At 39.3% G+C, this 70,760-nt stretch overlaps 6 protein-coding genes across 7 annotated transcripts; 1 reads left to right on the top strand and 5 right to left on the bottom strand.

The window, feature by feature from the left end:
* Positions 1–32,906: 32,906 nt before the first annotated feature.
* LOC122004385 (AT-hook motif nuclear-localized protein 23-like) lies at positions 32,907–33,764 on the bottom strand. The gene has a single exon (XM_042559280.1). The coding sequence runs from the start codon at positions 33,762–33,764 to the stop codon at positions 32,907–32,909; it is 858 nt and encodes a 285-aa protein (XP_042415214.1).
* Positions 33,765–34,375: 611 nt separating this feature from the next.
* LOC122004384 (protein spotted leaf 11-like) lies at positions 34,376–35,837 on the bottom strand. The gene is made up of 3 exons (XM_042559279.1): positions 34,838–35,837; positions 34,692–34,756; positions 34,376–34,408 (listed from the first exon to the last, which is right to left on the bottom strand). The coding sequence occupies exons 1-3, from the start codon at positions 35,835–35,837 to the stop codon at positions 34,376–34,378; spliced, it is 1,098 nt and encodes a 365-aa protein (XP_042415213.1).
* A 145-nt stretch (positions 35,838–35,982) lies between these two features.
* Positions 35,983–38,216, bottom strand: LOC122005889. 2 transcript variants are annotated; one of them, XM_042561132.1, is made up of 2 exons: positions 37,423–38,216; positions 35,983–36,116 (listed from the first exon to the last, which is right to left on the bottom strand). In XM_042561132.1, exons 1-2 carry the CDS (start codon positions 38,027–38,029, stop codon positions 36,082–36,084), a joined length of 642 nt encoding a protein of 213 aa, XP_042417066.1. In that variant the 5' UTR covers positions 38,030–38,216; the 3' UTR covers positions 35,983–36,081. The 2 variants fall into 2 exon arrangements, with proteins under 2 accessions (XP_042417066.1, XP_042417065.1); XM_042561131.1 differs by lacking the exon at positions 35,983–36,116 and adding an exon at positions 36,791–37,078 and having other exon boundaries at positions 37,423–38,202.
* A 189-nt stretch (positions 38,217–38,405) lies between these two features.
* On the bottom strand, positions 38,406–42,887 carry LOC122005890 (protein N-terminal glutamine amidohydrolase-like). Its single transcript, XM_042561133.1, has 6 exons — positions 42,755–42,887; positions 41,710–41,815; positions 39,508–39,585; positions 39,275–39,393; positions 38,877–39,001; positions 38,406–38,808 (listed from the first exon to the last, which is right to left on the bottom strand). Exons 1-6 carry the CDS (start codon positions 42,862–42,864, stop codon positions 38,651–38,653), a joined length of 696 nt encoding a protein of 231 aa, XP_042417067.1. The 5' UTR covers positions 42,865–42,887; the 3' UTR covers positions 38,406–38,650.
* LOC122005892 lies at positions 42,863–44,664 on the top strand. Its single transcript, XM_042561134.1, has 3 exons — positions 42,863–43,104; positions 43,189–43,241; positions 44,396–44,664. Exons 1-3 carry the CDS (start codon positions 42,863–42,865, stop codon positions 44,431–44,433), a joined length of 333 nt encoding a protein of 110 aa, XP_042417068.1. The 3' UTR covers positions 44,434–44,664.
* A 4,664-nt stretch (positions 44,665–49,328) lies between these two features.
* Positions 49,329–63,859, bottom strand: LOC122005888 (RRP12-like protein). Its single transcript, XM_042561130.1, has 18 exons — positions 63,268–63,859; positions 61,265–61,811; positions 59,613–59,894; positions 59,213–59,304; positions 56,653–56,860; positions 56,389–56,570; positions 56,072–56,308; positions 55,330–55,520; positions 54,219–54,312; positions 54,070–54,126; positions 53,851–53,985; positions 53,449–53,514; positions 52,371–52,484; positions 51,073–51,234; positions 50,871–50,999; positions 50,672–50,773; positions 50,076–50,155; positions 49,329–49,992 (listed from the first exon to the last, which is right to left on the bottom strand). The coding sequence occupies exons 1-18, from the start codon at positions 63,790–63,792 to the stop codon at positions 49,722–49,724; spliced, it is 3,474 nt and encodes a 1,157-aa protein (XP_042417064.1). The 5' UTR covers positions 63,793–63,859; the 3' UTR covers positions 49,329–49,721.
* Positions 63,860–70,760: the final 6,901 nt, after the last annotated feature.

Genomic DNA, 70,760 nt, shown 5'->3' with positions numbered 1-70,760 from the left:
ATATTTTTTTCATACAGCAACAATGATAAATAGGGTGGCTTAGGCATCTCAACCATCAACAAAGGGGGGAGAGTCACAATCTTTATCCACCAACGCTCTAAATGAGATTTATTATGATGTTATCCATGGAAGGACAAAAAACTCCATCCTCTATGGCCTTGCCTCCCAAGCCAAGGTTGCATTTAATTGTTTGAGAAATCTGGTGGGTCATGCTAGTTCCTCTTCTTCTAGTGAGATGTAGTATTTAAGACGTGAAAATCAAGAACTGCAAACTCAATTGAAATCAATGGATCAGAGAATAACCGATATGGATCAGTGAAGGGTTGTTGAGGAGAAGAAGAGAGTAGAATGTGACGCGAGTAATGAGGCTCTTATGACCCAAATGCGAGCGATCGTGGCTAATTTCACCCGGATATATTATTGTTCTGAGTCACAGGAGACTCAAGATCCATCAACCGGTGATAATTAGTTTTTTCTGAGGTTTATTTAACTACAACTACATATTTATTCTATTTTGATATTATAATAAGCTCATTTCTAAATATTTTATTACTATATGTTTTAGGAGTCACGGTCGGCCCTATTTTACATATTGGCTTTTCATATCATCATATGTTTATTTATGTTCAGATATCATTTTATTACATATAAATTTCGTTATACATATATACAAAATGTTTATTTATACATCAACATAATCATTTGATATTTAACTTTCTACATAATTTTCTTTATTATCTCATGTTCTTATATTATTTGAAGTACTTTCTATTTCGTTATGTATTATGTAAATTTGGATTTTGATATAGATATTTGCATATGTATTCTAAAGACTTATTTAGTTTTGTTTATTTTAAATGATTATGATTATTTCTATTAGTAAGAATGCTAGTTTATTTGTGCTTCTATGGATTGTATGAAGAAAAAGAATGGATTGGTATATGATTTATGGAATATGTTTTTATGTGTGAATTTTATAAGTGTGATTGTTATATGATGTATGCGTGTAGATTTTATTTGATCTGCTTTTATGTGTGGATTGTCGTTGTCTGTGATGGTTTTTGTATATTTGGAAAATTGTAAACAAGGCAGAGCGCTTAAATATAATGAATCTGGCAATTTTTTTTGTTTTACCGACGAAACATAAGTTTTCGTCCGTAAATGCGACTATTTTTTTGTTAATTACTGATGGAAATTGTATTTCCATCGATAAATTTCTGGTTGTTCAAATAATGTTTTTGGCATCATTTCCAACTAAAATAAATTTCTGTCGTTACAATATTAACAACAGAAACACATATTCCGTCGGAAAAGACGTTCTGACAAATCTTCTACTGACACTTGTTTATCCGTCGGTATTCTGTTGGAAATGGCTATTACTGACGGAATACCGACGGATAATTCCGTCGGTAATCCTATATTTTTTTGTAGTGTCTCTTCTCTCTGAACCATTACAAACATGAGAACTTCTCATTGGACTTGTCTCGTAAATTTGTGATCTTTCTAGGGTTTGAAAATTAGAGAGACTTCTACCCTAATCAACTTCAATTACTTATACCTCCTCCTACATGCTTTCCTTGAACTAAAGGACAACTAGATACCGAGAAAAGTTAGTTTCACCAAGACATTTAATGTATTTTTCACAATTTGAAATTGTTCAAAAACCCCCATGAAGATTTGTTTAATCAACAATGTAACTCATCCTGTCTGAAAGTGGAGGAGATGACGTGCTGATTATGAGGCAATGCCGAGGTGGCTTGTATGTTGACTGAGAGAAGACTTTGAGCTGGAAGAAGATGACACTAAGTAATCTTGGAGTTCAGAGTTGCGAACCTATGTACACCACAGACGGAGCTAATAGAAACGGGTCCCTAGCATAAGCACTCCGACTCTAAAGTTAAAATAGTAGCCAAGTGAAATAGAGAAGATGATGAATAGTAGAACAACAATATAAATGCGCAAGCGTGCGGATGCGTATGCATTCATGTGCATACCTGACCAACGGAGAGGAGAGGGTCCCCTTTTTATACCGTCTGTCATAATATCTGCATTAATGAGGCAACAATGAATGTTTGGTGTCAAAATATATGGGTGATGGAATATGTACGACAACCTTCCTATAGGCGGAGGAAGACTCTATTGCATGCATATGTCAAAGTAATGGCATATTCCTTGATAAGTTGTTATGATTCTCTGACAATGCTATCTCCTAGAGAGAGTCTGACATGCTCTGGGCTGATCAACTGTAGACTAGGAGACATGCTCATGTGGGAAACTGATCTTAGATGTTCGACCGACATTGGGGCCCAGCGGATGTAAGCGGAGGATCATGCCCCAGAGTGAAAAGCTAAGGCTTGGAGACCCGACCTGCTCTGGGGTCAAACGAATGTAAGTTGAGAAACTTAGATTTAGAGAAGTGGAGAGCTAAGCCCCGTAAGTCCGACCGGCATTAGGGCCAAACGAATATAAATTGAGAGCCTTGCATTTGGAGAAGTGAGGAGATGAGCTCCTAAGGTCCGATCGACATTTGAACCGTTCGAGTTTATGTTGGGGATTCGACATCCGCTCGGACAATATATCCAGTTGGATTTTATGTCGGGGGTTCATTTTGCACTCGACCGCTATATTTGAATATAGAGTTCAGTTCAGCCGAGCGATGTTCCTAGCATATCTGATCGGTCTTTTGGTCTAATCGGCCAGAGCACTCAACGGTGACACATAACTTATTTCGGCATGGTATCGATATAACCCTAGAGTTGACCACTTCTTTACTTTGATCACCATATCAGCCAACTTTCTTAACTTCGGGGGTCTCAACTTACTCGTCATATCACTAGCCTTCCCTTCAAGTCTAGTCAAAGGAGGTTGCAAGCTCGACTAACTAGACACTTATATTCTTTAGTGTCATTAGCTTGGATGCTCAGTTCTATTTCTACCATTCAAGTTTTATGTTGGGAGCATTTCCCATTCAAATAGTTCACAGTTGTGATAAGAGTTGAGAACAAGCACGAAAGAAAGCCCACTTATAACTCAGTCAAGCGACATGAGAGTCTGGAACATAGGTGCGAGAGCAAGCTCGCTTATAATTCGGTCAGATGACGAGAAAGTCTGGAATATAAGTGTGAGGGCATGCTCACTTATAACTTGATTAGATGATACAAGAGTCTGGGACATAGGTGAGAGAGTTTGCTCACTTAAAACAGTTGGTTGGTGCGAGAGTCTGGAACTTAGGCGCGAGAGCAGACTCGCTTATAACTCGATCATATGACATGAGAGTCTAGGAATTGGGTGCAAGAGTAAACTCACTTATAACACATCCAGTTGACACGAGAGTTTGGGATAGGCGCAAGGGTGTGCTTGCTTATAACTCAGCCGAACGACATGAGAGTCTGGAACACAAGCACAAGGGCAGACTCACTTATAACTCGACCGAGCAACACAAGAGTCTGGAAATTACGCGAGGGTAGACTCGCTTATAATCTGGCTGACTAGAACGAGAGTCTGGGACAGGCGCAAGAGCATACTTGCTTATAACTCAGTCTGTTAGCATGAGACTCTAGGACTTAGGCACGAGAGCATGCTCACTTATAACTCGGCCGGATGACACGAGAGTCTGGGACAGGTGTGAGGTCATGCTCACTTATAACTCGGCTGAGCGGCATGAGAATTTGGAACACAAGCGCGAGGCGTGAGGGAAGACTCGCTTATAACTCGGCTGAGCGACATAAGAGTCTAGGATATGCACGAGAGTATGTTCGCTTATAACTCGATTGAGTGACATAAGAGTCTAGAACATAAGTGCAAGGGCATACTCGCTTATAACTCAGTCAGGAGGCACGAGAGTTTGGAAGCATGGTGTATGACATGAATGCCTTAGAGAATGGAGGCACAGTGTATGACCTGAATACCTTCGAACATGGGTATGAGGGCATGCTCACTTATAACTCGGTCGAGTAGTACAAGAGTCTAGAGACATGGTGTAATACCCGAATGCCTTAGAGAGTGGAGGCACCATGAATGCCTTGGAGCTTGGAGGCACAGTGTATGACCTGAATGCCTTAAAACATAGGCATCAGGGCATACTCACTTATAACTCGTCCAGTTGGCACAAGAGTCTGGGACAAGTACGAGAGTAAGCTCGATTATAACTCGAGCAGTCGACACAAGAGTCTGGGACAAGCGCTAGAGCATACTCGCTTATAACTCGATCACACTGTTGGAGCAATCCCAATGGTTTGTGTGACCATGTATTTTAGTGTTTGGGCAAAGGGTTTAAATTAAGCTTACCCTTGTTATTTGATATGTGTATGTGAGTGTGCAGGTTTGCAGGATACACATATGACTCAGCTTGATAGCTTCGGGTCCGGTGAAGAATGGAGCATCCGAGAGACCGTAGACAAAGCAGCAAGGACAAGAGCCGAGGGAAGTGACTTCGAGGCATACGCGAAAGCTGACATTGGGGACGAGCCGCGGGCTTGGATACATCCGAGGGACGATAGCCAAAGGAAGTAGGCTTGAAGGCAAGAGATCAAGGCTGCAAAGAAGAGTCAAGTGAGTCGTGAGGGTATGAGTGCATGAGAGATTGTACTCGGAGAAAAATCTCGGGGGAGGGGGGGCTGTAGCAGTCAATAGGTACTGTAACAATCGACGACACTGTAGCAATTGTTGTAGCAGTCGACTGGTGCACTGTAGCAATTGACTGGTGTACTGTAGTAGTCGACTGGTGCACTGTAGCAGTCGACTAGTAGAGAGCCATTGAGAGAGTCGTTGGACTGTCACCAGTCGACTGGTAACGGTAAAACAGCAAGGTTATTTTCTTCCAAGCTCTATAAGAAGGAGCTTGGGATGGATGGCCAAGATGACGAAATTAGACTTGGTTAAAACCTAATTAGTAGTCACAAGTGCTCAAGGTTACCCTTGTGTCCAAGTGTCTTTGCTGAGTGTTGTGGTATTTTGAGCACAAGATTGCTCTGTAAGTAGGGATGTAAATGAGCCGAACTGAGTTGAATAGTATTAGGCTCAAGCTCAGCTAGTTTAAGTTATATTCGGGCTCAAGCTCGGCTCGAGCTCGAATCAAACTTTTATTGCAAGGCTTGAGCTCGGCTTGTTTTGGAATTATCAAGCTCGCGAACAGTTCGAACTTGCGCGGCTCGTTATTAGCTCGATTATTATTGTTAACGAGCCGAATTCGTTAAGATAGCTCGAACTCGTTTTCAGGCTCAGTTTAGAGCTCATTTTTTTGGCTCGTTTTAAAGCTCGTTTTTGTTGGAGGATCGGTGACCGGCTTGAAGGGGGGTTGGATAGAAGGCACCCCCAAATCGATTTCTTCTCTACAATACGTTAGTTTGCGCAGCGGAATACAAACAAACACAAATAGAAAGCTAAACACTAAATACAAGAATGGAAATGCAAACCGCTAACACGTTCGTTTACGTGGTTCAGAGATAACTTGCTCCTACTCCATGGCGTGTCCGTAAGGTGGACGATCCCTCAATCCATCGGTGGATTAGTCCCCGGCAAACTCCGGCTAGCTCAACCTCCTTGTGGGTGGAGAAACCTCACCACAACACTCACCAAAGACACTTGGACACAAGGGAACCTTTGAGCACTTTGGTGACTACTAATTAGGCTTTAACCAAGTCTAATTTCGTCGCCTTGGCCGGCCATACCAAGCTCCTTCTTATAGAGCTTGGAACAAATCAGAACCTGATTTGCCCGTTACTAGTCGACTGGTGCTTGCACCAGTCGACTGATGCCAGCCCAACGGCTCTCTCAACGGCTATCTGCTACAGTGCATCAGTCGACTGGTCCATACACCAGTCGACTGCTACAGTACGCTACAGTAACTGCTACAGTGCCGCTACAGTAAAACCCTAAAACTATGATTTTACTCCGAGTACAATCTCTCATGCACTCGTACCCTCACGACTCATTTGACTCTTCTTTGCAGCCTTGACCTCTTGCCTTCAAGCCTACTTCCTTTGGCTCTCGTCCCTCGGATGCATCCAAGCCCGCGGCTCGTCCCCAATGCCATCCTTCGCGTATGCCTCGAAGTCGCTTCCCTCGGCCCTTGTCCTCGCTGCCTTGTCCAAGGTCCCTCGGATGCTCCATCCTTCACCGGACCCGAAGCCGTCAACCTGAGTCACATGTGTCACCTGCAGTCCTGCACAACTCAAGTACACATATCAAATAACAAGGGTAAACCTAACTTAAACCCTTTGCCCAAACACCAAAACACATGGTCCCATGAACCATTGGGATTGCTCCAACAATCTCCCCCTTTTTGGTGTTTGGCAATACATTTTTAGGGAAAACAAATAGTAAATAAACATGCTAATACCAAATGGACTTACGTTGCCAAGGCTAAACACTTGGACTTACACCGCCGAATGGACTTACGTTGCCAAGGCTACACACTTGGACTTACACCGCCAAATGGACTTACATTGCCAAGGCTACACACTTGGCAACCGCCGAATGGACTTACGTTGTCAAGGCTACACACTTGACAACCGCCGAATGGACTTACGTTGCCAAGGCTAGACACTTGGCAACCGCCGAATCAAAATGCAAACATGCATTAGAACCTATCACAAGGCTCCCCCTACACCTACGCTCCCCAATGAGCTAGGATTTTACCACGGACTTTTTAAGAACCTATCCCAAGGCTCCCCCTATGCAAAGACACTTAAGGTTTTCCCAATTTAAACCTTACTTCTCCCCCTTTGCCTAACATCCAAAAAGTTCTCCAACAATATCCCAATTGTTGAAAACTTATCATCCAAACTGACCCTAAACTCATGTATTAATCCCCCTTGGATCCCATACATCTAAACGAGTTGACATGGTCAAGAACAACGCTGAAAAACACTTTCAGGCTGGTATCAGTCGACTTCCCTAAGTGCCAGTCGACTGCCCTAAGTGCCAGTCGACTGCCCCCTTCGACAGAACCTTACAAAAACATTCTGTAGTCGAAATTTACTATTACCAGTCGACTGGTATCATCACCAGTCGACTGGTATCGACAAAATGAGCTTACAGAGACATTCTGTGCTCAAAAATACTGTTACCAGTCGACTGGTATCTGCACCAGTCGACTGGTACCCTTTTTCTGAAAAAATCAACCTTTTCAGGCCAACTTCAGAAATGCACCAGTAATTCCCTAGATCTCCAAAAATTCCTAAATTTTGTGGAGAGGTATATTGTACCCATGTCTACTTGGGAAAAATACATTACAAAATGTATCTATCACCAATTACAAGATTGATACAAAATCTAAAACTAGCTAAATAGTTCAATTGAACCTTGACCTAAAGTCCTAGTTTTAGCTTCCTTTTGATGTATTTGCCCATACCAACCCATAATGCATCCCTAGCATTGGTTTATATGGCATCTATACATCCAAAACTAATTATCATGCTATATGACCCCAAATGTCATATTTCTTGCATGAAACACAATCCATGTGTGCCAAATCCCTAGGTTTGAGACTCAAGTTCGTCTCCAAACCATTTGGCACACTCCATGTCTCCTCTAGACTCCCAAGTAGTACCCACCTGAGATCCATTGGCCATGGGTCTCAAATTGACACTTGGAGCTCCCCCTAGAGCTCTTTACCTTAGTCACCTCCCTAGGTGACTCATCTATTGTGGCTACACCACAATGATGTCCCTTAGAAGATCTCCTTATCTTCTTGACCTTGGACACATCATCCTTGCCATAATCATATGCAACCCTAGCATATTTATTTTTATTGGCCTTGGATGACTCTCCCTTGCCCTTATCATGTGCCACCCTAGCACATGGTCTTCTTTTAACCTTGGAGACACTAGATTGGTATCCCAAACCCGATCTATCATTGTTGGGTTTTTGGCTACCCAACACCATACTTAATCCCTTAGATCCAATAGTGAATCTCTTAAGGAATTTCTCTAAACCATCAAGTTTTGCCTTCAAAGCTTGATTCTCCCTTTCTAGGTTCCTAACCCTAGAGTCAACATGTCCACCTTGGACATTCCTAGACCTACCCTTCCTAGGCATGTGTCTCCCCTTCTTGGGATTAATGCCTTGGTTCTCCATTACCTTCTTCTCCTTAGGTAATGAGAATTTAACGTGTCTAGGTCTATCATGTATAGGTCTCATAGGGTTATGATCTACATTTACCCTATTTCTATCATAATATTTAAATCCAAAATTTTGCATGGGTAAATAATAAGAATTATTCCTAGCATGCATGGAGGAATTTAAATTTGACTTCAAATTTAAATTAGGGTTTACCTTACCCTTTACCTTTGGAGCTCCCCCTTGATTTGGGCTCCTCTTCTTCTTCTCCCATTTCTTCAAATGCGCCAATTTCTTGATTTCTTTCTTCTTTGGGCATTTGGTGTGGTAATGACCCGTCTCCCCACACGTGAAGCACACAATGCGCAATCTCCTCCTTTGGGCTTCTTCACTCCTACAACCCTTGTTAGTGTTTAAATTAACTTGAATGGGTTTAGGAGATACCTTCTTCTTACCCATAGGACATCTACTTTTGTAGTGCTCCCTTTCATTGCACACGAAGCACACAATGTGATCTTTTGACTTTGCTTCGGTGGAGGTACTCACTAGGTTGCCTTCCAAGACTTCTTCTTCACTTGTCTTGGATTCTTCCTCAACCTTTGAGGATGTCTCCTCATCCACACTAATGGATTGCATTTCTTCATCCTTCTCCTCCTCCTCGGAAGTTGAGTGCTCATCACCTTCCGGTTGCTCCTCCTCCTCTTCTTGAGCAACTACATTCATTTCTTCGGATTTTTCTTTTTCTTCTAGTGTAGGCAAAAATTCCTCCCATGGAAATTTCTTCACTTTGCTCCATAATTCATGGGCATTTTCATACTCACCTACATCACTTAACACGTTAGAAGGCAAAATATCTACCAAAATTGATATTACCTTATCGTTTGCCTTTGACCGTGTGATTTGCTCCTCCGTCCAATGTCGTGGTCGGAGCTTCTTCCCTTTTTTGTCTTTAGGGACTTCAAATGGCTCTTCCACCACCATCATTGTGTCCCAATCCGTTTCGAAGAAGTTCTTCATCTTCACCATCCAAAAGGTGATGTCCCATAAGCTTCCTCCTTCGAACTTTGGCGGTTCTATCAAGCCGGTCATCTTGTGCTTCCTTGGCGGTTAGTCCAACGGAGAGCGGCCTCGCTCTGATACCAATTGTTGGAGGATCGGTGGCCGGCTTGAAGGGGGGTTGGATAGAAGGCACCCCCAAATCGATTTCTTCTCTACAATACGTTAGTTTGCGCAGCGGAATACAAACAAACACAAATAGAAAGCTAAACACTAAATACAAGAATGGAAATGCAAACCGCTAACACGTTCGTTTACGTGGTTCGGAGATAACTTGCTCCTACTCCACGGCGTGTCCGTAAGGTGGACGATCCCTCAATCCGTCGGTGGATTAGTCCCCGGCAAACTCCGGCTAGCTCAACCTCCTTGTGGGTGGAGAAACCTCACCACAACACTCACCAAAAACACTTGGACACAAGGGAACCTTTGAGCACTTTGGTGACTACTAATTAGGCTTTAACCAAGTCTAATTTCGTCGCCTTGGCCGGCCATACCAAGCTCCTTCTTATAGAGCTTGGAACAAATCAGAACCTGATTTGCCCGTTACTAGTCGACTGGTGCTTGCACCAGTCGACTGATGCCAGCCCAACGGCTCTCTCAACGGCTATCTGCTACAGTGCATCAGTCGACTGGTCCATACACCAGTCGACTGCTACAGTACGCTACAGTAACTGCTACAGTGCCGCTACAGTAAAACCCTAAAACTAGGATTTTACTCCGAGTACAATCTCTCATGCACTCGTACCCTCACGACTCATTTGACTCTTCTTTGCAGCCTTGACCTCTTGCCTTCAAGCCTACTTCCTTTGGCTCTCGTCCCTCGGATGCATCCAAGCCCGCGGCTCGTCCCCAATGCCATCCTTCGCGTATGCCTCGAAGTCGCTTCCCTCGGCCCTTGTCCTCGCTGCCTTGTCCAAGGTCCCTCGGATGCTCCATCCTTCACCGGACCCGAAGCCGTCAACCTGAGTCACATGTGTCACCTGCAGTCCTGCACAACTCAAGTACACATATCAAATAACAAGGGTAAACCTAACTTAAACCCTTTGCCCAAACACCAAAACACATGGTCCCATGAACCATTGGGATTGCTCCAACAGTTTTAAGGTTCGTTTTAGAACTTATTTTTTGGCTCGTTTTAGAGCTCGTTTTTTGGCTCGATTTAAGGCTCGTTTTAAGGCTCATTTTTTGGCTTGTGAGCCTACAAACGAATATGTTCACGAGCTCATGAGCCAAATATCCTTAAGCTCGAGCTCGGCTTGATAAAACTATCGAGATCAAAATTGAGCTCGAGCTTGGCTCGATAAGATAAACGAATGAACTCGAATGAGCTTTTTATCGAACCGAGCTCTGAATAACTCGCGAACCGTTTGGTTCATTTACATCGCTATCTGTAAGCTCATTTTGTCGAGGGCAGTCGACTGGTGACGATACCAATCGACTGGTAACAGTATTTTTCGACCAAAGAATGCTTCTGTAAGGTTGTGTCGAGGGGATAAGTCGACTGGCACCAAGGGGTAGTCGACTGATACCAGCCTGAACTTATTTTTTCAGCACTACTCTTGACCGTGTCAACTCATTTAGATGTATGAGATCCATGGGGGATAAATACATGAGTTTAGGGTCAGTTTGGACGATAAGTTTGGAACAATTGAGATATTGTTGGAGAGCGTTTTGAATGTTAGGCAAAGGGAGAGAAGTAAGGTTTAGTTGAGAAAACCTTAGTGCTTTTGCATAGGGGGAGCCTTATGATAGGTTCTTAAAAATCCTTGTAGGAAAATCTAGATCATTAGGGAGCTCAGGTGTAGGGGGAACCTTGGAATAGGTTCCAATGCATGTTGCATTTTGATTCGGTAGTGTAATTCCAAGTGTGTAGCCTTGGCAACGTAAGTTCATTCGGTAGTGTAAGTCTGAGTGTGTAGCCTTGGCAACGTAAGTCCATTCGGCGGTGTAAGTCAAAGTGTGTAGCCTTGGCAACGTAAGTCCATTCGGCAGTGTAAATCCAAATATGTAGCCTTGGCAACGTAAGTTCATTGTTTCTTTTTAGCATGTTTATTTGCTATATGTTTTCCCTAACTTAAACGTATTGCCAAACATCAAAAAGGAAAAGATTGTTGGAGCAATCCCAATGGTTCGTGTGACCATGTGTTTTGGTGTTTGGGCAAAGGGTTTAAATTAAGCTTACCCTTGTTATTTGATATGTGTATGTGAGTGTGCAGGTTTGTAGGATACACATATAACTCAGCTTGATAGCTTCGGGTCCGGTGAAGGATGGAGCATCCGAGGGACCGTGGATAAGGCAGCAAGGACAAGGGCCGAGGGAAATAACTTCGAGACATACGCGAAGGATGGCATTGGGAATGAGCCGCGATCTTGGATGCATCCGAGGGACAAGAGCCAAAGAAAGTAGGTTTGAAGGCAAGAGGTCAAGGCTGCAAAGAAGAGTCAAGTGAGTCGTGAGGGTACGAGTGTATGAGAGATTGCACTCGGAGAAAAATCTCGGGGGGGGGGGGGGGGGGGGGGGGACTGTAGCAATCAACGGTACTGTAACAGTTACTATAGCAGTCGACAGGTGCACTGTAGCAATCGACTGGTAGAGAGTCGTTGGGCTGGCACCAGTCGACTGGTGCAAGGACCAGTCGACTGGTAACGATAAAACAGCAGGAGTATTTTCTTCCAAGCTCTATAAGAAGGAGCTTGGGATGGTCGGCCAAGATGACGAGATTAGACTTGGTTAAAGCCTAATTAGTAGTCACTAAGTGCTCAAGGTTGCCCTTGTGTCCAAGTGTCTTTGGTGAGTGTTGTGGTGAGGTTTCTCCACCCACAAGGATGTTTGAGCTAGCCGGAGTTTCCGAAGACTAATCTACCAACGGATTGAGGGATCATCCACCGTACGGACAGCCGTGGAGTAGGAGCAAGTTATCTCTGAACCATGTTACATCGACGTGTATTGGTTTGCATTTCTTTCTTGTTTATGTTTGTATTTGTATTTGTATTTGTATTTCCACTTGCGCACTAACGAATATGTAGGAAGTAATCGATTTGGAGGCGTCGTCTATCCACCCCCCCCCCCCTTCTAGTCAGCCTCCGATCCCCTACACAAACGACACGAGAGTTTGGGATAGGGTCGAGGGCATGCTCACTTATAACTCGATTGAGTGACACAAGAGTCTAAAATATAGGTGCAAGGGCATGCTTGCTTATGACTCAATCGGGTAGCACAAGAGTCTGGAGGCACGGTGTATGACTCGAAAATGTCTTGGAGCGTGGAGGCATAGGGTATGACCTGAATGCCTTAGAGGTCGAAGGCATGGTGTATGATATGAATGCCTTGAAACATGGGCGCGAGGACATGCTTGCTTCTAACTCGGCTAGTCGGCATGAGAGTCTGGGACATGCACGAGAGCAGACTCGCTTATAACTCAGTCGGGCAGCACGAGAGACTAGAGGCACGATGTATGACCCAAATGCCTTGGAGAGTGGAGACACAATGTATGACCTAAATACCTTGGAGTTTGAAAACATAGTGTATGACCTTAATGTCTTAGAATATGGGCGCAAGGGCATACTAGCTTATAACTCGACCGGCCAGCACTAGAGTCTGGGACTGGCTGAGAGTAAGTTTTCTTATAACTCGGTCAGGCTATACGAGAGTCTAGAAGCATGGTGTATGACTCGAATGCCTTGAAGAGTGAAGGCACAGTGTATGACCTGAATGCCTTGAAGCTTGGAGGCATAATGTATGACTTGAATGCATTGGAATATGAGCACGAGGGCATGCTTACTTATAACTTGGTTGGTCGACACAAGAGTCTGGGACAGGCATGAGTGCAGGCTCTCTTCTAACTCTGTCGGGCAACACGAGAGGCTAGAGGTGTAATGTATGACTCGAATGCCTTGGCGAGTGGAAGCACAGTGTATGACCTAAATATCTTGGCTTTTGGATTCTTCGCTTTGCTAAAAATAGGGATATAATTTTAATTTTAAAATATAAAATTTAAATTTTAGACTTATCTGTCGAGCTATTCTGAGTCGATAATTTCAAACTGATAAATAGGGATGAGTGAGCCACTTGGTATGGTTGAGTTGTCGATCAGGGCTACCGAGTGGACAGTAGCTTGAAATTTATCTTTGCCGGTTGGATGTTGTTCATTTTGATTTTTGTCGATCTACTTTTACTCGGAGATGTCGATCGGATGTTTAGTCTAAGTGTTAGCTAAGCTCTTCCCACCATGTTCTTGAAGGAGATCCTCGAGAAGGGAGCGAGGATGATCCTTAATTTACCTCTTCTGACTCCGCCATTTGACGGTGTCTCTTGGCATACTAATGGTATTCATTGGTAGTATGATGATGGAATTGATGATGGTAATCACAAAAACTTCAGTGCTTTTTAGGAAGCAACTGACCTGGTAAGATAGTCAATTCTAGGGCATCTTCCACCTTCTATACTGCTCTCTCCTCCCTTCCCAGCTCGAGTGCGTGGCTCAGATGTCAACCTGCACCTTGCGAGGATGGAGGGAGAACCTTGTGCTCTGTCTGAGTGATGATAAGGGTTGATGTATTGCTTTCTTTTCTGATAGATCTAGCTTCCTCTACATCGATGTATTTGGTCACTCTTTCAAGTAGGTGTTCGAAGTCCCTGGGTAGCTTCTTGATCAGGGATCGAAAGAAATCTCCATAAGTGAACCCTTGGGAGAAGACACTCACTAAAATTTTCAGGGTGACCGAGGCGATATTCATGGCCACTTTATTGAATCTTTTAATGTATGCCCTCAGTGCCACCTTAAGCGCCTGTTTGAGGAAAAAGAGGCTCAACTTAGTCTTGTGATAACGGCGACTACAGGCGAAGTGGTGGAGGAATGCCTTGCGGAAGTTCTTAAAACAACAAATGGACTCGGTCGAGAGTTAATTAAACCATCTCTGTGCCGAGCCAAAGAAGGTGGTAAGGAACACTCGACCTTAATTCCATCAGTGTATTGATGGAGGATGGATGCATTCTCGAATTTGAGTAGATGGTCCTTTGGGTCAGTCGCTCCTCCATACTCTCCGATCGCTAATGGTTAGAAATGACTTGGCAGCTTATCTCCTAAAACCTCTTAGGAGAATGTCATACTTATTCACTCGGGGGAGCTGCTAGCCATTGGAGCTTTCCCCCTTTGGATAACCCAAGCGAGTGCATTCTTATAAGATGATCCTTAGGGCCTCTCCGCTCAACTCACACCCTCAAAAGGGATACGAAACACGACCCGGTGATATGCTATCGGAGACGGGGGTATGTGAGGAAGATTGATCAGCCATGCAGGTGCTTGCATGAAGTAGTCGTTTGTGGAGGAGAACCCGATCGAAACCTAGTTGGGTCTTCCACTTGGGTCCCTCGTTCGGTATGAGGGCTTATCATCAATGTAGTTGAGTCATTTGGTAAAAGATCCCCAGATGCTGCTTGTTACTGTTGTTGCACTAACTTCTGTGCCCGAGAAATTATTAACAACTCCAGATCTTCTTGTGACATGATAACTGCGGTGAATCATCTAGTCTCATCCATCTCCGCATTTTATATGCAGGCGAAGTTCCCACAAACGGTATCAAATTTAATCTTATCTAAAAACGGAGGAGATGGGGTGTTTGTAGGTACCCCGAGATATTTTTGATGTGGTCAATCAAGTTAGAGTTGGGTCCTATGTGTATTTGATGTCTTGTGTCTATGTGTGAAGGAACTTAGAAGCACAAGAGTCGAGTGAAAGACGCAATTAGTAAGAAGGATGGTACGAGAGAGAGTTGACTGGCTCGGTGTGTACGAGGGATGAGGTGTTGCTGAAGAGTACGTTGACAGACGATAAAGAGGCGTGCAACGTTTTTGAACGATGAGAAGTCGAAGCGGAAACTTGCTCGAAGAGAAAGTCGGAAAATGGATTCAGGTGAGCCCTATTTTGGATGCCTGAAATCACCCAAACGAACAGAGAAGAAATCAAACAATCAACAAGAAGTTGACTGTCCAGGCACCCAGACCGCCTTGGGCAGCCCAGGGCACCTCCTTAACGGACTTATCGAAGGCGGTCCGGGCGCCTAGAGCTATTCCAGGCACCCGAACCAGATAAGTTTTATCAACACCAGCCATTGTGAGTCGTTGCGACATGGATAAAGTTTTATCCACACCTAGGAGCCCGGAGCCCTTCCAGGCGCCGGGAGCTGCCACATCAGCAAATGGTCAGATTTGACCAGCATGCTATAAATAGAGCTCTGGTCCTAGTAGTTCAGAACAACACTTTCTATACTTCGAACTACATCTCTATTTTCAAGTTCTGTGCTTCCAATGCTTGTAAGAGGCTTTTTCACCTACGACAAAAGGAGAATTTGATTAGTGTTTTTAACGCCTTGGATTAACAACCTCCCTGTTGTAACCAAGTAAAAAATCGGTAGTCTCTTTAATTTATGCATTTTAGTTTATTCTAATAAAGTGGTTGTCTTAAACAAGTGTAAGTTTCGAGAAAGGTCTGTTTACTTTTTCAAGGCAATTCACCCCCTCTTGTCGCCAAGGACCTAAAGTGGTATCAGAGCAAGGTTCGCTTCAGAAGAATTAACCATCATCTGAAGCAAAAGAAATGGCTGGATCCAGCATCTACCCATCGAAATTTGAGGGAGACTTCGCAATGTGGAAAAAGCGCATGGAGGTATTCTTCAAGACTGATTTTGAAATCTTATTAATTATAAAATACGATTTTGTAACACCTACGGATCAACACGGAGCCGAGAAAGAAGAGTACACATTGGCGAAGAAGGAACAAGCTAACTTCATGGTGAATGGAAAAGCAGAGTTCCATCTGCTTAGTGTTCTTCCACCCTAGGAGGTCAACTGGATCGGAAGTTACGACTCTACCAAAAATCTCTGGAAAAGATTCCTAGAGCTTCACGAAGATACTTCAGAAGCTAAACTAGCAAAGCAGGACATCCTCTGAAGTCAACTGACGAACCTCTGGATAAACAAGGAAAAAAGGTAGCCCAACTCCATGTAAGGATCAAAAATCTGATCACCCAGCTCAACAACCTTAGAGAAAAGATAACAAATCATGACTCTTTAAGGTACACACTTAATATTTTTCTAAGAACTCAAGAGTAGTCAGCCTTAGTAGATGCTTACTACATCTCTAAGGACCTCGAGACAAGTACTCTAGAAAATTTAATTTGAACTTCATGAGTCTCGTTGTGTAGATAATCAACAAATAGAAAAATCTAATAATATTGTCCTAAAAACCAAGAAGGGCAAATCAGATGCTGACACTTCCCTCGACGATGACAAATCAACATATATGCTATGGAAATTTAAGAGATTCTTTAGATTTGATAAATTTATTCATGTGCAGGCAAAGGAAAGAAGAACAAGGAAGATAAGATGTTACAACTGTGGGTGTAGTAGAGGCCGGCAAGAGGGGGGTGAATTGCTTCTGAAAAATTAAAACTACCCTCCTCGGATCTTTCAACTCAAAAATAACGCAACTATAATAAAATTAAGAGCAGAAATAAAAGGAGACAGAAATTTAACCTGGTTACAACCAAGAGGGTTATTAATCCAGGGTAGTAAGAAAAGTGCAGTAGAAGATCTCCTTTGCTGAAGGCGGAGAAACCTTTTACACACTTAAAACACTCACTAGTTGCTAGAAAAGACTACAGAATTGATTGCTTGAGTTGTTGTTTCTTTCCTACCTCCAGGAGCCTTTATATAGCTCCTAGAAAGTCTATCCCGAGGGTCCAAGGCGCCTCCAATGAGAGAGGGGATAAAACTTTATCCAAACAGCTCAACATTCATTTCTGCCAGGTCCGAGGCGCCTTCAACAGGGTTGAAGGCGCCCTCAAGCTGGAGGCGCCTCCAAGCTGGCTGGCAGCACTTTCTAGCTTGAATGCTTCTTCGCTTCGTCTTCCAAAGTCTCGTTCTTTTGGGTGATTCCGGCCAACCGAAATAGGGCTCACCCGAACCCAATTTCTGGCCTTCTCCTCGAGCAGGCTTCCGTTCGGCTTCTCGTCCCTCGAACGCTGCGCACGTTCTTCTCGTCCACCAGAGTACTCCGGTGGACGAGAAGAACGTGCGCAGCGTTCGAAACACCCACGGGGACCAACAATCTCCCCCTTTTTGATGTGCATCAACCCAAGTTCAAGTTAGGGTTAAAATAGACAGAAAAATAATTTTTAAAAGAAAATTACTAAACTAACATGTTAAGCATCAGTTTGCAATAAATAAAATTGTAACTACTAAATTAAGAATTAACCAGAATTTTTTAAAAATATTTTTAATTTTAAAAAAATTCTCTCCCCTAAACTATTCTCTCCTCCTAAACTTGTACTTCTCTCTCCCCCTTTGATCACAACAAAAATGGGGTAACAGAAAAAAATGTCTAAGTAAACTGAATTTATAGAATTTTCAAAAATAGAAATTAAAAAATTCTAAGTAAAATGAATTTTTTTTGGGAAAGAAAAAAAATTCTAAGTAAAATTTCTAAGTGACAAAAGAATTCTTAAAATGATTTGTCTAAATTTTTCAAAATAATTTCTAAGTAAAAAAATGAATTTAAAAAATTCTAAGTAAAACTTTTAAGAGACATTTTTCTAGATAATTAAAAAAATGAATTTCTAAGGAAATGTTTAAAAACTTTTCAAATCATTATTTAATTCTAATTTTAATGCTTTTATCAAAAAGTTAACTAAACATTTTTATTTCGATATTTCGGCTTCCAGGTCGTGGCGAGGCATTAGGCCTTCTTGGTTATTAGAGCAACAACCACTTCCTTAGACAAAGCTTCTATAAAGAAACTCAAAGTTTAGTTTTCTCACTGTAAGCTTTTAATTAAATAAATTAATTTAGCACAGATTTCGGAACCCAATAGAGGTTCCTTCCTACAGGGTTATTCAAAAATTTAGGGGGTACATAGTTCTTGGGCACTCTTCTAAGTTGACCCTGATGATTTCTAATGTACCAATTCAATTTTCCATAAATTCTAACTTTTGATTTTGGAAATCTTTTTAAGCATGCATCAGTTTTTAAATTCTTAATTTCTAATTTTAGATTATCATTTTCTGATTTTAGATTATTGTACATCTCAAGTGGACATGCTTTTGCTAATTTCAATTTCAATTCTGCATTTTCTTTTTCTAATTTGAATAGGTCTTTAGAAAGAGACTTAATAAATCGAAAAGACTGAATCGGGGTTAGATTGCGTACCTGACTTACCTGACTCGGTGACGCTCCCCCTTCATCGTCGCTTTCTGCTGATGATGTTCCTCCCCCTTATCTATGCTCCTCTCTGAGCTTGACTCTTCTTCTATCTGATGGTTAGCCATTAGTGCTAATCCTGAGAAGGCTTCGATGTCTGATTCGGAAGACGACGAATCTGACCAAGTGGCCTTCGGGTTCTTGTGCTTGGAGGATTCTGGCTTCTTGTACTTGACCTTTTCTTTCAGCTTGCTCTTTAATTTCGGGCAATCATCCTTGATGTGCCCTTCTTCGTTACAGTTGTAGAAACGAATCATTCTCCTTTTTCGCTAATGCTTCTGCGATCTAAATTTGTTAGATTTAAAAAACTTATTAAATCATCTTATCATTAATGCAGCCTCATTTTCGTCGATCGAGGCTTTGGAGTTAGAACCGTTTTCTCTTGCCTTCAAAGCAATGTTCTGACTTGTCTTTTCTACTCCAATGGGCTCTGCAATTCGAGATTCGTGAAGTTCAAAAGTTGAAAATAGATTTTCTAGAGTACTTACCTCGAAGTCCTTAGAGATGTAGTACGCATCTACTAAGGACACTCATTCTTGAGTTCTCGGGAAGGCGTTGAGCGCATATCGAATCGAGTCCCAGTTCGTTACTTCTTCTCCAAGATTGGTTAGTTGTGTGATCAGCTATCCTTGCTTGGAGTTGCACTACCTTCTCGCCTTGGTTCATCCGGAGGTTCGTCAATTGGGTCCAGAGGATGTCGCGCCTCGCTAGCTTGGCTTCCGAGGTACCTTCGTGAAGCTCCAGAAATTTTTCCCAGAGGTCTTTCGCGGAGGAGTAGCTTCCGATTCGACTTACCTCTTGTGGTGGCAACACGCTCAACAGGTGGAATTCTGCTTTTCCGTTGGCAACAAACTTGGCCTGCTCCTTCTTGCTCCACTGATGCTCTTCTTTGTCTTTTGGAACTTCAAAACCATATTTCATAGTTAGTAAAATATCGAAGTCGGTTTTAAAGAATACCTCCATCCGACGTTTCCACGTCGCGAAGTCTCCATTGAACTTCGGGGGATGAATATTCGCTCCGGTCATCGTCTTGATCGTTCGTGCTTCAGTCGGCGGTTAGACCTTCTGAGGCGGTCTGGCTCTGATACCAATTGTGGGTGCAGCGAAGGCCGGCTAGAGGGGGGTGAATTGCTTTTGAAAAATTAAAACTACCCTTCTCGGATCTTTCAACTCAAAAATAACGCAACTATAATAAAATTAAGAGCAGAAATAAAAGGAGACAGAAATTTAACCTAGTTACAACCAAAAGGGTTGTTAATCCAGGGCAGTAAGAAAATCGCAGTAGAAGATCTTCTTTACCGAAGGCGGAGAAGCCTTTTACACACTTAAAACGCTCACTAGTTGTTAGAAAAAACTACAGAATTGATTACTTGAGTTGTTGTTTCTTTCCTAGCTCCAGGGGCCTTTATATAGCTCCTGAAAAGTCTATCCCAAGGGTCCAAGGCGCCTCCAACAAGGTCCAAGGCACTTCCAATGAGAGAGGGGATAAAACTTTATCCAAACAGCTCAACGTTCATTTCTACCGGGTCTGAGGCGCCTTCAACAGGGTTGAAGGCGCCCTCAAGCTGGAGGCGCCTCCAAGCTGGCTGGCAGTACTTTCCAGCTTGAATGCTTCTTCGCTTCATCTTCCGAAGTCTCGTTCTTTTGGGTGATTCCGGCCAACCGAAATAGGGCTCACCCGAACCCAATTTCCGGCATTCTTCTCGAGCAGGCTTCCGTACAGCTTCTCGTCCCTCGAACGCCGCGCACATTCTTCTCGTCCACCGGAGTACTCTTCCACAGCTCTCTCGTCCTTCGGACGCACCGAGCCCGTCGGCTCCCTTCCCGTGTCGTCCTTCTCGCTAGCTGCGTCTTCCGCTCGACTTCCTGCGCTCCTACACACTCAGACACAGAGATCAAACACAAAGTAGGACCTAACCAACTTGGTTGATCACATCAAAACACCCACAGGGACCAACAATAACTGTAATGAAAGGGGCACATCAAAGAGGACTGCCCAAAGTTAAAGAAGAATGACAACAAGAAAGGTCCAAGCTCAACAAAGCACAAAACCCTAAAGACGACTTAGGACGAGTCATCATCAGAATCAAATCTGGAGGAGTACGTTGGACTTGCACTGATTACAAGTCACCAGGAGAGCATAGACGAAGGGACAGACTCCTCTGAAAAAACTGTGCCGAGAAGGAAGAAACAAACTTCAGAATGAATCTGATAAGTGATATATGTATACTACCTCCTGACTAATTATATTCATGTAATAAATCCATTAGTAGATCCTTATATAAACTTAAATCTAAAAATAATAATTTTAAGAAGAAAATTTTAGAATTGAAAATAATTTTAGCAAATACATGTCCTTTAGAAATGTATGATAAATTAAAGGATGAAAATAAAAAATTGAATGACCAAATTAAAAAATCAAAAATTTTTGCATGTGCTAATCAAAATACATGGAAAAATTATGAAATCCTAAATTGGTATCTTAAATATCATAAGGGTCAAATTAAAAAAGTATCGTAAAAATATGTTTCAAAGAAATTTCTTGTTAATTCTAAAGGTAAAGATTTATTTTAGATCCCAAAATATTGCTTAGTATAAATAAATATTTTTGTTTAGAAATATTAATTTTACTTGCAAAATTAAGTTCGTATGTATATTATTAACATTATTGCTGAAATTGTTTTTCCTCTATTGCTTGAATGAAAAATCTATCAGTATTAATTTTTTAGAATTTTTTCTTTGATTAAAATTTTTTAATGAATTTTTAATTGAAAAATCATAATCTAAAATTTAAAATTCTATGGATATGTATTTAAAAAAAAAATCAATTTTTTGAAAAATTATCGTTATATTTTAAATAAAGAGAAAAATCAACCTAATTTTTAAGTTAATAAAACTATTTTTTAAACATTTATTTTTTAAAATAATTATGACTAGTTAAAGTATTTTTTTACAATATCTTTACTCTAAATACTTATCCAAATTTGTTATACTGATAGAATCATTGAATTTCTATTTGAAACTATGTTCTTATAAATTTTTGATAAATAATGAATTTTTTATGAATTATTTCATGAAAATATTATTTTTAAAATTAAAAAAGTCTTGAAAATTTATTTTTAAAATTTAATTTTTTGCTAGTTGTGCATTATGTTGTAAATATTTAAAAAAATTTAGGAGATTTATTTGAATAAAAATAAATTTTTAAAATTTAACTTGTAAAAGCTATATTTCTGTGCAAACTAATTTGTTTGTATTAAAATATTTCTAAAATTTTCATTATTTTGTTTCTTTTGCATATTCATATACTTTAAAAAAATCAAATTTTTTTTTTTGAAATGTTAAACTTATGTTTAAATTAAATTTAGAAAAATCATGGAAACTCATATTTTTAGAAAAATATTTTGTAATTTTTTTTTACTTTGAATTCTGTTGCCTTAACCCTTAGAAAAAAATTTTAAATTTTTTAACTTTGTTTTTCTCCGACTTTATTTTTGATGTGATCAAATGGAGAGAATGAGAGATGAGAGCTTAAGTTCAGGAGGGGAGGTTATGTTTGTAATTTTGTAGTTTACAAAATTTAAGTTTTGATTGTAATTTTATTAAAACTATGTCTTTTACCCTAACTCTAACTTGGGTTGATGTACATAAAAAAGGAGGGGATTGTAGATACCTGAAGTAATTTTAATGTGGTCAACCGAGTTAGAGTTGGGTCCTGTGTGTATTTGATGTCTTGTGTCTAAGTGTGCAGGAACTTAGGAGCACAAGAAGTCGAGCGAAAGATGTAGCTAGCGAGAAGGATGACACAAAAGAGAGTCGATGGGCTTAGTGCGTCCGAGGGACGAGATGCTACGGAAAAGTACTCTGGCGAAAGAGAAAGAGGTGCACAACATTTCTGAGGGATGAGAAGCCGGAGCAGAAACTTACTCGAGGAGAAAGCGGGAAATGAGTTCGGGGGAGTCCTATTCCAGATGGTCGAAATCACTCAAACGAACAGAGGATAAACTGAAAAGTCAACAAGAAGTTGACTATCTGGGCGCTTGGACTGGTCCAAACGCCCAGAATGGTCCGAGTGCCTGGACAGTTGGTGCAGGTTGTACTGATAATCAGGTTTTGATGTATGACAAATAAGTTAAAGTTAAATGTGTTGTTTGTCCAACATTTCTACCAAGTGTGTAGGAATTGACTGGTCTGAAGGACTTGACACAAGGCTGAAATCCAGCTAGGTCCGTAAGACCCGATAGCTGGTACGAAGTCCAGATAGGTTCACCGAACTCGATATCTGGCGGGAAGTCCAATTAGGTCCGCGAGACCTGACAACTGCTCGAAGTCCAGTTGAGTTTGCAGGACCTGATAACTGGAAGGAAAACCTGGTGGCTCAAAGACAAAGTCAAGTGACTGTAGCTGGTAAGTGGAGGTAAGCAACTGGAGGAGGGATCTAGTGAGGACGCATTCCTGGTTGAGGAAACTGAAGGCGCCGGTCCAACTTAGGTTTACTTGGGAAATCTAACCTGAGACCTTGATGTTGGAATGTATACTAAAAGCCTAACTTTTTGTATAAACATTTATTTAAAAATAAAAATCACATTAGTCAAATGTCTACATTTATGTTAAGTGTAGTTGTTCAATTAATTTATATTGTAGATAACATGGTGTGTGGTGTCACACACAGAAGATCATGTTATCAGTTCCTTATAAATTATAAACAGTTGCTTACTACTAAGATGGAAGGAACAAACCATTGGAATAGTCATAGTATAATTTGGTATTAGTTTATCTTAACTATAAAATTACACTAATACACTCTGAGTGTATTGAGCAGGATCATTTAAGGTAAGTTCTTTTTATACTGACTGCATAAAAGAACAAGACCTTTGTTATTATGGAAGTGTGTGCTCTTAATCATGATATAATAACAAGCACATATACTCAATATTCATTTCTTTAATTTATCAAAGGGTGCAATTTAGTTTGATAAATCAATAGGCTCGATAAGTTGGGAATGATATTATTTATATGGTGTGTTGTTGATTTTAGAATGAAACTGTGTCCTAGTAATCTAGGTTGATAATGTCCCCAAGAGGAGCTAATAAAGATTGTCATGTAAACCCTGTAGGTGGACTTAGTCTAGCATGACAATGAAGATGAGTGGTACTACTCTTGAAGCTAGATATTAATTGAGTTGTTAGTAACTCATTTAATTAGTGGTCATTCTATATCTTAAATACAGGGAGATTAACACACTCATGATAAGAAGGAGCCCTTATAGTAATATGGGATTGGTGCGGTAATTCAATAATAACTCTTTAATAAAATGAGATATTATTGATGAACTCGAGTTGGGTGTTCGGGGTGAACACGGGAAGCTCAAGTTCATTGGGAGACCAAAATCAATTCCTCCTCTCGGTCTCTGTCGTATCCTCTTATTTATAAAGTCTTATATCCACCTATACCCACATTCTTACCCATCCATAGGTGACCGGCCAAGCCAAGCTTGGAGCCCAAGCAAGGACCGGCCAAGACATGGCTTGGATGGGTTGAAGTGTGGCAGGCCTAGCTTGAATCCAAGCTTAGGTAACCGACCACAATAAAACTAAAAGGATTTTATTTTTTTAAATCTTTCCTTATGTGGAAGCCATGGTTTTAAAAGAGAGTTCAAAATTTAAATCTTTCCTTTTATAGCTTTCTACAAAAGATTAAGAGAAAGGTTTGATATCTTTCCTTATTTGTAGTTAAAAGGAAGATTTTAATTTTTGATAAAACTTTCCTTTTTTATAACCATCCTCATGATTTTAAAAGAGAGTTTTAAAATTAAATTTTACCTTTTATAATTTCTACAAAGGATTAAGAGAAAGGTTTGATATCTTTCCTTATTTGTAGATTGAAGGGAAGATTTTAATTTTGGAGAAAACTTTCCTTATTGAAATCATCCACATATTTTAATAGAGAGATTTTAATTTATAAAAGTTTCCTTTTATAGCCAACCATGAAAGGAATTTTTTAAAGAGAAATTTTTATTTTAAAAATTTTCAGAAATAAATTAGGAAGTTTTAATTTTGTGTTTAAAACTTTCCTTGTTTGGAGGATTTGAGGTGGTCGGTCAATAGAAACAAGGAAAGGAAATTTTAATTAAATTTTCCTTTCATTGGCAAGGAAAATAAGGAATTTTTATTAAAACTTTCCTTATTTGCCAGGACCAAGGAATATAAAAGAGAGGGTAGAGCTGTCTCACCTCACAACAATATATGATCTAGGATTCCTCTCTTCTCTTCCTTGTGGTGGTCGGCCTTCATCTTCTTCCTCTCCTCCTTTTCTTCTTCTTTGGTGGTCGGCGACATCAAATCTCAAGGAGCTTGTTGGTGGCCGGACTTTGCTTGGAGAAGAAGTAGAGAAAGGAAGCTTTGTTTCTTAGAATCCCTTGGAGCTTGGTTGGTGGTCGAAAGTTCTTCATCTCTTGAAGATTGGTGGTGGCCGAAACTTTCTTAGAGAAGAAGGAAGCTTGGGTGGATTCTCGTCTCGGTAAATTGTCGCCCACACGACGTCCGAGATAAGAAGAGAAATATGATAGAAAATCGTGAGGTCTATAAGTTACAAAAGGTATAACTAGTTATTAGTTTTCTCATCATAACTAGTTCATCTTTTTGTTTAGATCTTGAAATACCAAACACAAGAGGCTAGTGATTCTAGGTTTTCGAATTTATGATTCGAGTTTGTGTTTCTTTTATTTTTTCGATCTTGTGATTCGATTGTTCTTAATGGTTAAACTTAGGGTTACTATAAGGAGATTAAATATTGAATTTCGTTGAAAGACTTTGTCTAGGAAGTGGTGGATGCTCCCATAACCAAGAAGGCCTAGTACCTCGCCATGTTTAACTTGGAAGTCGATCTCTGAAATTAATATTTAATCAAATTTGTAACATAGGTGGATTTGGATTAATAATGCTAAGCATCGTTTGCGATCCAAGTCTATACCTCTAAGAACAGATAAGTTGAATTTGGAATCAATAATGTTAAGTTCTGTTTGCGATTTCAAATTTAATTTCTAAATAACACAATAGGTTGTAAGGAATGGTTCAGGACTTGTACAAAATTTTTGTACAGGGGAACCAGTAAGATATTCCGAGTAGCAACCAACACTTGATTAGATCCTGGTCTCGAGAATACAATATCTAATTACTACCACTATCACATTTTTAATGTGCTAACTCTGTTTTACAAGATAATTTTTATACCTGGACTAATCCTTTTTTGCAGGGAAGTGAAGGCTGAAAAAGAGGGTCCGGGCCCAGACCAGCTTAGCTCGCGGGTGCCTGGCTAGGCACCCGAGCAGTCCGGGCGCCCGGAGTTGGTTCAGGAACCCGGACCACAAAAGTTACCCACAAGCTGAGTTGGAGCGCGATACTGGCCAAACACACGTTTGTAGGACCGTTGGGCCGGCTAGAAGGGGGTTGAATAGCCCTAAAAAAATAAACAAAGACCCTTCTCGAACTTTCAACAGAACACTTGCAGAATAATAAAGTAAACAGAAAACAGAAAAAGAAAGGCTCACAAAGAGTTGACTTGGTTACAACCGGGAAGGTTGTTAATCCAAGGAAGACGTCGTACTATTATCTCCTTCTGGCAGAGAAGCCTTTTTACAGCAGTGAAGCGCACAACTAGAGAAGCTAAACTAGAGAGAGCGTACAAGTGTTGTTACAATGAGTTGTTCTGAATTGATAAAAAGCTTCTGGACCAAGGCTATATTTATAGCCTTGGTCGGGGCGCCTGGAAGGGTTCCGGGCGCCCTGGGGGATAAAACGTTATCCCCCAACGTTCAGATCGCGTAAATCGCGATCCTAGTCAAAATCAAGGTCCGGGCGCCCGGAAGGGTTCCGGGCACCCCGGAGGGCTCCTGGCGCCCCGGAGCCCAAAGTCAATAGATGTTGACTTTTTCGTCCGGGACCTCTTCTCTGGTTCAGTCCCGCCTCGGTCCGGTTTTTCTCCTCCGGATCCGCTCGCTTGGGTGATTTCTGCCATCCGGAAAAGGGCTCATCCGAACCCAACTTCCGGTCTTCTCGAGCGGGCTTCCCTCCGACTTCTCGTCCCTCGGAATCGCCACGTGTTTCCTTCTCGTCCGCCGGCGTACTCATCTGCTGTCTTCGTCCCTCGGACGCACTGCGTGCCATCCTTCTCGCTAGCTGCGTCTCTTGCTCCCCGAGCAATCTTCCGCTCCGGCTTTCGTCCCTCGGAACCACCGCACGCTTCCTTCTCGTCCGCCGGTGTACTCTTCCGCAGCACCTCGTCCCTCCGACTGTCGTCCTTCTTGCTAGCTGCGTCTTCCGCTCGACTACATGTGCTCCTAAGCTCCTGCACACTTAGACACAAGGTTAGAAACACACAGGACCTAACTTAACTTGTTGATTATACAAAAATAACCTTGGGGTTCCAACAATCTCCCCCTTTTTGGTGTGATCAACCCAAGTTAAGGTAGGGTTAAAATAGACATTAATTTAAGTAAATTAACTTAATTTGTAATTTAAGTACACAAAGATAGAAAAAAATTAAATCTATCTACCTCCCCCTAGACTTATACTTTCCCTTTTCCCCCTTTGATCACAAAAAAAAGGGGTTACAAGAAAAACAATCTAAGGGTTAAAAATTTAGTAAATTTGAAAGAAATATTTAAAAGAAATTCTAAGTTAAAAATAATTCTAAGTAAAGTTTTGAAAATCTGACTTAAAAAATTTTCTAAGTAATTTGAGCATAAATTTCTAATTTTAGAAAACCTTTTAACTTAAGAAAAACATTAAAAAAAAATTCTAAGTAAAGATTATTTTTGAAAGAATGTTTTCTAACTTAATTATTTGAGAAATTTTAAGAAAAATTTTTCTAAGTAAAAAAATGACTTAGTCATAAAATTTTAAGTAAGTAAATTTCTAAATTGAAAAAAAATATTTTGAATAACCTTTTTAAAGCATTAATTAATTCTTGCATCAATGTTTTATTAGTAAGTTAATTAAACATTTATTTCAATATTTTGGCTTCCAGGTCGTGGCGAGGCACTAGGCCTTCTTGGTTATTGGAGCAACAACTACTTCCTTGACAAAGCCTCAGAAAGAAATTCTTTGTTTAATTTTCTCACTTAAAGTGCTAATTTTAATTTTAAAATTAATTTAAACATGACTTCAGAACCCAATATAGGTTCCAGCCTACTAGTTTAACCAAAAAACTTTTAGGGACATATTTTCTTGAAATGTTCTTAATTTGTCCTGAGTGATATTTAAAGTACCAATTTAAATTATTAAATCTTCTAAAATTGGTTTTAGATGAACATGCATAGTTTTTCAAGTTATCTACTTGAATTTTCAAATCATCATTTTCAAGTTTCAATTTTTCATTTGCTAGTTTTAATTTATCTAATTCTTCTAAGGGACAAGACTTAGCTAGAATTACTTTTAAATTTTTTATTTCTTTTTCTAATTTACAGCAGTCTTTAGTTAATAGCTTAACAAATTTAAAAAGTTTATCGGGAGGAAGAGAACGTACCTGACTTACCTTGTCGAGTTCGTTGTCTGTGTCTCCCCCTGAACTGCTGCTTTCTTCTGACGAAGCTCCCCCTTCATCGATGCTCTCGATGCTCATCTCGGAAGAGCTTGACTCGCAGTCGTCGTCTTGATGACTCGCCATCAGTACGAGTCCGGAGAATGCCTCGACTTCTGAGTCGGACGACATATCGTCACACGTCGCCTTTAGGGCCTTTCGCTTTTGGATGGGCTTCTTACCCTTCTCCTTGTCCTTGTTCTTCAGCTTGGGGCAGTTGTCCTTGACGTGTCCTTCTTCGTCGCAGTGGTAGCAGCGGATCGTTCTTTTCTTCTTTCCCTGCGGATGGTTAGTAGATCTGGATTTACAAAGTTTCTTGAATCTTCTTACCATCATTACCATTTCCTCGTCGTCGAGAGAGGATTCCGATTCTGGTTCGTCTCTCGAGGCTTTGAGGGTGACGTTGTTCTTGGGCTCCTTCATTCCTGCACATCTTGACTCATGCACTTTAAATGTTGAAAAGAATTCTTCTAATGAAATCTTTTCTAAATCTTTAGAAATGTAAAATGCATCTACTAATGATACTCATTTAGTATTTCTAAGAAAGGAATTTAAAGAGTACCAGAGCGAATCTCGGTTACTTACCTTGTCTCTGAGATTCGAAAGTCCAGTAATTATTTCTTTTATTCTTGAGTGCAGATGTGCGACTGACTCGTCTTCCCCAAGTCGCAGGCTGGTGAACTGATTCCGAAGCAGATCTGTTCTGGTGAGCTTGGCTTCGCACGTCCCTTCGTGCAGCTCGAGGAACCTCTCCCAAAGTTCCTTTGCCGAGTCGTAGTGCCCGATCCTGTTGACTTCTTGAGGTGGAAGAACGCTTAGCAGATGGTATTCTGCTTTGCCGTTCGCCACGAATTCAGCCTGCTCCTTTTTTGTCCATTGACATTTTTCCTTACCTTCTGGAGCTACATAGCCAGATTTCATTGTTAAGGTTAATTCAAAGTCTGTAGTAAAAAATACCTGCATCAGATTCTTCCAGGTAGTGAAATCCCCTTCGTATTTAGGCGGGTGGATGCTTGGTCTGACCATCTCGTTGCTTCGTTGGGCTGTTAGTCCTCCTGAAGCGCCTCGGCTCTAATACCACTTGTAGGACCGTTGAGCCGGCTAGAAGGGGGGTTGAATAACCCTAAAAAAAATAAACAAAGACCCTTCTCGAACTTTCAACAGAACACTTGTAGAATAATAAAGTAAACAGAAAAAGAAAGGCTCACAAAGAGTTGACTTGGTTACAACCGAGGCGGTTGTTAATCCAAGGAAGACGTCGTACTATTATCTCCTTCTGGCAGAGAAGCCTTTTTACAGCAGTGAAGTGCACAACTATAGAAGCTAAACTAGAGAGAACGTACAAGTGTTGTTACAATGAGTTGTTCTGAATTGATGAAAAGCTTCTGGACCAAGGCTATATTTATAGCCTTGGTCGGGGCGCCTGGAAGGGTTCCGGGCGCCCTAGGGGATAAAACTTTATCCCCTAACGTTCAGATCGCGTAAATCGCGATCCTGGTCAAAATCAAGGTCCGGGCGCCCGGAAGGGTTCCGGGCACCCCGGAGGGCTCCGGGCGCCCCGGAGCCCAAAGTCAATAGATGTTGACTTTTTCGTCCGGGACCTCTTCTCTGGTTCAGTCCCGCCTCGGTCCGGTTCTTCTCCTCCAGATCCGCTCGCTTGGGTGATTTCTGCCATCCGGAAAAGGGTTCACCCGAACCCAACTTCTGGTCTTCTCGAGCGGGCTTCCCTCCGGCTTCTCATCCCTCGGAATCGCCACGTGTTTCCTTCTCGTCCGCCGGCGTACTCATCCGCTGTCTTCGTCCCTCGGACGCACCACGTGCCGTCCTTCTCGCTAGCTGCGTCTCTTGCTCCCCGAGCAATCTTCCGCTCCAGCTTTCGTCCCTCAGAACCACCGCACACTTCCTTCTTGTTCGCCGGTGTACTCTTCCGCAGCACCTCATCCCTCGGACTGTCGTCCTTCTCGCTAGCTGCGTCTTCCGCTCGACTACCTGTACTCCTAAGCTCCTGCACACTTAGACACAAGGTTAGAAACACACGGGACCTAAATTAACTTATTGATCACACCAAAACAACCTTGGGGTTCCAACAACGTTAACGGTCCAGGCTCCCAAAGAGGGTCCGGGTGCCCGAAAGTGGATAAATTTGATGGATCAAGTTTCGACGAGAGCTCACCACGTCAGCACGGTCCAAGCGTCCAGGAGGGACTCTAGGCGCCCGCAATAGGCCTATATAAAGGTCTTCGACTAGTAGCTTTAGAACATTAATTGCTACAACTTTCGTACCCATGCACTACTCCGAAAAAGTCTCCGGGATACCTAAAAGTTGCACCGACAACCTGCGCTCAAGTTTTCAAAGTTGTATTGTTGGTATAATTTAATTCTTGCAATTGTACTTAAATTTTGTAATTGCTTCATGATTATAATGATTGTCCAACAAAAGCACTCAATGAGTGCAGACCTTAAATTAGGAGTCATCGAAAACTCCGAACTAAGTAAAACCACCTATGTTAGCATTCATTTTTCATCTCTATTCTTTTCCGTTGCGTACTCTTGATTTCCAAAAAAAGTGAAAAATGCTATTCACCCCTCTTCTAACATATTTACGGTCCTACACGAATTAGTCTGGGCATCTGGACCGCCCTGGGCGCCCAAGGCGCCTCCTCGACGTGCCCTTGTCGAAGGCGATCAGGGCACCCAGAGCTACTCTAGGTGCCCATACCAGATATGTTTTATCAACACCTGTCGTTGCAAGCAATTGCAACGTGGATAAAGTTTTATCCACACACAAACGCCCGAAGCTACCACGTCAACAAATGGTCATATTAGACCAACAGGCTATACATAGAACCCTAGTTTCAATAATTCAGAATAACACTTTCTGTACTTCGAACTACAACTCTATTTTCAAGTTCTGTGCTTCCAACGCTTGTAAGAGGTTTCTCCGCCTACGACAAAAGGAGAATTTGATTAGTGTTTTCAACATCTTGGATTAACAACCTCCCCGGTTGTAACTAAGTAAAAATCGGTAGCTTCTTTTAATTTATGCATTTTAGTTTATTCTAATAAAGTGGTTGTCTTAATCAAGCATTTGTTTGCTTTTTCAGGGCAATTCACCTCCTTTTATCGACCAACCGAGGACCTACAACATTAGCTATAGGACGGTGTCGAGGTGGCTTGTATGTTAATCAAGAGAAGACTCTGAACTTGAAGAAAATGATAGTAAGCGATCCTGGAGGTAAGAATTGCGGACCTGCGCACATCACAAACAGAACCAACGGGGACGTTAGAGTGACAACCAGGGAAGGAGTCACCCGCACAGGTACTGCGACGCTCAAGTCAAAATAATAGCCGAGCGAAATGGAGAAGACGATGAACAGTAGTACAACAGTGTAAATGTGCATGAGTGCGGATGCGTATGCATTCATGTGCGTACCTGGCTAACAGAGATACCCCTTTTTTATACTGCCTCTCACAACGTCCACATTAATGAGGTGGCAGAGAATGTCTGGTGTCAGAGTATGTCGGACGGTGAAATATGTACGACAACCTTCCTATAGGCGGAGGAAGGTTCCATTACATGCATATGTTAGAGTAATAACATATTCCCTGATAGGTTGTTACGATTCTCTGACAATTTTGTCTCATAGAGAGAGTCCGACCGGCTCTGAGCCGGCTGACTGTAGACTAGGAATCATGCTTATGTGGGAAACTGGGCTCCAGATGTCCAATCGATCCTGGGGTGGAGCGGATGTAAACTAAGGGTCATGCCCATGAGTGGGAAGCTGAGCCCTGGAGGTCCAACCGGATCTGAGGCCAAACCGATATAAGTTGAGAGCCTTGCATTTGGAGAAGTGGGGAGCTGAGCCGTGTAAATTCGACCAACGTTGGGGTCGGACGGATGTAAATTGAGAGCCTTACGTTTGGAGAAGTGAGGAGCTAAACCCCTAAGGTCCGACCGGCCTTTGAGCCGATCGGGTTTATGTTAGGGATTCGACATCCACTCGAATAATATGTCTGATGAGATTGTATGTCGGGAGTTTATTTTGCACTCGACCGCTATACATGAATATATAGTTCGATCCAGTCAAGTGATATGTCTAGCATATCCAATCGACCTTTTGGTCTGATTGACCATAGCACTCGACGGTGACACTGAATTTATTTCAACATGACATCGATACGACACGAAAATTGACCCCCTTCTTAATTTTAATTATCACATGTTGAACCCAATTTCAGGGGGCTCATGTTATTCATTGTATAAGTAAGAGTGCCTTTTATCATAAGAATACGGCTTTTTAACTAGATATCGCGTTTAAGATTTTTCACAAATTAAGTAGAACTAATGCAACTATAACCCTAATGACTAGTAGACGAAATACTAATTCATAAAATTGGTACAAATACACCTTTTAGATGACATTTCTTATTTCAAACTACCGGATAAGATACCCCTTGGAACATAGAACTACTGCAATTACAACCCTAATAACATAGAACTAATGGTTCTATGTTTCACGATACCCCTTAAAACATAAAACTAGTGCAACTATAACCCTAATGAGGTATTGTTACCGTAGACTAACATAGTTATCTTTATAAACTAAATGCATATTAACTCATGAAAGTGCCATCCACAACAACTATTGAATGAAAGAATGAAAGAATTAAAATCTTGATCCCTTTGACCAATTGAAAGTAGCAGAGAAAAAAACGAATCAGATCATTTGCCAAGCCAAAACAATACGGATCACAATGGTCTGCCTGCCTGCATGCAATTATATCCACAACGTAAGAAGCTGGTCATGCATGCATTTGCTGCATGAGAAAGAGGAAAAGAAAGAAAAGAATGAACTGAAGAAAGAAACAAAATCTTGGGAAACGGCAGTTGTTCCCAAGAAATTAAGGAGAGGAGTCGTTCTATTTTTACAGTCGGTGGTGATATCTGATGGAGTTAATAACGGGGCGGCGGAGGGTGGGCGTGCGGCGGAGGCCGGACGGAGGAGGGTTGAGCCAGGGAGACGATGCTGTTGCGAGATAGTCGTACGGGTAAGGCGTTGAGATCGGGAAGGTTGGAGGGCAAAGACGTTGCCAGGGGAGTCACTGGATCTGCGCCGCTGTCGTCGTCGTCCACGACTGCCGCCTCGTTGTCGTCGTCGGAGATGGGGAGCCGGAGGAACTCCGGGTTGGAGAATGTGGCAGCCATAATGAGTACGGGTCCCGCCGCCGACATCGATCCCATCATGGCCCCGGCGATCACCTGCCCGCGAGAACTTGCCAGCGAAACCGTCAGCGGCGGAGGCTGCGGCACTCCCGGAGGGAATAGCGTGCCGGAGAAGAAATGCCCTGGAGGGAACGCCGTGGCCGACGGAGGGAACAGCGTGCCGGAGAGGGAGAGTATGTCGAAGCGCCCCTGCAGGGTGAAGACGGCCTGGAGGCCGTGGGCTACCGCTACCGAAGCATGGCGCAGCGAGACGCCGGACACGACGCCGGAGGCGCTGAGGACGGAGACGCCCACGCGGTTGCGGCGGACGTAATCGGACAAGCCGGAGACGATGTCGAAGCCGCCGTCGAACTGGAGGACCACGGGGTGCAAGGGCGACGCTCTGCCCCTGGAGACCGCCATCGGCTGCTTGGGCTTATTCTTTGAGCCCGGAGGGCGACCTCGGGGCTTCCGAACGGCGGACGACCCGGGGGAGGTCTCGTCCGGGGCCACCGCCCGCGGCCATGACGTGACATCGTCGTCGTCGCCGTCGGAGGCGGGCTGGGAGAGGCCGATCATGACGCCGGGAGCGCGCGATGAACCGGCCATGGGCAAGTCGGACCGGCGAAGAGGGTGACTGGCGGAGTCCCATCAGACGCCTTAATAAAAGGTATCAGTGTTACGCTGCACCTCGAGAGTAGGAAAACTAACCTGTGCCGATGAATATGATCCATCGTGATGTGGTATGCACGGATCACGAGGTGACGGTGCAGGATAAGGAGGTGAGTAGGGTTCGGTCGTGTAGTCGAGGTCGGCCAATGGGATTCGGACTCTTATGGAAAGATAGCGTGGTGAAATGGATAAGACAAAGATGAAAGAACGACACTCTTTTACATTAAAAAAGATCAAACAAGTGTGCATTCGATTTTACTATAATTTACAATATTATTGTGAATGCCAGGTCCACAATCAAGAACCCCTACGTTATCTACTTCTCATCATGGGTCTCAAGATTGTTAACGATCAAGAACGCACACTATGGTCTATGGATGTCTGCCAGTTCTTGTTTGGGATCACAAAACTCTATGAAATAAAGAATCCATTTTCAAAGTTATACCTCATTCATTGAATTCAACTCTACTGATGCCAAACTTCAAAGACCCTTCTGCATAAAGCTCCACTTCAAGATCACACACCAGCAATCGGAAAACAACTTGAGATTAAATGGTCAGGAATTCCCTAATATTATGAGACTGAAAGTTTTATTTGAAACGTAACAGGCACAATTATCACAGACTTCACTTAAATCTGATTATAAGCGGGCACTCAAGAGAAAATCTATAGTAAAGGGTGTAAACAATAGAGCAAGAAAATATTACTCAATGTAACAAAAAAAGCTTAACAAAGAAATAAGATTTATCCAATGATGAATATTTCTCGGTAACAAGAACTGATTGCAACAAGTTATCAATGCCTGAGTGGCTGCTATATATTCAATATCAATTGTGTTACATTATATTTACATTCATAACCTACCAATTTGCAAAGTTCTGTTTTGTTTATATAATTAGTTTCCTTACTATTTGGTGCACGAAGAACAGCTACATTAACAAACACAAGAACAAAATCGCAGAAACGCAGCTAAATCAGTTAATTAATTGAGCTATGGAATGAGGAATTACTGTAGGAGGAGGAAGAGAAGAGCAGCGATTGCGGCGCTGAGTCGGTGCTGGTCTCGGTGTCCTCCTGAAGGCCGTGCACCAGGTGGCTGCCGCGCGAGCGCTGAAGGACACGGAGCAGGTCCGCCGCCTTGCTTTTCCCCCTAGCGCTGACCTCGCCGCCGACGCCCTCGGCGAGTTCACGCACCAGCGATTCCGCCCCCTCCGACTCCATGATGTCGCCCACCGCCTTGTCCCCGCCGCTCATCACCAGGTTCAGCAGCGCAGCCGCCGCGTTCTCCCTAGCCCTCCCGCTCGCCCCCGTCGCCGCGTCCACCAACTCCACCAGTATGGCGACGCCGGCCACCCTCCGGAACGCCTCCACACTCTCGTAGCATCCGGCCACCTGGGAGATCACCGCGGTAGCGTCCTCCACAACCCCGCGCCGCCCGTCCTTCACCACCAGCGCGAAGAGCGGCGGGACGGCGCCCATCTCGACGAGAGTGGCGCGATTGAGCGGGTAGAGAGCGAGGAGGAAGATCGCCTTGAGTGCGTCCTTGATGGACCGGGTCGGCGTGACCCCGAGGCCGCGGAAGAGATCCAAGAGGGCCGCGATGACCGACCGCTTGGACCCGATGATGGGCCGGTACTCGTCAACGGAGAGGAGGCTGTAGACGGTGGCGGCAGCGTTCTGTGCGGTGGAAGGGCAGGGGAGGCGAAGGGCGGCGGCGAGGGCGTCGAGGATGCCAGGGGTGGACATCACAGCCTCGCGGGCGGAGATCGAGAGGTTGAGCAGCGCGGCGGAGGCGTTCTCCTGGGCCTCGGCCGCCGAGGAGTCAAACTCAAGGAGCGCGGACCCGAGGAGCGGGACCGCGCCAGACTCAGCGAGGGGCGATCGCATCTCAGGGTCGTCCTTTGAGAGTCGTCGGATTTCGGCGGCGGCTTCAGCGAAGGCGCCTGACCGGACAGGGGCGGAGGCGAGGCGGTGGACGAGCGATCGCGCCGCGCGATGCTTCACCTCCATGGATCGCCGCTGGAGCCTAAATCAGATCTGGGGAAAAATCGCGAAGGTTCGTCTGCCTCCAGCCTCCTTTATCAGGCCGGCGATGGATTCCGAAGCGGAATCCAACCGGAAACCGACGCGTGGGGGTCGATTAAAGGTAGGGGCCCACGGATGGAGGAAATTTCTCGGTCATGCACTTACCAACCACCGACGGCGAAGCCGATTGCGCAAGGAGAGAAGCTCTTTTTGACCATTCCACGACGTTTCACACTCCCAAACAATGACAGCACAAACAGGAAGCTACAAAGTTGAATATCATAATCTCTTATCAACCAATTATATATTTTTTTTACTGTAAAAAAATCTCTACAAACAGAGAGTTTATGATATAACAAGAGTTGAATTTGATTGTCAAGATGCTAAAAATGACAACAAATACCATGAAAAATATTTATGCGATTCGATTTACTACTTACATTGTCCTGAAAACTCATTCATATTCAAGCATAACAAAGAGTTCATTAGATGACCCAATCCTATGCATTCGAAAGTAGATACTATACTTAAACAAGTTAAATCCACTAGATCACAAGTCAAGGAGAGATCAAATAAAACACTTCGATGTAATTCAGAGATCAAGAGTAATGGAGCATTGCATAGAGTTCAATAGAGGATAGATCGATGTATTCGACTTTAAATGGTTGGACACATGACTTGTTATGCAGTAGGAATTAAGTGGAACATAAACCTACAATAACAAATTGTCACAATGCAGAAGAAACTGAAGGTGATTGGATCTATTGAACCTCCCTTGTTAATCATGGATACACACCAATTCAGATAATTAGATAAATGGTTCGCTAACTTGTTAGCGACTATGTGTGAAGTAACAAACATTTCTCGGTGTATAAGTTAAGAGTGCATCAAGGTAAAGGTACAATTGAACATGCTTTCTCAAAATTGTGCCAAAAAGAGGCTAGACTACTGAAGCATGTAGCATCAATATGTCAACTGAATTCACAATACATATAAGCACGTATTCAGTCGCTACAACTGCACAAATGAGAAAACAAATGAGCAAGATGGTTCACAGCATCAAAATATCCCTTTGGGTTTCACAACATTCCTGTCCGGCTTTGTAGCCTCATTATTGACAGACGAACTCCATTTACTTATGAAGTTGTTGAACACATCCATGAATGATGGTCCAGATTGCAGTCTAACTAGGTGCATCCTATAAGGTATCAATACAGTCCTCAGCCCTGCAAGCAAGCAAAACCAAATCCCATATCATAACCCCTAATCAATCAGATCCAAACCCAATTGACTACAGTAAGAAAATTATGTTAAGATGCTTGTATAACCACCATTGTTAAGAAGGTTTGACTATTATTCTACTGAATTTCATGCTACTTGAGTACTAAAGAAAGGAACGCCCTTAGAATTATCATGGTTAAAAGGGATAGCACATTATCCAAGTGCAATAAGAACCTACACGAGCATACAGTAGAATAAGAACCTACATGAGCATACAGTATAGAACAGGTGAATAAAAAATAGAAAACAAAAAAAAAGGGGAAAGGGGATACTAAATTTTGAATCTTGCCTGCAATGCACATAGATCGGTAGATAATTGCTGCTGGAGCACCACCACCTTTCGAAGCCATCCTCGGCTGCTCCAGGCATTCCAGGAAGGCGAGGTCCGCCTTCAGCAATTTTGCCTGATCGTACGTGTCGTAGCCGATATCATGACAATAGCAGCAGAAGTCGATCCAATCGATGGGGCGTTGATCCCACAGCATAGAACCGCCGTCCTTGCCGCTGGACCAGTTGGGGCCGCAGTAGTGGCCGTACCGAGGGAACAGCTGCGAGAGGAACCCCCGCACACCACCATGCCAGGGCACCGAGGCGACGTAGGGTCGAAAAAGAGGAACCGAGCAGCCTCGATCCGATGAAATCCGCCGAGGCCGTGGAAGCGGCCAGATCGGAGCTGGAGAGGTCACGAGGGCGGGATCAGGTACCCGGGGTGGTAGAATCCATCGGAGAGAGCTCGTGAGGAATTCTAGAAGTGATTGTGGGAAGGCTAAAGCTGCCGTGGATTTAGGTATCTCGACAGTGGGAGGGGCGGGGAAGGGGTTGTATTGCGGGGTGGCGGCGGAAGCGGGGGAGAGTGAGGCAGTTGAGGGAAGAAACCGTGAGGATTTATGCCCCATCGAGCCGCCGGCGCCGGCGCCGGCGCTGCCTGCTCCGCCTGTGGCCTCGCCTCGGCCTTCAGCTCGGGAAATTTTCGCCGTGAAACGTCGGAGAGCGCATAATGGAACGGAATCTGTTTTAACGAAAAGAAGAAACGCGATATGAAGGGGGGGAAACGCTGCGCTTTCATCATGCCGTCAAATAATGCACCCGGATTCCCATTGGTCATTATAATAACCCGGCAGTGGACCCCACACCCCAAACCAATAAAGAGACGAGCATTCCGGAGATAAAAAGCTTGCCGTTTAATTTTTCGCATTTTATCTCATATTCTTTGGAGCCAAGCATGCAGCATCCAATCACAGCCACCGGAATGGAGAATCTACCAATGAGATAAAGACACGTGCCCAACGACAAACGATGAAAATTTAATGGTTCCTCAAGCTCAGAGAGCAAAATGACAATTCTTAACATTTGAAGAGCATTTTACAAGTAGCCAGAACTATAAAAATTCCTATACAATATAACTCAAGGCTTTCAGTCATTAGACATCAAGCCGATCCTCAATAGTTAACGACAAACCTGGCTCAATGAGGACAATGTCGATCCATTGCTTTCCTTGTAAAGATTTGCAAAAGTTGTCATTGATGGATTTGAGCAAAGAACCACTCGAACATTGTTTCACTCACCACCACGCCATATTCGTTCGAGAGCACCCCGTGGAGCGAATCCTGTGCGTTTGCTAGCACATCGGCTGTTCTCATTTGGATGTATTTGTCTAGGTTGTTAGTAGTTCCATCTACAGTATACAACGAGTAGAAAATTATCACCCAAAATAGAAAGGTTTGTTTATGCATCACGAAATACCTTCACTAGTAATAGGTTTGTATGTCGGAGGCAAGGCAAGCCAATTCCCTAGACCATCTCTCATGTGACTTCTGTCTGATGCAAAGCAACGAAGAAATCTCGGAGCATGAACTACTCGGAAAAGCCTGCAAGGTAATCAAGTTAGTTCTTAGGGTGTGATTGAGATCGCCAATGCATCACTAGAATAGCTGCCTGCAGATCAAGCATACCACATCAGCCATTTTATCTGTATGTTTCAGTTGTGAGATGAGTAGTAGTGTGTGCAGAAGTGATTTTGTAAGCAAGGGACTTGTCGAGCAAAATGTATATATGTATCGATCTTATAGCAGAATTATTGTTTCATTTATCGTGCCAGAGAACTAACAGATAATGCCTATTTGATGAACCAAAGAAACCACCTGCTATAAGGAGAGTTGACTGGTTTAATGGCTTCAGGAAAGTACACCGTAAGTGGAGAAGGGAATGGAAGATCAGAATCCAGATCCCACACCAAATCAAATGCCTCGCCTCTTCTTTTCTATGGCTCATCATTGAACAGGAAAAAGGATTTTTCATAATACATATCAAAAAGATTCAAAAAAATATATACAAAAGAGTAATCTCAATTCACCGAAAAAATTTCAGCACTGACCTGTATACAGATTACATGATAATCCCACAATACCACCCCATCACTTCTTTTACTAGCCTTTTGATGCCAAAGAGGAACCTTGAGAGGAGATAGTGAACAAGTCCACTTTAGAATTGCTTTATCTCCCGTTAATGCAACAGGGAAGCAGTTAATTAGAAGATAAAAACTTGTTAAGATAGTTTACGATGATTGGCATGGCAGGTGAATAATATATAAATCAAGTAATTAGCTATTAGGTGTCGTCTTAACTTGTAATATCTTTACTTGTATATCAGTCACTTGCAGTATAAATTTACAGAAAATCTATGCCATATTGAAAAGTAAAAAAAAAAAGTTCCTTCTCTCGAATCATAGATAGTTCTCATGAGTAAGATAAATTAATAATAGCTAACGATACAAATGTGAGATCATAGGCCTGAAAGATTTTTCTATTACCGTAGGAGGTTGGAGATGATTAAATCAGTATTTCTAGCACGCTGATAGCATATCGTCAGATAGCTCGACTGATAAGGGCTTCTTTATATGGCCCGACCGAAAAGTGAGGGTATTTCCGATAGGCTCGACTGATAAGGAGAGAGCCGACTACAAGAATAGTTGAGGGGTCGACCAATAGGGTAAAAGTGAATGGCCCAAAGCCATTCACGCAATACTGTAATCCGCTAAGGGTAGAACCGATAGGCTCGTTTTATAGTTAAGGAGAGGGCCGACTACAAGAATAGTTGAGGGATCGACCAATAGGATAAGAGTGAATGGCCTTTCTTTTTACTTTATTGAACCGTTAGGCATTTGTTGAGCTTTATTGAACCTCTTTCTCGTTCCAGTTAATAGCTCTGAATAGCGATAGTGTTCCAGTTAATAGCTCAAGGGATTCACGTAGATGAAGAAGGCAACATCCAGTGGAAAAACAAAAGTGCATTATCAGACTAGAAACCTCATTTCCGGTGAGGAATAAAAGCACGTTGTGCTGATAATAAGGCATTTGATTAAACTTCTGCTCGCTTGTGTCTATTCTGGTGCGTAGGGTGAGGTATGGCTCCAACAGAGAGCATTTCCAGAGGTTAGGGACGGTTACGAGTGCCTGTTGTGGTTCTTATGAGCCGGAGAAGAGGAGATTAGTAGCCCGAGCGAGAGCTCCAAAACCAAGTCCGTGCTCTTTTAGTAGTGTTGGTAAATATCCTTTCTTCGTTCCATCCCATGTGAGTTCCTCTCCAGCCATTTGAAGTTCATATTCAGTACTCTTACTTGCCATAGTGCCAAACATAGCAAATCCTATTTCTAGTGAGGGTATCTCCAGCTTATAAATGATTCTAACTAGGATATTACCTAAATATGGAATAGTTTCTATCTAATAGCAAGGGGTCCCTCGCCCTGTAAGTCTTTTTCTTTATCTTGTAAGCATACCGCCCAATGATCTTCATGAATACCCTCGTCTTTTTGCTAAGTGGAATTGTAGGCGGCAGAGAGGTAGGGTCTAGCCTTTGACACATTCCCTAGTATTTGTTTGACTAATTCTCCTAGCCTTTATTTATTGGCCTATTTCATTTATTGGCCTATTTCCGGAGGTCAACCTAAACTATATGGGAAAGAGAGGTTATCACGACCTAACCAATAGCTACATTCTTGATCCCTGCACGGTCTCAACCTTCGCTACGCCCCTGTCGCTCGAGCAACTCCCTTCCTCTCAAACAAGGAAGTAGCCATCTTCCACCAATCTTCGGTTGAGCTTCACGTAGTCCACTCTCACTTCTACAACTGAACTCTCAATTTGCAAGAGAATCTTATGTGATACAGTTATATTTCTCAGGGCAAGAAAAAGGATTCTTAGTGTTAACAATTCATTTTATAAAAGCTTCAAAATACCATACAAATCTTTTTTTTTCCTCCTTTTTTGATCATGGCACTTGATACCAAACTTTATTTGACAACAGCTATAACCTTTACAAGATTAACTAAATCCCACATGACATGGTTGCAAGAAAAGGATCTTAAAGATTACTAGGAGCAAAAGTTTCTAATGCATTATGAATTACGATAGAATGTTGATATGGAATATAGAAGAGCCAAAACAAAACTTATTGGGGCACCTAAATAGTGATTCATCACGTCGCAATGTAATCAGAAAGTGTTTAATATATAAGATGATTGTGTTATGAGCACATAAATAACTATGATAAATTAAAAGAGTAAAACATAGAAGAGTACCATTTTCTTCTCATTGGATATGAAGACAACAAAAAGATCAGCACCTACTGGATCAGCAACCCCAATCTTACATAGTTTCTTACAGAGTAGATATACATTCTCCTCACTATTAAAACAACATTAGAAAAGATGTTTGACATTTTAATACCGAAAGTTGAAAAGATATGAAGATCAACATAAGCGCCTCTACTATCTAGAGAGAAACTCGGCAGGATACTGTTATTAAATTATATAACTTGCTAACATTTATTATCTTCCTTTTATAGAGATTTCTAGAGAAGATGGAGAAGCATTCAAGAACAAAAAAACAATATATCACTCATTTTCCCGTCATTAAACCCATTGAAGCTTAGATATTTATTTATTATACACACGACAACTAAACATTTTACATGCAAATGTACTGGAAACTTCATTGCTTCTCTAGTTTCTGAAAACAAAGTAGATGAACCAGAATATATCCCAAACTTCCTAATGCCAAAAATGCAATGAGGACTTCAAGATAGTGATTGTAGAAAATCATATTCCCAAGCAATCAGTACCACTAGCCATATTGAAGTTTGCAACTCAAAGCAACATCCAACAGCTAAAGGAATTACTGGTTAATTGTATTACTTGAGAGAATGATGAGAGAAAATTGAATCTTGGCCGTCATAGCTTCTTTGGCTAATCGAGTCATCATCATAAAGGTGTGCTACCAACTATTTAGTGTTGACTATATGAATTTTATCTTCCACTGAGCTCAATGCGAGCAATATCATTAGTAGTATCAGCCATATTTTAATAGATTGATAAATGTTTTTGTTAGTATCGATCTACCCTACACCTTCGACTCTAATGAATGCAGCTCTTCTAACTTCGCCTCCCTCTTTCGTTAGTTACTTCAATATAACGAAGAAAATGGCAAATTTGCATCGATGCCCAAAACCTACAGCTAAACAACAAGGTTCAATAATAGACTGAGCAATTATGAGCTTATGTATAGAAAAATCGTTCAATCAGCGATTGATAAGCATGATTCAGGCATCGAAACCCTACATCGTACCAATAGCAAGGGGTGTGCGTGAAGGAAGAAACACCGAGAAGACGCTCGCTAGGAAGGACTGACGACGACGTCCCTTCGCTTTCCGATGCAACGTCATCGACCATCGCCATGATCGCCCGGCGAATCTGCGAAATCGTGCACGGTCAGCAAGCGGGCCTTTTATCGATACTTTTGATGGGCCGGTCCGCAATTGGGCCGATGTGGTATTTAGGAGGCAGCGGCCGCCGCAGTAACCGCCGGGGATCGGTGCGAGCGGAAGATGACGCAGAAGGGAAATCTGTTCAAGGGCTTGCAGAAGAGGAGAGCCATCCCTCCCAATCGCCATGGGAAGACTTCTCAAACCCGGAAAGGTTTCCAGTGATCCCTTCTCCTTGCGTGCGTGCTTGCTTTAATTTGTTGTTGCGTACAGTTAACTTGGCCTCGCCATGGTCCAGGGAAGAAGTTCTTGAAGCCGTCCAAGATATCCAAGGAGATGGAAGCGGACCGAGTTAGTACTCTCATCTTTCTCCCGATTATGCTAGCTTCGGTTTTGGTTGTTTCAAACATTGCAAGGATATTTGATCGCAAAATTCTCTTTTCTGCTTGATCTGATAACATGGAATCTGTCTTTCGTCGATCTTAGCTCTTTGATCTCTTGTTTCTTCAAAACCTATTGCGCCTTCAGTTTGTTGATTAGGTCTCAAGGTTTTCCAGTAAAACGACTTCCCGGAACCCTAATAAAGGTTTCAGCCACCATAAACTTCAAAGAGTTTCCTTGTTGATGGAATACTGATCTCATCAGTTGCCCTTTTCCATTACCCAAACAAAAAGATAGAATGACAACAAGAAGATGAAGCATTGAAGATTGAAGCTCCCTTTTCCATTACCTTGAGTTGTATAGTCAAAGGTAAGGAAGATATAAAGAGAATTTTACGGGCTTATAATATTTATTTTGCCTTTTCCATTCGTGGATAAAGGAGTGCTTGAATATGGTATTTACATTGCCATCGAAGTAGCCTTGGCCCAACGGTAAAATTGATGTTGTGTAACCTAGAGATCATAGGTTCGAATAATTCCCTTACATTGACAGGAGCTTCATCAAAGTAGCCTGCCAATATACATTGTTCGAAAAGAATAGTTTTTTAGGCATTTATTCGATGCATTGAACTCGTGTGAGGATCTCTAGGTATTCGAGGCTTCTAGCTGAACATGTAATGCTTTAGTTTACACCTCATCTTTTTGTTGAGACCAACCAATGGCTCCTGTAGGAATAAGAGTAATATGTCTGATGAGACATGTGAGCTGCAAGCAGTGCTCTTGAACAAGTGCTCCTCAGTAGACCTAATTCAACCAGTAGAAAGGAACTAAATTTTAATAGTTTTAGAGTTTTAGAAGTATTCAATGCTGCAACAATCTTGTGAGGTGTAAAGCTCTCCAATTGATTCCATGCTATGCTATCCAAGAACCCATATTTCTACAAATATCAAGATGTAAAGGCGTAAAGCTCTCCAATTGATCAAGATCTAGGATTAGAATTTTCCTTGTTCTCAGGTTTTTAATGTTTAAACTCCTTATTGAAGATGCAGAGCTTATGATTTAATCAATCATGATTTCTTTTTACATATTTCTGATGGTTATCGATTAAACAATTCATGTAACAAGAACTGAGCAAGTTCATAAACCACTGCAACAAGAACTGAGCAAGGCTGCAACGGCTGCTAGCAAGGAGGGTGGTCAGCTTAGCATTCTGAAACTTGAAACAAATGCTTCTGCTCCTTCCAAGACACAGGAAGAAAAGCTTGAACACTGTTGTCAAAACTAGTTTTGTTGTGATTTTATTATTATTATTATTATTTTTTGTGTGTAATGATTTCAGAAAATGACTTTGTAGACCTTTTTGAAATATATTATAGCAGTTACTTTCTTTTTGAAAGTTAGATGTAATGCGGCACTTTATCAATTGGTAAAGAAAAACGAAAAAGAATAAACTCTTTGTTTTTTCCCCACAAACTATATAAACGACCTGGTTAATCCCGAACCTCCTCTCTTTTCCTTCTTCCATGGCAAGGGTGACCATCGCTAACCCTTGCACTTAATTGTGAAGACTCATCTGCAGCCAATCGGGTTCCTTCTTATTGGTCGATTGACTATATCCTATGTATCCTTGTTTTTCAAGGCTTTGATCTCTTCATAGACTGCTATATGTCAATATTTGTGTTTAAGAGTCTTGTCAATATTGGTTGGTTCTGTTATTTTTACAACCAAGTAAGTTCTTTCTTGCTACTATGTCCCATGTATCATTGTTTTCTAAAACTTTGATCTCTTCATAGATCATTGTACGTCAATGTTTGTGCTTAAGAGTCTCGTCAATATTGGTTGGTTCTGCTGTTTCTAAGAGATTTGTTACCAAAGCACACATATGTCCAGATAGATGAGAGTATCCTAAAAAATCTGAGACAGGATGTTGAGTACACAGACAAGCACCCTTACGAAGTTCGATTGACATATCCAATTATGGCAGTTTAGTATCATTAGGCCCAGAACTTGAGCCAGACGAGTGAGGCGCTGGAGATATTAGATCAGACTTGGTTTCTATGTGCTTTCTTCTACCGTAAGTCACTAGAAAAAATTCAATGGGTTTGGAAATTTTGGGTACTGGAGTGATACAGGAAGATATTTGAGGTGATTATAGATTTTCCTGACTTTGAATTTCTGGATTTGCAGATGGAGGGTAATCTTGAATTTTGAATTTCTAGGTCTCGTGGAAGTAAGATAGATTCCTTATTTTGTGGAGTTAAGATTTCCCCCGAGCTCAATTAAGAGGTGGATTTGTTTCCCAAAAATATTCCCAATTAGTCAAAGAAATATACGGTATGGCCAAATTTCTAAGGTAGAAGGCTTCAAATAAAAGGATTGATGTTAATAAAAGATGACGTTTCTAGAGATAAAATATTTTCTCTTTGAAAGAGAATAACATCTATAACTTTTTTTTTAGTGGAAGAGTATCCAATAAAAATGCACTTGTGACTTCTAGGATTTAATTTAGACCTAAGATGATTATGAATATGAATGAAAATCGAGCATCCAAATATATGTAAAGGAAGATCAGAAAATATATGAGATTTTGAAAATATTCTTGAAGAGTGAAAATTGGGGTTTTAAATTTTAACACCCAAAATGGTAATCGATTTATCAAATAGCAAGAAGTTAAAATAGCATCCTCCAAAAATGTTTATGTAGATTGCTAGTAAAAAGTAGTGTGCGATTAACTTCTAGAAAATGACAATTTTTCCTTTAAAATACATCATTTTGTTGTGGTGTATCGACACAAGAGCTTTGATGAATAATACCTCTTTTTGAAAAAAAAAAAAAATGATTTAGCAAGGAATTAAAAAATTCGGTTCCATTATCAGTTTGAACAATTTGGATACGAAAGTTAAATTGTGTGAAAATCATGTTATAAAATTATTCAAATATATGTTCAACTTCAGAATTTTCACGTAAAAGAATTATCCAACAAACCTTAGAATGATCATCAATAAAGGAAATAAACCACCTTTTATTTGATATTGAAGAAATTCAGGAAGAATCTCATAGGTCACTATGAACAAGGGAAAAAGGTTTCGAAGCATGATATGAATAAATTGAAAAAGGAACCATAGTGTGTTTAGCTAATTGTCAGAATTCACACACAGTGATCTGAAGGAAGAAACAACAAAGAAAATAAGCGACGCATATAAGAGAAGCTAGGATGGCCAAGGTGGTGATGGAGTAGCTTTATTTGGTGGTGGCAGTGAGAAGAGATTGAACTGCAAACAACTTGATAACAGCAAACCTAAGAGTTAGCACATAGAAAGTAGTACAATCCAGCCACCTTAGCAGCATGCCCAATCATCCTCCTTGAATTCCGATCTTGAAAAACACACGAGTTTTGGGAAAAATTAGCCACACAATCTAAATTCCAAGTTAGTTTGCTAATTGAGAGTAAGTTATATGACAACTTGGAAACAAATAAAACTTTATGCAGCAAAAGATTGGGACTAAGAGTCGCAGTGTCAATTCCCACTACTGGTGAAACATATCCATCCGCTAAAGTAACAGTACGGTTACCAAAACATTGATTGTATGAAGAAAAAATAGTATAAATACTCGACATATGCTCAAAAGCACCTGAATCAATAATCCAAGACTCACCTAATGTGACTGACTCATTCATAGTAGAGGAGGAAATACCATGAGTCATCAAGGATGTAGAGGATGATAACATTTGACCAATGCGATCGAGTTGGGCCTGGGTGAAGGTTAAAGACGATGAGGATGCTGCATTGGATTTGGCTGCAACCAGAGGCTTGGATCTGTCGCTCTTGCATTGGTTGCGTGGGACCCAATCTGTGGGTTTACCGTGAAGCTTCCAACAGGTATCTTTGGTGTGATGGGGATGGTTACAATGATCATACCAAAGAGGTTTACAAGTGTCGTGAGAGTTGGGGTATCAAGCAACCATGGCAGATGCATCGGAATTAATGGACGAAGCAGAGGGCTTGGAGGAGCCACCAAGCATGATGTGGCGACGTTGTTCTTCACAACGAACCTCCAAAAAAAATAGCATCAAGACTCGGGAGTGGTTTAATGCTTAGGAAGTGACCATGAACATCATTGAGAATAGGATTGAATCCGGTCAAAAAATCGTAGGTCCATTCTTTTGCAAGTAATTTACAATAGATCTCATTGCTGGCCATATCAGTCCAAGTCGGATGAGTAATTCTTGCTAGAGTTTGGTTAGAGAACTGAAATATTGAGTGACTATATAGTCATCTTGACGCAGATTTTGGGAACGATGTCACAGATCAAACATTTGTGAAGAGTCCTCCAAATCCGAATAGGCCAAGTTAATTGCGTCCCATATTGCTTTCACCGTCAGATAGAGGAGAGAAATCTCAGCAATGGTGTCATACATCGAGTGTAAGACTCATCCATGTCATTACCATGGAGTTCTAGATGTCCCAAGTAGCAAAGGAATGGTCGGTTCAAGATAGCTTGGGAATAGAACCATCGAGATAGCTGAAATAGCCCTTCCCTCGAATGATAAATTGGACAAATCTGGACTATTGAAGATAATTGAGCTTAAATCTAGTGATTTAGAAGGGTAAAGAATTATCGAAAGCAGTGGGAATGGGGTTTGATTGACCAACGTCTGAAGATACATTAGAATCATTCATCCTGCTCACTCCTAAAAAATAAGTTTCCTCAAAAAATGCTTTTATTGTTCTCATACCATGAAGCACTAAAAATAGGAAGAAACTCATAACTAAACTATATTATATCTTATTATCTAATGAATTACAAGAACATATATTATAATTATATGTTTACAAGAGATAAAGATAAGCTAGAGATAAAATAGGAGATAATATAAGAAGATAAGATATTCTACAGGTGTACTACTAGAAGGGTTTACAGGTTTTAGATAAATGAATTACTATGATCTGGGAATTAAAACTCCTGGAGAATGAACAAGTTGATTAGATTATAAGTTGTTTTCCTAAAAATAAGGTCCAAGTGGCAGTAATATCCTTGACACAAGTAACAGTAATCCAAATAGCCATAAATGAATTATCAAAAAGATGTTCAACTTCTTTTTATTTTGTGCAATTCCTTTAGCAATGAGACCCAGTTATTCGGTTTTGCCCTTTTTCTCTAGTAGGATTTGATTTCTTCACAATAATCACAGATAAACTGATTGACTTGCTACCTTTAAATCACTACGATGCTTTTGATTAATCTACTCGGAACTTCTGCTCACGGTAATTACAAGGTTTATGCAAACACAAACCAATGAACTAATTAGCAGCATGCAAATGGTTGTTCATGTCAGCAGTGCTAACAAAGAACTTTACAAACCACGAAACAAGGTCCATCAGTTCTGGTAATGAGATGTTTAATCGTTTAAAGTCTTCACTTTATGTCGGAAAGTATTTTAAATCAGAATTTATTGCAAAATTGATCATTGAGGGATCAGAGTCAATATTGTTTTTTGGGGGGGACTAAATGCTCTCTTCTCCATTAAAGATATCTGATTGTTAATTGATCAAGAGTATACTGGAAGAGTGTGCATGTTTGATCATCAAGGAGTCTTCTATTCGGCTGAACATAAGAAAAGCTCTGGATTACAAACCCGTTGTGGTGTAGAAACTCATCTCACGATTGACACTTCAAACAACTTCATAGCATAATTTACCTTGCTAACCAAAACCCTAACAACTTCATGGCAAGCACTACAGAATAACTTGAAGACAACCTACACCGAGCCTTTATGGGTGGGTATTATTGAAAATGAAGTGAACATTTAGATGATTATTGTTCTCAACTACGTACTACGTTGTAAGTTCGAGGATTGAGCCAAAATGCAGCTTGAGTTCTTGTTCCATATTATTATGCTGTTACAGTTCTCGTTTGTTCATCTTGGAATTGCAGCATTCTTTTGCACCTTATTTTGACACCGGTGCACTTTAAAGCGATGTTTTGAAAACAGGATGGAAGGGGACTGTTTGTTAATTTTTTAGAATTAACTAAATATAATTAGCTTTTCATGTTTTTAAGGTGCAAATTATAAAGAATGAATATTTAAATTATCCATTCAACGAATACATAAACAGAGTAAATAAACTAAATTCAGTTTATACATCTGGGAGCCAAAACACTACAATCCTTGCTTCCGTTACAGATTTGGCATGCTTCTGATTCTTCAGAGATGGATACGGTGGATCCACGAACGATACATTTGTACCCAACATGAACAATGTAACATAATAAAACTGGCATAGTTTCAGTGAACTATACCAAAAGCACTTGACATGGCATCCATAGTCTCAACCCTTCGATTGAGAAATCTAACTCACCCTTTTGTCGCATTTGTGTTTGGTTCGATTCATCCTTTGCGTCCATGGACACTAACAGATAGATGTACAGAGCTACTACCTCTGCTACATTATCCTGTTCTTCGTATTTGTGATTTTCTTTTGGCCTGTACTCTAGGAACTTCCTTTGTTTTCTGATTGAAATTTTTCTTACTAATCGTTCTGTTCTTGTCCATTGTCGTGCGGTCAGGAGCATGTCGATGTCTACTTCTATCTACAGGCTTCTGAGCCCTGTTTGCAATGTAAGCATTAGTCCTTTGTTTCTTCTCCCTTCCTCTTTCGCTCTTGCTACCTAACCCTGGACCCTTCTCTTCTATTTCATTACGAGTCCTTTTCTTTCCTCTGAATGAAATCAACACACCATGAGCAAGTATACAATCAAGTAAAGAAAATCTAGAGATTCTCAAGGCAGAGAAAGTTCAAACCGTTTGTAGGCAAGATCTTTCGAATTAGATTTAGCTTCATCTTTAGCTGAACCGCTATGTTTCTTCTTGTTCTTACGGGCCTGTAATTACACGCAAAATGAGATGATGCACAACTTTGAACACAGCCTACTTCAATATATTTAGTCATTACCCTATGAAAAGCTTTAGATTACTTTCACAAACAATTAACACTTCATGCAGTAATGATATCGAATACAGACGATCCCATTTCATCTTATAAACCATCTATGGTAGATTGGTAGTCAACCATCTATAAATCTTCTCCGTCCATTGAGCTCTATGATAGGTGATATCGCTAGTAACGTTCAATTTGTTCTTTCTCTACCTCTAATACCTTCCACTTTACACTATCATCCCTACCTATATTCTCTTTTTTTATCATAAAAAACTGCCAAAGCCCAAATGAAAAAAGTAGAGGATCGCACTAAGCCTAGACAAAGGATGTTATCTGGTCTTATTAATGTATCCATGGACGTTTTCAGAATTATACTAAAAAATTCATTGTCACCTTGCTAGAATTAAAGAGCTGAAAAACAATTATGACTTCCTAGATATTAATATGCCAGCTAATTTACCTGATGAATGGATTTCAAGAAAACCTTATATTTTTTGGGTGAGTTACGATCAACTGCCTCAAGACCACACTTCCTGATGAGAATGTCAAGTATAACTACAACCTGTGATCATTGAAGAGACGCTGAATCTGTTAATCACCCAGATAACAACACCAAAGGAGAAAGAAATTTAATATGTAAAATAGTACTGAAAACATACCTTTGATCTGAAATGATATTTGGTAACTTCTGACCATGGCAATATTCCTTTCAGGATATCAGGAACTAAATTATTAAGGTTCTCTAATTTCACAGAGGAAACCAACACTTTGACAAAGCCTAACGCTGCCTGTATATGTCATGCATAGAAGCAGAGATCAAAAACATTTAGCAAACAAGGGACCAAGAAGCTAAAAACTTACTTTAATAACTTCATTTGAGTTGCTTTGAAGCAAGAACAGAACAGAAGGTATCAGGTTCGGCACAGACAGACAAAACTCAGCATCGTTGTATATAAGCAATGAAAGAGCAGATACTGCACCACTCATGATGTGAGTAGATTCACTAGAGAGATAGCCCATTACCTGAAAACAATTTTATCAGGCAGAGTTAAATTAACCATGTAAAAGTATTAAGGTAACGAGATATTACTCTTATATGCCACTGAGCATGCAATAAGAAGACAAGCTCTTAATAGTGTTTGATAAAATTTCCCTGTGACCTTTAATTTCTGATAAGCTCGAATATAAACATAATTTTTCTAGACTGAATATTGTTAAGTTCCGATTTTTTTTTGGCATGCATGCAATAACTGCATGGACAATTTAAAGAGTGTCACATGGATAATTTAAAACGGATAATTAGATGGTGCAGATCCTAGATCGAATTACTATGCTTGTGAAATTGCAAGAGTTCAGTAAAGAGCAAACAATAGATACAATCCTCAATTCATTCTGTAGTAAACAGCCTGGCTCATGATCCAAGGGCAAAAGATCGAAATGGGACCCATATGGTGAAATGCAATTAAGCGGTCCATCTAAAGTGCTTTGGAACTCAGAAAAAAAATAAAGATGTTAACCCTTAAATGACATTCCATTTTGCACGCTGAGCCAGAATCTACATGCACCACAACTAATTCAATATAAAATACTACTTTCAAACTGTTATTAGCCCAAGCTATTGGGTATTTATGACTAGTAATCAGGGAAGAACTGATGCAGATTAATCCAAAGCTGGAACAAGCATAAGCTTAAATTTTCGAAGTTTAACTTCCTACAGTAGAAGACTTTAGATTTTAGATGATGTATTATTGTTCAGTTTGTTACAAAATCAAAACATGCTCCCCACCCAGATTATAGTATAGAAATTCTCCTTTATAATGATTTCTCATAAAGAAGTGCTTTAAAAAGTTGTACAAAATAAAGATAGTTAAAAAAAAATGCAAGTGTGATCTTGGCTAATACACAGCGAGTAAAAGAATATGAACTTTTGCAAGGTTTTTCAACTGGTCTAAATTATATCAGTGTAGTGAGCTGATCATATGTCCTAGAACCACAGAGGAAAATTCTTATAGAAGTTGACAACCAAACAATTTAGATTGACCAGAAATAATGGATTATTTAAGATCTATACAATCATGCAAAATGAATATAAAAGACATTAGTGATCTTGGATGTAAGCATTATCATTAGAACAGAGTACCTATTGTTTGCAAACTTACCATGACAAATAGCCGCCTAAGATCTGATTGTGAATTATCAGAATGGCAATCCTTCAGGCTACTACTAGTTGCCAATAACACATCGTATGCTAGTTTTCTGGATGCTTTCTTTGACTGCATGACATATGTAAATCAATGAGCCCAGAAAAAGACTAAAAACAACTATACTAATAACTAATAGCTCAATGTATTTTTGCAACAACAAGCAGCCATATTTCACACTATATGATGTTAGCTTAAATAAATGATTTTCATTAATAGAGATTAGAGCTATTTAAGACCTTCAGTATTAACAAGCCACATAAACTGCTTCTTATTGCATTAACTGAAATCTTTCTTTGAGCTCCCTCTATGCTTCCTACCTATAATTGTTCTAATTGAACAAAGTTATCAGTATAGCATCTACCTATCTTCTTTGAACGCCTTTGAAAACCCTTAGTAATTTCCTGGCACTGTACCCTCTATTGAATCTCCTAATTATTGGAGAATATACCCTCAACATTATAATCTATTATACTCTAGCTTTATGTAAATAGTACTTCCTGCAGCGCAAAAAGTTTCATCTAGAAGTCATGAAATGTTTTGAATCTGTTTGAATTGCTTGTAACTGATGAGGCATATGACAATCAAATAATCAATATACAGATGGAAAAAACCCAGTGTGTAAATAACAATATATTATAAATCAATAATTCCAATTAACAAGTGCTTGGTTAAGACAAAAATTTTATGAACTACTATATCTTGTGACAAAAAAATAGTAAAGAGAAATCATCAATATCACAACTGTTCACCATTTTGTTAATAAAGCTCACTGTTCCTCATCCTAACAGTTTTAAAACACCATTTTTCATATGCTACAAAATATGATATCAGAATTAAACATTGCCTTTTCCATAGGCTAAAAGTTAAGGAATACAATGTAGAGAGTTATTCAATTCACAGAGGCGAAACCAACCAAGCATGATCACATTTCCCCAATATTAATGAAAATGAGGAAAAACCATGTCAACCTCTAAAGCCAAGAAATAAAAAAATGGGCAAATAGGAAGTGATTGAGGCAAAGACAGTAAACAACCTTTAGGATGAGTATGATATCATTCAAAATTAGAAAGGCTTTTGCATTACTTTCCTCCACATTCATCTGCAAAAGAATTTAAAAACAAAAGAGGATAAGCTGATAAGTCAAAAAAAAATTATACAAGTTGACATATGAAGTTTTTTCCCACAAAAGATTGGTCTTTGGTACACTCGATCTTATAAGAACAGAAATCATCGCAAAGTATGACAAAATGTAAAAGTTGGTCGTATAATAGGGACTGGTTTCAGCAGTTTCAGCATATGATAAACTCTAGTCTCTAATTATTCATTCAAATTTTATATGATGCAAAAAAATAATAAAAAAAACTAACAGTTAAAATACTAAATGGAAAAACCAAATTGAAACAAAAAACCAGAAGGGTCTTGGAGGAGTTCTCACTTTTATTATGTGAACCAATAATAAATGGTAGCAAGATATTCGATATGTTTCAGCCTTATAATCTCCAAGGTTTTCTAAACTGTGGAGTAGATGAATCAAATCATCAGTCCGAGCAGCACAAAACCAATTATGCTTCTGCATGAAAAGAGAAACAAGCAGGTAAATAAGGAAAGAGAGACCAATGCAAGAATGTCAATTGACATCACTATATCTGCTGACCTCAATAATTTTTCTCAAAGCAAAAAGTTCATCTGCTTTATTTGTGGTATCTGTAGCCTGAGAACAAAGGTAATTTATAAATTTAAACTGCACTATGCACAGAAGGTTATTAATTTGTCGCCCAAAATAGACAAGTTGCTTGACTATACCAATAACGATGACTTGATAAAATCAAATATCAAGTTAACCAGATCCCCATCAGAGGCTTGAATGAACGAGGACACAAGTTTAACTACCAAGCACCTGCAACAAAAACAGGTTTATCGGTAATAACAACGCTTTCCAAATTAGTAGCTGCATGATAAAAAATTGTAGAAATAAATTGTTAGCTTCGTTAACAAATAACATATAGTTTTTCTTAAAACTTTCATGCCCGATTGAAATTCCAGAACACTGGCTGCATTGCAATACTTCTATGGTTGTCAATGATTAACTGATCAATGTTGTATTCTCTATTTCTCTTACATAGATATAATCATATTTGCAGCATTTACACAATTTTTTGTTGATTTCTTTCTCTTACCTCCATGATTGTGGGAGGAGAATGCTTAAGAGTTTCTATATCTTTGAAAGTTGATCGGTGTGCTAGACCGTGATTTATGGATACAACACACTTTAAGAATTTATAGATACATGGATTTACTTCTATGCCACCATTTACCTGGTACAACACATGATATTACTTCGTCATTGGTGTTTACATATGCATTTCAAAATGGTTTTGAGCCCTGTGAAAAGTATACGGATAGTTATTTACATTTCCACTTTCAATATGCAATATGTATACTCTCAAGGCAGATTTGTATGTTGTAGATGCACTGGTGTTTCCATTCTATATATATGATTTTTGTATTATGTAAATAACAGCATGAACGTTGCAGCATAACTGTCACTTGGAGATTAATGGCACATAAAGTGCCAAAGAGACTGTCATGCGTATGTGTTAGCACACATACCTTCAAGCCATTTACATAATCCAATATAAACTCAAGCCCAGCACAATATGGTTCAATTTGGTGGTTCTCAGCTATGAAAACAAAGTTCCACCACAATAATCATTGAATTGGCATAACCTTAGATTGTTCATTACAAACATAAGCATCCCTACCATTGACATTAATCATGTTATCAATGACATCTCGTTGTTAGAAGTTTCAATGCTCATTCACAAACATAAAAAAAAATTGAAAAAAAAATGAAATGAAAAGAAAAATAAAATGTTAGATAAATTTGTTAATATATTAAAATATAGACAAATACCTTTCTTGGATTTTCTCTGTTGTACTTGTTTCCTGATTCTCTTCCTTTTTGTCAGCATTTTCAGTGTCATCCTCACAGAGTTTATTAGATTTCTCTAATGTATTAAATTGATCAAACTTTTTCAACAATGATAGGAAAAATTTATGAAGATCATCACTCTTGACAAGTGAAGACAATGACTCTATCGCATCCTGCAAAAAATAAACCCAGGCTAACTCAGTGCATATAACTCTATAAAAAAGTGAAACAAATGCATAAGGCTGCTGAAGGAGCGTATAACCTGTGCAACATATTTTAAAGTCTATTTCAATATCAAACACAACTTGAAAAAAAAATAGAAGAACTACAGATTTGTAATGAAGAAACAAATATAAAGTTACAAGTATATGTGAAGATAACTTTTTTTTTCTGACAGCATAATTTTCTTGTCATCCCTCAGTTATATAGATAAATAAATTTCTCACACAAGATTATTAGTTCTCACAGGCCACTTAGGAACGCGTTACCATCTACCTCCTCTAGCTTACCTATCTCCTTTACCCTAACAACAATACCGTTATCATTTTCTTTCTCCCACAAAATTAAATGCCAAATGAGAACAAAAAGGCTGTCAAACTTGAAGACAATAGAAGTAATTAGATCACAGAATTTAAAAAGTCATCCCTGTATAAATGAAACATTGTGTCTTCCTGGCAAAAACTTTGAAAACCAAGAAATAGTATTGTTAAGATGGATTGAACACCTTCAGAACAGCATGCTTTTCAGGAGGAGCACCAAAGAAAACATCTGCAAGAGTCTGAATCAAAACCATAGAATTGGATGTCAAAGCCTCTATGTTTTTCGATGCAGTTTCCTTTGTATACTCAATAGCGAAGCTTTGTGACTTGTTGGAACTTTTCAATCCAAGACTATCCACCATGGCATGCTGATTCATATCTTGCTTTGCCCGAAGAACACCTAAATTCTCCATCACAAGTGTCTGCATTAGCACAACAGTGAAGGAAAGGCAGTAATTAGCTAAAAGGTCAAGCAATCAAACAATATCGATAATAGCAGTACCTGCAGGCTTATTGATATGACTTCATGCAAAGAGGAATCATTTTTTATAAGATCTAGAAGTGTCTTGGCAAGGGAATCAAAGCTTTCAGAAGTATCAGTTGGATAGTGACAAAAAGCAGGAAGCAAATCCCACAATTGGCGTACATATGTTTTGAGCCTCTGTTGTAATCTTGTACTGGTGACTAAAGAATAAAAACAGAAGGCAAGGTAAAACAATTGTGAAGTGTAAGTATTGGAGTTAATTAGTATAGGTTTAGTAAATACCTTCAGCACAAGCTTGTTGCACACATTTAACAAGTGGGAATATGTGTTCCATGAAGAACTGTAATGATGCTCCACGCATATTTTTCTTTAGTATAGGTATCATCCAAATATTTGAAATTGTAAATTTATTTTCATTGAAAGATAATGGAATTGATATAAACACCTCGTGACCTAAAGCAGTCACAGCAGATCCAATACATTCACAAAGCTGAATTCAAAATAAAGAAAACAGATTAAGCGGCGCTGAAATTTACACAAGACCTTACAATTAGCAGAAAATTATTCTAAAGTATTGTAGATTAAATTTTAATCAAGAACAACTCAAAACAAATCTCCACTTAACTACAATTAAACTTATTACGACAGATTAATTTGAGATGTGAAAAAGTCTTATTATTTTCGGCATCAGAGACGATATGAGAGAAAAAAAAGGAGTACAAAATGTGCACAGTTTTGGACAAGTGCATATATCAAAATCTGCAATCTGTATTGCACAAAACAGGCAATACCAAACTGTTCTGAAGATCATCAACACAAGCTTTGAAACAGATGAACTACTGGCAAAACCACCAACAAAGCTCCATTTCTTGCTCTTTGAAACAGCAGCACTACCAGGGTGGCTTGAGAAAGAAGACCTGTTGCTTCATTAGGAAGAGGTAATGTCCTATGAATCTTGAGATATTTGGGACGTGAGTTAATGTTTTACTTTTATCCTGTAAAGCATTGCTTGTTGATTGATCTCATAAGTCATAACTATTTTGTTTGAATGGTTGAGGCATCAAATAATTGCTGAGGTGCATTCCTTAGTCATGTGAAATTGTGTGAACAAGGCGTCATCTTGACTTGTGGAGGTGTTGGTTGATTCCTTGACAAACTCTCATTTTGGCATTAACTGACAGTGTTTAATAAACATTGATGGATATGAGCTTGTGTCTTGTGCCTGTCAATTTGATTAGTGTGTTCAGCTACAACTAGAAAATTCAGTACTGTAGTCAATGTGTTCATAGCAAGTAGGAGCATGCGAGCTCTTATTCATCAGAACTGCCTGCAGCAGTAACTGTCACAAAGTATAGAGCCTTGAAATACTGTGAGCCTCTAGTGTTTGCCTCTTGTTGAAAAACATAATACTTTGTATTTCTGCGGATGATTGGATGAGTCAAAGCGAAAGACGAGCATTTGAAAGCTAGATGGTGAGCATTATTTTTATGCAGTGATGGCGATCATTTGAATATGAATCTGCATTCTTTTGCTGTCAATATTGGACTTATCCATGAGTTTCATGTTTTGTTAAATTCTTTAATGATTGATTTCTTGGTCCATAGATGATATGTGAGTTGATTGAATCTGTGTAAGTTATTTGTTGATAATCTGTATTTTGGCCAGGAGATGAGTTGATGATTTGTGCTTTATAACTTGAGTTATCGTTATTAATTTGAATCTAGATTACTTGATTTATGATTTGCGTTGTTGATTCAAGAATTATGATTTGCTTATATCTCTGATTCATGATATAAGTTGAAACTTGGCTTGTTGGTCTATTTTCTGAGATGATTTTTGACATCATTATTCAAGTCAATTCAAAATAACTTTAAATGCGAAAATAAGCATGATTAGTTTCTAACAGAAAGAGAGTGTTGACCTAGTTAAATTCAAAAGTGCTTCCCGTACCAATCATGGAGGCTTCTGGCTCCACCAAAAGAGGGTGCCTAGAAAAAGTGCACCCATGAATGCATGACATTAATTTTCCTTTTTCCGCTAAATTTTTTCAGTACCCCTTGAGATTTATTAACTCTGGAAGTTTCTGGTTCTATTAAATTAAGCTACACATGACCTACCAACAGTAAAAAAGCAAAAAACAAAAATTGCTAAAAAAGAATAGAAGTTTCTGTAACTTCAGCGTAAATCAAATGATCCACCGGTCTTAACTTTGTTAAATTAATTTTCCATCAATCTGATCTGTAAAATTCTTGCAGTTCACAACATCTAGGTCATTCAATCAAAGGTGTCATGCAATCTGCTAAATTATCACATTGCAGCAAAGGTGATAACCCTCACCCCGGGCGCCCATCCAGGACTACCCCATGCGGAAGAAAGGTAAATCATGGGAGCCTTCACCCAGCACAGTGGCCCTTTGCATGGGTGTTAAATTATCACATGAAATACAATGAAGTGGAGTGACTAGATGATTGTTTGATATAATGTGCTTACTGCCCTGAAACATCTAGCCCAGGGTTTCAATGTAAACAATAATCATATATGATTCAAATTCATGAAATGCTAATATCAAAACCATACCATCAAAGATGTTTAATATCTATCTTAACCAAGGGGAAACACCCGTGCATTAAGACTTCTTATAAGATGACCTGTTTACGGGTAAAGATAAACATGAATATGCATACATCTCACATCTATTTTTCAACATCAAAAAATGAAAACTAACATGTTTACTAGTGGCTGCCTGAATGAAAAGAGAATATACTTTAAAAAGGAAATTGTTTGTCTGAAGCAGCAATTTGAAACTTAATATTGAATTTAGGGAAGCATCATTTGAACTTACAGATTCCATTGAAGGTGAGTTTGCATCAGCTTTCCTTGCATACCGTGATAATTTAAGCAATATATCCGTCATAAATAGGTTTGACATCTTACCTATAGTGAATCATGGAAAACAATTAGCATGAATATTGTTTGACACAATTATCTATTTATGCATTATCAGTTAAAATGGAAGGAAAATCATTGTAATGCATGTGATACAAACAACATAGGGTCAAAATGAATATAGAGTACAATGTCTGCATATAATCATGAACAGTTTAATTTACGTGTGTTGAAAATTATTATCAGTAGTCAGAAGGAAATATAAATGAATAAACTTTAACCGATTAATTTGTAGTCAAAAGCAGGAGCCATGAATTTGAATGAAAGTGTTGGGGAAAATCAATAAAAGAACATACCAAGTTTAAGAAAGAAAACTGAAATTACACCAAGCATATGTCCAGTGGGAGAAGTGCAAGCATCAAGCAAACTTTTTATGCTTGAAATGATATTTACAATTGCACTTATCTCAGGGCTGCTATGTTCAATTCTTTTCTTTTTTTGATAATTGCTATGTTCAATATTATCACATGATTGGTTTGCAATAGGCAGTGAAAGGCTTAAATCAATCTGAACATTAATCAAGTCTTTCAAGATTTCAGCAACAACTTCTGATATATCGTCATCAGCATCCAGATATCCTGCAAAGGCTCCAAAAAGGATTGAAAATAAGTTTAAGAGAAAAAAAAAGGAACTTCCTGCAAAAGTTATATATAGACAAAAAATCCATAGAAAGTTGATTAAGCAAGTATACAATGAAACCTCACCAATACTATGTGCATGCAAATCAGGATAAAAAAGAGAATGGTTTATATGAGATTTTTGCCGAACGATTAATGTTTATAATAAAAAGTGATAGTCAATAAATTTGACTTTAGGTGATTGTCGGTGGGTAATTCAGTGCTATGAGCTATGAATACTAAAATTGTGAACATGCAAATCAGAATTAAAAAGATCCAATGGTGTATAAGAGACTTTTCTATATTAAGACAAGAGATGACCCAGCCCTTAAAATTTAAGACACATGCAATAGTCAATAAATTTGACTTTAGAAACCCTGAGAGGGGTAATTAGTTATCAAGTATGAACAATGAATAATATAATCAAGAGTATAACCGATGGGCAAGATTGCCAATATAATGTTTTGCATTACTTATATTGCATCATGATGAAGTATTATTAAATACCTTTTAATGAAACAGAAATAAAATATTGCTTTCCATAGTATCATACTCGAATAGGCATTCAATTAAATCATCATGATTATATACCACAAAAAGGCAGGAAAAACTGGAGTTTTGAAAGCAACCCAGTGAAAAATGAGAAAGAAACTCCGCCCAACTTTTAAGGTACAAGCATGCACCCACCATGTACCCCAATTATCTTTACAAGTCAGTATCCACTAAGCGGGCCCCTCTTGAACTTGAATGATACTTTATCAATCTATATATCATGATTCACATTGGGCAGAGGTTTACCACATACTGAAATTTTAATCCAAATTGAAACTAGTCTAATCACTTATACAAGGATCAAGGTTTTACATCAATCACAATGAGAAATATAAATCCCAATTGAACCACAAAATGAAGCTAAATATTGTAGAAACATCTTCAACTAACAAAAATATCTAGTGAATTAGCACATAAATGATTGATGCATTTTATGGCTATTTACCCCGAGCATAATAGAGATCGAGAAGATCCATAATATAAGTATAATGGAAGAAAGGGTTACCAGAAAACTAACAGTTCAAATATCATAATGATCCAAAATTGCTAACAAGTGAAGCTGATGCTTTCAACACGATCACAATAAAGGAACAAGGAAAAGGTAAAAACATTAAATTAAATTAAATTTGAATGCCCTTAATATGAACTATAAAGTAGAAAATGCGATAACTATCTTCCTCAGCACACCCTTAATTATCTAATTTTGATGTTAGATCATGATTGAACTACAAATCAAAACCAGAATAAGGAGTGGAAATTACAATTGTGAATAAGTGTACCTTTAACTGACATAAAGACCACAGGAAGTTTGCTGATCCATATGGTGGGTTGAAAAGTATGGAGCTTGTTCAACAAATTTCTCAACAACTTCAATCGAGAAACTATTGTCTCGTCAGGATTCTTCTCAGTAGAAGATAAATAAGATGTAAAAGCAAATATGATTTTGTCTGATTCAGTCAAAAGAATATTAGCTTCTGTTTGTTGTATTAAAGAATCAATAAGTTCAATGACATGTCTTGTAAGCGACGAGGAAGCACAACTCAAGAACCTCTGAGCATCAGAAAAGATCTCCATCCTTACTTTCTCAGATAGGTACGGGACAATAAGTTTAAGGACTATAAGCATATGGATGATTTCCGGATGTTCACTTTTGGGTAGCTCTTTCAAATCAGTCACACCAGACATTTCAGTAGTACACATTTCTGCAGCCAAAGATATGTATTTCTTGTACAAAGATAACATAACCTTGCTCGCCTTTTTGATGATGCCAAAGCTCTTGAATACTTCAAATACCTTCTCAACAGATACTTGGGCAGATCTCCGCACCTAGATCATAAAGAAAAGGCATATCTCTTGGCAAACAAGAATAGTCACTTACAAATAATTCATGTAAAAATCAAAATGACAAAATATACAAATATTACTCAAGCAAAAAAGCAGAATTAAGCAAGCAATGAAGCATGATTGATCATGAGCTCAATTTATGTCTTCAGACTTAATTGAAAGCATCTAAAATCACTGGAGGGATGATGAGTTCAGCAATATAAACATTAAAATTTTACTCCGCCTATAAAGGACAATTATTTTGCAAAATGTATATCAAGGACCATCGATTATATAAATTCAAACTAGTATAGTTATGTATTAATCATGAGTTACATTAATTACATGATTAATACATAACTGACATTTGTTTACAATATCCATCTAGAGCCCTCAAACATCACTGAACGTGATCATAAAATCATTTTAGTGGCTTATATATGGATCCAATTAGCATGAGTACATATAGAAGAGCTAAATTACAAACACAGTTGAGTTTAAATAATCCCAATACAAACCAAATTCGTCTTATATGAAAGTCACAATTGTAGAATATGGTGATTGAAATCTCATTCCTAGCTGGGTTTCAATCCCTAGACGGAACAAGACATATCAGGAGCCAATGGTGGTGTTTCAGCTGAGTGCCAACAGTAAGCAGGAAAAAAAGAGAACTAGGCGGAGAAGGAGGAGCTGTGTCTATAGTGTACCCATGAAAGAACTCACAGATTGATCAAAGTACACCCCCCCCCCCCCCTTCCCCCCAACACACACACACAAAAAAAATCAAAACTTTGGCACAGCCTATTTCCCTTCCTCCGTTCCTCTGCATAATCTAAATTTTGCAGAAACCTCCTGCAGTAGTTATCATCCTTGCGTGAACCGTTGAGTCATTGCATACAAGTTACGTTTGTCTCGGAGAGTTCTACATGCCAATCAACAGCTGCAACAAGATGTGTCGCCCATGCTAATTTGATATTATAAACAATAGAGTATGGTAACATCATAAATTGCTTGCATTAGGCAAACTTATATCAGTATGATACCTCCTAGGAAACATGCTACTCACTTCAGATACCTAGTGAAAAATCAAAATTCCTTTTTTAATTTTAATGATAATATCAATGTGCATTCTTGTCATTCACCTTTCTTTTTGAATAAGTATAAAATTCATACTACTCTCAGAATGATTGCATAAACATATTCAACTCCACAAACAATAGAAAATAGCTGTAGAAGTTAATTTGGGAAATCAACTTGGAAAATCTGGAATGATTGCATAAAAACTCCTTAAGCCATGTTTGAATTGAGGAGAAGGAAAAGTAAGAGAAAGCAAGAGAGGGATTCCAAGTCAGCTGTTGGATAAAGGTTTTTGCAAGAATGGGAGCGGAATAATAATTAAGCAGTTGTTTCTTGGACTGAAATTAGCTCAGGCGTCTAAAATACTCGAAAAAAAAGGTACCTTTGGCCGCTTATCGACAGTGAGCGCCACAAGCACTTGCAAAGGCAATTTGAAAGAAAACCAGTCCTCCAAATCCATCTGAAGCACCAAAACACCCAGAGACTTGACTATTGACCGCACAGCCCCAGTGGGAAGCTCAGTAGCCGAATCCTGAAGGCGAGCAGCAAGAACACCGGCGGCGTCTTTGGTCTTACACGGTGGAAGGGACTCGGAAGGCACGAACGGGAGAAGGATAGCGAGGAACGCAGAGAAAGTAGCGACAGCGCCATGGTCCGATGCGTCGGCATCGCGCATGGCCGTGATGACGGCGGCGAAGTAGAGCGTAGGGGTGAGGGGAAGTCCCTCCTCTTGGAGAATTGAACGGATGGCGGCGGCGGAGGCGCAGAGGTGGCGGTGCTGCGGGGCGGAGGACTTGCCGTAGCGATCCATGAGAGCCTTGCACACGTCAGATCCCGGTGTGAACCTGAGGGCTGGTTGCGATGACTCCTCTTCTTCACCGCCCTCCTCCGCCGCATGCTTCGGCATCGCTGTAGCGGGAAGAGGAACGACGACGTGAAACGAAACAAGGCAATACGGCAGCAACGGACTAGGGTTTAAACCTAACGACGTTCTCGTTAATGTGTTCAAATTTATTTATTTTTTTTAGCTTATTTCATTATTTGTTTTTTTAAAATCAAATAATAAATTAAATATTTATCTTATAGCAACGTACTCTCGCTTATAAAAAAAAATTAATTTATCTTAAATTAAAAAAATAAAAACAGTATGTTTTTTAATGTTGTAAGTCCCAAGGTATTCTTCGTGTTACATATCCTAAAAGATGGAATTAAAGGGAATCATAATAATATATATTTTTTATATAAAATAAATAGAAAAAATTACTAAGCCTTCAAATTATTTACAATATAAAAAAAAATATTAACATAATTTAATTTTAGATTTTATCAAAATTAATTATTAAAGGGTCTATATTCTTAATAAAATAATAAGATAATGTTTACTTTTAAACATTTTTTAAAAACTTTAAATGATAAAATTTTATTGAGTCCAAATCAAACCCAGCACGCCCCCAAATATTATTGAGCTACACTTGACAATCCAAAACGAGATCCATTAGATTAGAGTATCCACATTAATTTCTCTATAATATCTCTAAAATTTAAGATAAATCATCTACTTTATTAAAATTAGATAATCATTTTTCATTACACACAATTATCCAAAAATTTTCATTATCTTTATTTTTTATATTTTCTTCTCTCGTCCCTTTTTTTATTATTTTGTTCTCTCTGTGTAATATCTATTTTTTATTACTCAATCCATTCCTTTTATTTTTCTCTTTCTCAAATTAAATGATATTTTAATATTTAGGAAATGAATTCCATTCCCTAAATTTAGATAATTATTATTCATAAATCTAAATTTAGGAAATGGATATAGTAAACTATGCAAAGATTTTTTTTTACATAAAATGTAAAATTTAAGGTAAATTTTATGTTTAAGAAAGTTAATGTGGATGTTCTCACAAGCATTCTTATATTGAAACGAAAACTAGCTCTATGTGTACTCCAAAGAGTGGATTGAAGAATGGAAAATAAATCAATTGCGTAAAACTTTCCTCCAAAGGATAGAAGAGAAAAGCGAAGGAAAATAAATAAAAGAAGTAAATAATTTGGGAGGGGAGGGAAAGGTAGACCTGCCCTCGGGCTAGGTCTGAATCAGACCCGACTCGAGTTTGTAACCAGGTCAACGAGTCGGCGCCCCATTGACTTGGTTGTCGTGCCTAAATTGAGTCAATGGGTTGGTTATCCATTGACCCGGTTGTTGGACTTGAATCGTGACCAACTAACCCCCTAGCCGAACCGATTACGGTTCAATGGTCCAATTAACCGTGAACTGTCAGTTAATTTGTGTTTTCTTATTTATTTATTTATAGATGAATATTTTTAATAAATTTAAAAGAATTGTATTGGTGGGATATTAAACCTCGATCTTCTCTTAAAAGGTAAAGTATCATACTCAACTAGACTACACCAAACTTTTAATATTTATATGTATTAGTTAATTATTTAATAACTAACTATAATTTTCTTTTACAAGAGAAGAAAGTAAATAATTTGTTTAACAGTTGAGATTATTTTACTTTTTTTTATTGATACTATGATTTAATATTCATTATTCTATAAATTCTATAAATAATATTCATTATTCTATAAATTCTATAAATAAAGAGTTTATTTCATTATTTCCACACAATCTTTATTAACAACAAAAAGAAATCTAGCTAATAACTCATTAACAACGTCACTTCATAAGGTAAAAGGATAAAAAAGTAAGAGAACTATATCGGCTTTGATTCTCTTTGTTGAATAAGTGTGAATGGAGAAAGAGGTGGAAGAGAAGAAGCTTCATTATGAATGGGACTTTAGTTCTACGTTGGGAGTTTCAAGGCGCTTTTGTTAGTTTATATTGATTCACATACATTGAGGTTATGAACAAATGCACGGGGAGAGGCTCTCTCTCACGCGTGGGTGTGCAGGGGGGTGCAAATCCAGGGATCGGATTTGCATTGAACCAAGTTGACTCGTGTGCGAGCGCGACCTGCGCACACGAATGTCGGACCGGTCGAGGTAAAAATTTGCCCAAGTGGAACAACCAACATCTGGTCTTCCGCTCTGCAGACCAGCCCTGTCGTTTCGTTCTGCAGACCTGCCCTGTTGCTCTGGTCTTCCGCACTGCAGCTCTGGTCTACAGACCTGCCCTGCCGCTTTGCAGACCTACCCTGGTCTCCTGCTCTGCTGACCTGGTCTTCCGCTCTGCAGATCTGGTCTGTCGCTCTACTGACCTGCTCGACTGCTCTGGTCTGCCGCTCTGCAGACCTGGTCTTCCGCTCTGGTCTGCCGCTCTGCAGACCTGCTCTATCGCTCTGCAGACCTGCCCTGTCGCTCAGCTCTGCTGCGTTACGGAAACCATCCCCTGCTGGCAGCTTGAGATTATCCACCCAACCCCTGCTGGTAGCCTGAGATTATCCGCTTAGGTCATTTCGACTGTAAGTTGAATTTAAATTTCGTGTAAGTTTTAAATTCAACTAAATTCCCTAAAATCTCCGACAACAGATTGTTTGGTTTCTAACACTCTTATACCCTAAGGGGATATGTAAACAACTTAAATAAGTGTAAATCTGTTTTTTTAAGAATATACAATTTTATTTTTTTTTAATATAATAATCTTAAACTATGGTGAACCATGAATCGTGGCGAACTGTGTACTAATTGTGAATCGATGGTTCCAAAACCATAAATTGTAACTGTCTTGAATAGTTAAAGTTAAGAGTCGACCTTTCGGGATATTATATTTGAGAGGTGTTGCAAGACAATCGCCTTATGAAATGTACTATTTATTGGATAAATAAATATTCACTATTTGAGTACACATTTTGCAGGTTCCATGTAGGCCGGCTAGAGGGGGATGAATAACTCTTAAAATAAATTAGAAGAATCTCTTGCTTTTTAACTTAGCAACGATACAATAATAATTGAGCACAAATAATTAATATAAAAGTAATAATTGAAATCTTCAGGGCACCTCCAAGCTCCTTTAGGGCATCCAGTTAACTTCCAATCGGTTAACACTTCTTTGCACTTCTTTGGGTGATGCTCTGGTTATTTAGAGTTGAGTTTACCTGAACTCAACTCCGACCTTCTCCTCGAGCAGGTTTCCTCCTTGACTTCTTATCCCTCAAACACTCTACGCGCGCCCTTTTTGTCCACTAGGGTACTCTTCCGTCGCTTTTCCTCCCTCAAATGCATTGAGGATGCCAACTTATTTTTTATGCCACCTTTCTCGCTCGTTGCATCTTCCGCTCGACTTCCTATATTTCTAAGTTCATGCACACTTAGACACAAGGTATCAAAATGACACAGGGCATAACTTAACTTGATTGATCACATTAAAACTAACCTGGGATACTTACAATCTCTCTATTTTTAATGTACACCAACATGAGTAAAGATTAGGGTTAAACAAATCAATAAAATGCAATTAAAATTTAATATTGCATTTAAACTGATTTAATTAAATTAAAAAAAAAGTATGACAATTTAAAATAAAACCTCCCCCTAAACTTCTAGGGGTTGTACACAGATATTTTAAAGTTGTGGATTTTTATTGAAATTAATTCACAAATAAATTAATTTTTAAGAATTAAGTCTCTGATTTTCCAAAAATAAATTAAAAATTATTTTAAATTTTTTAGAAAACATTTAAAAATTTAGGCAGAGTCAAAGATAAGTTTTCGGATTTATATAAAAAATTTTATGAACAAATTATTTTCTTTTATTATCAAAATAAGTATTTTGAGATAGAAATGCATATTTTTGAAAATTTAATATTAAAAATATTTTTAGACTTAAAAAAATCATACCAATTGTTTTAAGCATTTGAAATGTAATGTTTATCCATAGAAAAATTAAAATTTAAAAAATAAGAATTTTTAATTATATAAATAAAAATTTGGTAATTTTTTTATAAAAATTAATATAACAATAAATTTTTTTGTAATAATTTATATCAATAAAAAAATATTTTATCACAAAAAATTTAAGTCTTTCAAGAATCAAATTTTGAAATAATTTAAATTTTTTAAAAAAAATCATAAAACATAATATGCGGTTCCAAAAATTTTTGAAAATTTTTCTATTAGCGTATGATATTTTTATTTTTCATAAAAAACAAAAATTAGATTAAAAAAATAAAAAGACAGACTACTAAATGATTAATTTTGTAAAAATGTTAATAAATCAACATAATTCAAATTTCTAATAAACTTTTAAAAAAATCTAACATGTCAAGATGGATTTTATAATCCAAAATAAGTTTCTGTCTACTGGATTAATAAGATAATTTTTTAGAATATATTTTTTATTACTTTTTTAATTTGACTCTTGTGAAATCTAAAATACCAATTAAGCACTTGAAAATTTCTAAGGGGACGTTTTGTTCTTTCCTAGAAATAGGAATCGGAATGGGAATGAGTATGAGCATGGATATCACTCTTAAAAGCAATGTTTGATTAGTTGCATATTTTCTATCGGAATAAATCAAAATTTCCTTTTTTACCACTTAAAGGAAAATAAGAAAAAAAATTAGATGTCAGAGAAAGATAAATGTGAGAGAAAAATATGATGAAAGAGAATGATGAGAGAGAATATGTGATGAGAAAGAATGAAGAGAGAGAAAGCGTGATGAGAGAAAATGATAAAAGAGAATATGATAGGAGAGAGCATGATGAGAGAGAAAAATATGATGTGAGAGAAAGTATGATGAAAGAGAATGAAGAGAGAGAAAATGTAATGAGAAAAAATGAGGAGAGAAATTGTGATGAAAGAGATTGAGGAGAGAGAAAGTATAGTGAGAGAAAAAGTGTGATGAGAAAAAAAGAGAATAGTGAGTGTGATGAGAGAGATTGAGGAGAGAGAAAGTATGATGAGAAAAAAAGGAGGAAGTGTGACAAGAGAGATTGAGGAGAGAGAAAGTGTGATGAGAAAAAAGAGTGTGATGAGAGAGATTGAGGAGAGAGAGAAAGTATGATAAGAAAAAAAAGAAAGAAGAGAGTGCGATGGAAGAGATTAAGGAGAGAGAAAGTATGATGAGAGAGAAAGTGTAATGAGAAAAAAGGAAAGAGAGTGTGATATGAGAGATTAAGGAGAGAGAAAGTGTGTGATAAAATGATGAGAGAGAATAAGGAGAGAGAAGTGATATGAAAGAAAAAATAAATAAATAAATTTTGATATTTGATATTAAGGGAGAAAATTTTAGTTTTAGGTCAAGAGTATTTTTGGAATAAAGGAATATTTTGATTGATGAAAATAGGGTAATAGCTCATTGAAGGAGAGATACATGAGAATGAGTTATTACCCAATTTCAAGGATTAATTCTCTTATTTGTATTCCTATTCCTATAATCTAAACATTAACAATGACAATCAATGATTCTCATTCCCATTTCCCACTCCTATTCCCCTAAACCAAACGCCCCATAAAATTATGAACATTTGAATAGGCATAATTCTTTTCAAATATTTTTATTTAATCTTTTAATTTGTCATTTTCAATTTTCAATCTATCATAATCTTCTTGTAATGACCCAACTCTCTCTTAAATTTTAAAATAGTTACCATTTTTTTTACTCATGTCTATTCACGTGAAAACAGCGACTCAGACCAGAGTTCGCATTCTAACCCTTTTGCACAACAAAGAAAAGAAAAAAATTATAATGTCATGGGAATAGGAATTGGATAGAAATATCATCAACCGTCAAATGTTTGAATTTAACCATAAGAAAATCAACAGTCTTAAAAAATACATCAACCCTGTATAATACTTTTTAACTTGACTCAAACTAAAATTATTTTCAACCAACTTCCAAACATACTTATAAAAACCAACTTGCAAAAAATATGAAGGTCACTAGGTTATGTGTCAAGCTGTGTTGCCATCCACTCAGGAATCCTGCCCCTCGACGTCTAACTCAGCATCATCGGCACCAAACAAATATAGTGAGTTTAAAACTCAGCAAGTACACACTCAGAGATAACAAATACTAAATAATGCAATCGCATGCAAGTAGAAATACTTATACTAAGATAATCACTCTTTCGAAATAAAAAGGATAAAATAAACTTTACTCAAAGATTTTCCTATAAATTAAACTCACAGACTGTGACTCCTCAACCTCAAGGTCACTTGATCAAGCTAAATAAAACCATAGTACTAGGCTCGTAGGGCACCCCAATACTCATTTGGAGTCCACTACCTGTCAAGTGTAAGGCACTGATAATCATGATTTTACTACGCTGCTTTCATTCATCCAATCATGATTTGATGTAGTTTTCATAAATAGAACTCATATTTACATCATATTTTATGTATTATATCGATTTTGGACTTAATTACAAATTACTTTATTATGGCTTTATTTGATGCTAATATTTAAGTGTTATTTTGTAGGCATCAAGGGCTCTTGGGCTGGATGAATTTGAACCAAATTCGTGCTCGGATCGGAGTTTTAACGAGACGATCAAGCTTCAGAATAATCGTAGTCATTCATTGAAGATCGGAGAGATCTGGGTCATCCGTCAAGAATATGGTCCATCCAACCTAATGAGGAGCAGATCTCGTCTATTGATGAAGATCCAGAGGTTTTGATCCAAATCTGAGTTCAATCCAGCCGTTGATCAAGCCTAAAACAATCTGAACCGTCCGATCAGATTTGGGAGAGTTTAAAAGCTTCGAGAAGCTACAGCATCTTGCGAGCTCGGCGTTCACGATTCTATCCTGTTCCTGTGTCTTCTTCATCAGCGACGTCAATGCTTCCATTCCATATCCAGAGCTAAGATTCAATCTCCTTCGTCGCCGGCGAGCTATCTACGATCCGACCACCAGCAATTCAAGGGGCAGAGCAGCGATTTGAGGGCGTTCCCCGATTGCTGACTT

This window comes from Zingiber officinale, chromosome 7B (genome assembly GCF_018446385.1).
Source record: "Zingiber officinale cultivar Zhangliang chromosome 7B, Zo_v1.1, whole genome shotgun sequence".
Taxonomy (NCBI): Eukaryota; Viridiplantae; Streptophyta; class Magnoliopsida; order Zingiberales; family Zingiberaceae; genus Zingiber; species Zingiber officinale.
Note: the sequence above shows the minus strand (reverse complement) of the source record. Positions and strands in the feature narration are given on the sequence as shown.

Excerpts from the sequence above, each read along its gene's own strand:
- LOC122004384 (XM_042559279.1), bottom strand. The coding sequence starts at position 35,837 with ATGGAGGTGAAGCATCGCGCGGCGCGATCGCTCGTCCACCGCCTCGCC. Across the intron at positions 34,757-34,837 it reads CTTCTCTTCCTCCTCCTACA|CTGTTCTTCGTGCACCAAAT; the intron begins GTAATTCCTCAT and ends TTGTTAATGTAG. Across the intron at positions 34,409-34,691 it reads AAACAGAACTTTGCAAATTG|TCTCATAATATTAGGGAATT; the intron begins GTAGGTTATGAA and ends TAAAACTTTCAG.
- LOC122004385 (XM_042559280.1), bottom strand. The coding sequence starts at position 33,764 with ATGGCCGGTTCATCGCGCGCTCCCGGCGTCATGATCGGCCTCTCCCAG.
- LOC122005892 (XM_042561134.1), top strand. The coding sequence starts at position 42,863 with ATGATCGCCCGGCGAATCTGCGAAATCGTGCACGGTCAGCAAGCGGGC. Across the intron at positions 43,105-43,188 it reads GACTTCTCAAACCCGGAAAG|GGAAGAAGTTCTTGAAGCCG; the intron begins GTTTCCAGTGAT and ends GCCATGGTCCAG. Across the intron at positions 43,242-44,395 it reads AGGAGATGGAAGCGGACCGA|AACTGAGCAAGTTCATAAAC; the intron begins GTTAGTACTCTC and ends TCATGTAACAAG.
- LOC122005890 (XM_042561133.1), bottom strand. The coding sequence starts at position 42,864 with ATGGCGATGGTCGATGACGTTGCATCGGAAAGCGAAGGGACGTCGTCG. Across the intron at positions 39,586-41,709 it reads TATCCAATGAGAAGAAAATG|GTTCCTCTTTGGCATCAAAA; the intron begins GTACTCTTCTAT and ends TCTCCTCTCAAG. Across the intron at positions 38,809-38,876 it reads CAAACCTATTACTAGTGAAG|ATGGAACTACTAACAACCTA; the intron begins GTATTTCGTGAT and ends TGTATACTGTAG.
- LOC122005889 (XM_042561131.1), bottom strand. The coding sequence starts at position 38,029 with ATGGGGCATAAATCCTCACGGTTTCTTCCCTCAACTGCCTCACTCTCC. Across the intron at positions 37,079-37,422 it reads CCGATCTATGTGCATTGCAG|GGCTGAGGACTGTATTGATA; the intron begins GCAAGATTCAAA and ends GCTTGCTTGCAG.
- LOC122005888 (XM_042561130.1), bottom strand. The coding sequence starts at position 63,792 with ATGCCGAAGCATGCGGCGGAGGAGGGCGGTGAAGAAGAGGAGTCATCG. Across the intron at positions 56,571-56,652 it reads GCAACAAGCTTGTGCTGAAG|TCACCAGTACAAGATTACAA; the intron begins GTATTTACTAAA and ends TTTATTCTTTAG. Across the intron at positions 51,000-51,072 it reads ACTCAAATGAAGTTATTAAA|GCAGCGTTAGGCTTTGTCAA; the intron begins GTAAGTTTTTAG and ends TGACATATACAG.